Source organism: Arvicanthis niloticus, chromosome X (assembly GCF_011762505.2).
Source record: "Arvicanthis niloticus isolate mArvNil1 chromosome X, mArvNil1.pat.X, whole genome shotgun sequence".
NCBI classification, from domain to species: Eukaryota; Metazoa; Chordata; class Mammalia; order Rodentia; family Muridae; genus Arvicanthis; species Arvicanthis niloticus.
This window is the reverse complement of record NC_047679.1, coordinates 53,486,313-53,558,401: the sequence shown is the minus strand read 5'-3', so window position 1 is coordinate 53,558,401 and position 72,089 is coordinate 53,486,313. Positions and strand designations below refer to the sequence as shown.

Genomic DNA, 72,089 nt, shown 5'->3' with positions numbered 1-72,089 from the left:
CACTGATGTGCTCTGCTGTGTAGTCTCTTCTGCCTTTCATACGCATTTCATCCGAGGCTATCGTCCTTCCTACTGCTCCATCTGCCCACATTCTCTTTTATATTTTCTCCATTGTCAGAAAAAAATTTAAATCATATGCTTATTAATTTTTAAGAATTTCATAGCTTTTGCTCATATTCACCTCCTACTACTCCCTTAACTCCTTCCATATCCAGCTCCCCCCTCCTACCCCTTTCCAACTTCATGTCCTCCTTTTAAAATTGTTATAATTTACCAAGTTCAATTTCTTATGCCCATATATTCATGGGTGTGAGGCCACCCACTGTAGCATGGTAGACCTACCAGGGACCATATCCTTAGAGAAAACTGACTTTCCCTCTCCCAACAGCCATAGAGTGTCAAAAACTCCTTAGCAGCGTGTAGGGGTTCCTGAGCCCCTTCCTATTCTATGTTGACTGGATTGAAATCAGGTCCTGTGCAGACAACCACTGCTGCTATGAACTCATGAGCAGCAGTCCTATAATATCCTGGGGAAAAAAAAGGTTTTGTTCTAATCCTCCCAGACCCATAGCCCTTAAAATCTTCCAGGTCCCTCCTCTGAGATGAAGCCTGAGTTTTGTGTGGAGACAGTGTGGTATAGATATCCTATTTATGGCCAAGCACTCAAAATACACTCTCTGTGCTTTCATAGATGTGAGTTTCTGCATTAACCCGGGGGGGGGGTTAGTAGAATATAGACCATATGAAAGGGCAATAATGGGGTTTCAATGGAGAGGGGGATGGGGATGCGGAGTAGAGGAGGTGAAAGGCGGCAAAACTAACATATATATTTGAGTCTATAAAGTAACTTAATTAGAAGTATCCTACATAGGGGATGTCTCTCTCAGAAACCACAGGTTGGTAAAGACAAAGCCCTCTGCCAGGTGTGGGCCATCTCCTCTCTCATTGTAGGTGAAAGGTATACTGAAAACCCTCAAAACAATGTAGGATTTTGCCATTGCTCTTGATTGCCCACCAGAATCTGTGGGAGACGCCGCTGTTGTGATAATCTACACCCCCCCACACACACACATACACACTGTGTATCAAATGGCTATGTAGGTGTGCACCTGCATTTTCAATTGTTAATTGCTGTGCTTGGCAGAGCCAAGTACTGGCAGGATATTTAGTATTGTCATTTCTACTGCCGGCCCATTACCTGCTTTCTTTATGTGAATGCTTGTCCTTCTTTACTTGCCCAAAAGATGATTCTCTGAGACTATCATGTAATAAAGCAAGGTGCCCTGATGAAGGACACACAGCTCTCAATGCCAAAAGGTAACAAAGATGGCATGGGCCTTGTCCAGCTGCTGTTTGGTTCAGACTGGATGAATAAGGAAAATGGCTTTTTGTAAAAGCCTGGTGGCTGAGGCAGAGGCAGAACAACTGAGCTAGCAGACAGATGTGTGGAAGAGAAAAAGCAGACAGGACAGGTCAGGACAGGACAGAGCAGAGAGGTAAGACAGTGAGAACCACACGGAGAGACTGAATAACAGAGAAGTCAGGTTAAGTTAGATGGGCTGGCCGAGAGACTGCCCCAGAAAACAGCTTTAAACTATATAGATGTTTCTTTGTCTTTATTATTATCAACCCACAATTGAGACCTCAAAAGCCCGGCAATATACTATATACCTTAGTCCCAGGACATGGTGAAGTCAAGCTGGTACTGACGGGGAAGCTTCCTTCTTTTCAGCTAATTTCATAGTACTAGGAGGTGCTGTGTAGGTTGCTGGGGGTGGCGGCGGTGATACATAGTCTTCAGCTGTCTTACTCAGAGCTGTGAACCCTATGAAATGCAATAATGACCAGCATGGCATAGCTCCATGGGTACAATAAATGTGATGGTGGGAACCAACCACTTTCTGATTGGATTTAAGTCCCACTCCACAGGAAGAAACACATGCTGTAAATCATTCTGTAAATCTAACCAGCAACCTGTACTTGGGGAGCTCAAGGGCCTCAGAGAGTGAAAACTACTGCCATTAGTTTGATACATTCATATAATATCAAATTATCCTCTAAATTCTTATCTCTCAACTCAAAGATCAGTGCAGTTTATGAACAAAGTGTCAGGGCAGGGTTATACCCCTCTCCATTCCAATTCTTGTTGAAGCATTGACTGATTTCTCTTGCTGTAGATGGTTCATTCTTCTCCTATTTCTAGCTCACTCATTTCTAACTTGAAATTACTTGAAAAACTTTTAGAAAGTATGACTTCTTAGAGCTAGCTCAAGCCAGTTGAATCTCCTTCTTTGGGGCTACAATTTGTCCATGACTTTCTAAGCTCTAAAAGGATTCTAGTGTGCTAGGATTACAAGGACGTTTTTTAAGCTGTCCGTTGCCACTTCCAACTTGGTCTATAGTGGTTCCAGTTTGGTGACATAGTGCTTAAAATCTAAAGATTCTCATCTCTTCTACACTTTAGGAAGACAACCGACTGCCTGCTATCATACATCAGACTGACCTAGGATTTTACTGCCTCAAAGTTTTGATATCCCAAGAATAATAAGTCCATCTTCTGAATTTGTTACTTTCCTCATCCATCTCAGGAACATTTCAGAGCTTTGACAGAGCCCCGCTCCCCCATCCTTGCTCTCTATCCCCAACCTATCCTGACTCCCAGGGTTGATTATTCTCATCACTAACAATATCACCAAAGCCTTTGTGCCTATCGGTTTGTTGCTTTAACCTTAACATTTCCAAACCTTGAATCAAGACGGCAGTCAACCTTCCTGTGCTTAGGCCAGAATGCCTGTAGAAATCTGGGTACCATTTATGAGTGTGACTACAAATATGTGGTTTTAAATTTTAGTTTATAAACAGAGTTTACCCTGTGAGTTTTATTCTCCCGCTGTCTCTGTCTCTCTGTCTGTCTCTTTCTCCCCTCCTCGTATTTCTTGGCCACTATTTTAAACCTTTGCACTTTTGTAAGTAGCAGCCATGGTATAAGCACTGCCTTTCCAGAACTACAAGCTTGTTTCCTTCTCCCACTGTCCTTTGCTTTTTTTCTTTTACTCTTTTCCTGTACAAGGCTAATTATTCTTCCCATTTTCTGGAATAAATCATCATGTATTTGCCTTTGTTGAATCTTCAACCTCTATCAGCTTCATCTTCTGATAAATGAGAATGAGTTCTCTCTCTCTCTCTCTCTCTCTCTCTCTCTCTCTCTCTCTCTCTCTCTCACACACACACACACACACACACACACACACACTTCTCCCATCTCCTAAAAAGTCTCTCTTGAGCTTATATTTCCCTTCAGCTACCATCTTCATTCATTGGAGCCTAATTAGTCTAACTCATTATCTCCATTTCTTCACTTTTCAGTTGTATTTCACCTGCTGCTATGGGGTTCTCGATAGTCCATGAGAACCCATTCAGACATCCAGACCTTTTTTGTTTCATGTACACCATCTATGCTAACCACTTCACCCTTTTAAAATTATCCACTAGCACCTGTGATTCTCTTGCACCATGGCTCATTCCCAGCTCCCTATCTCTTTTTTCTAAGTCTTCATTGCCATACCATGTACAGTCCTTTATGCATTTTAAAGGTTGGGAAATTTGAGAGTTCTCTCCTTAGTTGTCATGTGGTTGTTTTTTCTGCATATATTTTCTCCAAAGGCAACCACATAGTGAGGATTACCAACATCTTTCTCTTAGGTCAAGCCTCTGTCTGGGCTGAACTCTAGGCTTGGGCATCTTCTATGTGTTCCAAACCAAGGTTTGTTATTTTCCAGAATCTTCTACCATAAAACCACAGAACCAGAGTCCTATGATCCTTATCTACGCTGATGGCACCATCATTAACAGCAGAAATTGAGCTTTAGCTATCTCAGAATGATCTCTCTTGTCCTTAATCTCTACTTGCAATTAGTCAAGGTTTTTTGTTTTCATTTTTCATTTCCTTTATTTCCTAAGTCATCTCTAATATATCTACTTCTCTCCATTGCCTTCACTGAATATGATGATAGTGACACCACCACCTACACACTTGTCTCTATATCTGCCATTTGGTTCCACCATGATATTTCTACCAAGCAGCCAGAGCGATGAAGGCTTCTAGAATGGCACTTGAAATATAGTAGGTATTTAGTGAAGTCCTAATGGATGAATGAATGTCCAAATTCTCTCAGGAATGCATTTCAATCCTGCTCTTCTTCTGGTGCCTACCCCTGACATTTGGATCTTAGATAAGAAAAAAATCGCAGGCTGGGTCTTTGGTTCAAGAGGGCATACTCTTTCAGCCTCGTTGTATGGAAATCTTAGAAACCTTCTCATTGAGTTCATTTGTAAACAGACCAACTGGGGGTGAGAGATAGACAACAGGACCTCCAATCTTTATTCCTCGTGAGATAATCTCACAGTCTTAGACACATAATGGAAGGAAAGAGATAAATTCTCTGTCACGTGAGAATGTGGGAGAATTCAGACATAAGTGCATTTACTAATTCATTCAATAACTTTGCTCCAGAATCTGCTCTGCGCCTTGAGGTATGATAGCGGGCAGTGTGAGGAAATGTGTGACACAGTGGAAAGTATAAGGGTATAAGGATGTATATAAGCCTGTATCAGCATAACCTGGATGGAGGTGGGTGAAATGCCTCCCATATGGTAGGAGAATGGCTAAATGTTGCTCTAGGGTATGCTCTGACCATGAGACTACCAAAGTAGTGGGAAATCATGTTGTGGTGGGCAGATGGGGTGTCCTGAGTCTGCAGAGTTACTGTTTCAGCCCCTTACTCTTTGTTTTAACCACATCTTGGTGCAACAACCATTTACATCTCCTTGGATGCCTAGAATGTAGTCAGGCCAACCTTCCTGGCTGTGCCCAAGATAGAAAGTGCCATTTTTTGTTGTTTTGTTTTTGTTTTGAGAAAAGGATAATACGTGGAAATTTCTCAGGAGTCTTTGTATTCTGAATTCTCTCCCATAAACCCCTGGCTATTTGCTAGTGATTCATTCTGATGTCCCCAAAGGAGGTTCTTTCATCCAAACCTTTTGACAGTGTTTGAAAAACCACTTTATGTTGTAGCCTATTGCTGCCAACACGGTCAGTGGTGAAGGGCTGGCCCTTCACACAGCTCTTGTCCCAATAAGGATAAGGCAAGCAGCAGGGATCCAAGCTGCAAAGGTTGGTGCTGAGAAATCAGGTCTTGTGACCCCCGCCTTTTTCTCGGGGGGTGGGGGTGGGGGTCTTCTGGGATGGCCTTCTCCTGAGTCCCTCCTTTGCCTCCTCCCTTTGTGGGCAGGGCTGTACCAGACCAAGAAGACACTGCCCCAGGGGCTCGTAATCTGAGTGAGACAGTCCAATTATGTACAATTTATGGAGCTCAATTGGAGTGAGTTCAGAAAAGAGCAACCTGAACAATTAAGGGACCGGAGGGCTCGGCTTCTGGGGCAAGATAAAAGGCAGGAGGTCTCAGGCAGCCCCAGTGGTTTCAGGAGAGCGGGTGAAGGGGGAGGGCCTGAAAGGATGTCTGCCAGCAAGGGAGTGTTAACGGGGCCAACACCTGGGAGAGAGGGGGTGGACGAGCAGGAACAAGGCAAGGGATGTGAGCCCCCAGGAAGTGTGGCCAAGAGGCTTGGAGCACAGACCCAGGTGCTAGGAGCCAAGGCATGTTGAGCAAGTAGTAAATTTTGGCTTTCCTGGCCCACGTTCTGGCTTGAGGGAATCCCAGGAAGCCCTGGAGAGTGGAGCTGGCAGCAGGATGGTGCCTTGACAGAAAGAAACCTAGATTGGGGCCTAGTAAATGCTCAGGCTCCAAAAGAAGGCTGCATGGTGTAGAAAAATAATGGTTAAGGAGTTCTGTAATATTGGGGGGGGAGAGGAGGAGGAGGAGGAGGAGGAGGAGGAGGAGGAGGAGGAGGAGGAGGAGGCCGCCTGTTTCAGTCTTGACTATACCTGTGCCAGGCTGTGTGATTTTGGGAAAGTCCTTTCCTTTCCTGTGAGTTGGATTCCTCCTCTGTCAAAAAGGGAGACCTTTTGAAGAACTGAACTCTCTTTTAATGAAATCTTACATAGAATCCTACTCTGTAAAAGGGAGAAAACAATAGTTGATTAATAGAAGGGTGCCCATTGAGTTCAGATTTATGTCAACAGAATTATGGGGGCATTTATATCAACTCAGTAGCTTGAAATCAAGTGTTCCTTCTGTCATTTGCTACTTAAAATCTACCCCTAAAATCCAAGGGCACCTCAGAACTCTGGGGGGAAACCATGTACAAGGTTATTTCATTAGGATACTTCCAACTCTGATTTCTGCTTTCAGAATGAATACTGTGGGTCCTGAAAGGGTGGGTCCTGTCTTCTTTCCCTGTGTTCACAGTGCCTTGGGATCTTTTATGCTTGCCTTGGGGCATGGCTCAACTGCATCCAGTTGAACTGTGGGTCTCTGATCTGGTAAAAGACAATGGCCAGAGGCATGCCATTTGGCTGTTTCAGTGTTCCCACCCAGATGGCTCTAGATGTTTTTTTGTAGGGGAGGACTCACAACAACCTGGTCTCTCTGTACACAGCGTGCATCCCCTTTCTCTTTGGCTACAATTTCCAGAAGTTTCACAATTGGGTGCCAAGGGGGTGGCCCACACCACAAAATTTTAGATGTTGAATAAAATCATCCTAACCAAAAAGAAGTTACCTGGACAAGAAGTATTCAAGAGTGGGCCTGGTTTAAACACCACACTTAGCCATAGGTTACTGACTGTGTAAATGGCATTGCCAAGCAAAGCTCTGGATAGTACAGGTTCTTGGTTGTTTCTTGCAGGACCTTCCTTGAATGGAAGGCAATTCTATGTCTTCTTGGGAGAATATTAAAAAGGTCTTAATAGAATTAGAAAAATGAGGAACATTTTTGTTAGGTTAATGGTACAAAATTCATCAGGAATATAAAGGAATATAGTTTTAAAAGAACACATGGTGTATGCTTACAATTTTTATTCCTTTCCTTTATAAATGCAAAAGTGCCTTGACATATTGTAATTTATATTCTTTAAAGTGGCTGTATAATAAGCCATTGTACATATACATCAAAATTTATTGAACATATCTTCTTTTGATGACATGTAAGTTCCAGTAATATATATGATTCATGATCTTACAACAGCTATTATTATGTACACAACATCCAACAGAGGTGTAAGCATGCAAGCACATCTTATTACAGAGTACTTGTGCTCTTTAAAAGTTAACTGTGAGGTGGCAGGGCCGAGTGCTCTGGAATCCTGTGGCCTCATTTTGCTACCCTTTAACAGTTTGGGTGCTTTTCCAGATTTTGGTCTGCTGAAGCTAAATGCCTTCCTGGGACATGATGGAAAATGTAGCCAGAAATTCAGGTGGCCTGGTAGGAAGTCTCTTGAGATATACCCACCAACTAACAAGTCCCGATTTGTGACACTCTTCTTTTTTTCGGCTATTGTTGTTCCTTGAACCACTTGAAGCAGTGGCCAGAGATGGCAGACTACTTTTAGAAGCCAGGCAGATAATGAAAATCCAGGAAGCCAGCTTCATGTGGGATGACAGATGGCAATTGACACCTAGTTTCAGCGAGGGACCAAAGGGGAAGGTGTGACAGTGGGGCTGACTTCTGGAGCTGACTCAATTCTAGCTGCCAGCACTGCCACCTATTAATGGATAAGCCAGGAATTTGACTTTAAATGAACTCTCCCCAGCATGTACAGAAATATAATAGAAAGTGCATAAGCTCTGAGTACTTACTATGTCTTAAGCAGTGTTCTAAGAGCTTGGACAAAGGCTTTACCACTAACCAAGAAGCTATATGGAATTGATACCTGCTGGGAAAGGGAAATCAGTTTTCACTGGGTATTTCAACCACACTCCAGGGCAGGCCCCATGCCCAGGAATAATTGGTCACTACAAAATAGACTCCATGTTGTTGTTGATGTTTTTCTTTGTGAGCATTTTGTTTCCTTTTGGCTTTTTTTGTCTTTCTGGTTTTTTTTATTCGATTTTTATTTTTAATATTGTGGAGAAAGAGAGAGAGAGAGGAAAAAAACATAAAGTTGGATGGTAGAGAAGATCTGGAGAAATGAGCAAAAAAACATGATCAAAATATATAATAATATTGACTGTAACCCAGGGAGCTAGAGTACTATTATTTATCTACATATTACAGATGAGCTAGGGAAGGCTCAGATAATTTAAATAAAACCTCCACAGAGTCGTCTAGATTAAGTGGCAGACTCAGAATACAACCCTAGGTTATGTTCTTAACAATAATAATATACAACTACTTATGGTGCTCCCCTAACTGAAATGTGAATACTGAGGAAATCAACACTACCACCCAGATTAAATGTTGCTGGAATCGTCCTGGAGAGATCCTTGCTTTACTCTGGAATGACACTGTTGTCATAGATGGTCCTAAAAATCTCAACCCTAGCCGACTTCACTCTCTAGCATTCCTGCCTAGAAAAGGTCTGACTCAGGGGCAAGCCTTTTTCACCTGCCTTTTAGCCATACTGCCTTCTGTTTCAATTGCTTTTGAGAACAAGGTGAAGGCATAGAGCTGGGTCAGTTGGCCCAGCTTTTGGGATCTCAAGAGGCCTCAATATTAGAGGAAGAAAGATGCCGACACTTGGATTACTTTCTAATTCTTGGCCTCCTCCTCCTCTTCTTCTTCGTCCTTCTCTTCCTCTTCTTTGGTTGTGCTGAAGATGGAACCCAGGACTTGGAAAATGTACTTCCATTACATCTTTAGCCCTTGGGCTTTGTGGAGAGAGTTTTGTCAGGTAGTCCAGTCTGGCATGAGCCTCACTAGGTAACCCAGGCTGACCTCAAATTTGCAGTGATCTTTTTGCCTCCCAAGTGCTGGGATTACAGGCATGTACCACCACGCCTGGCTGGTTCTGACTCTGGTTTGTTGGCTTGTTTGTTTGGAGTGGGTGGATCTTTTGGTGTCTGTCAGTCTTAGTTTTCTCACCTGTAAACCCCAACTAGTAATCTTTCCTGCATAGGGTTATTGTGAGGATCAGCAGGACACTGTGCACACAGGAACAGTACAAATAGGATATTCTTAGCAGTGGGGCTTGTTTATAGACAAGATGTCATTTCCCAGGGAAAGCTACCCAGCTTGGAACCAGGGATGATGAGTTCTCTTCTGCCATTATTATCTTTCTCGGAGCTCTAGCTTTGATGCTAAGCGTCTGCATCCACCAGGCCACATCTATGGCTCTATCTGACCATGGGCACTGATCTCTGGAGTTCAAGGGCCTGGGCATGTTGAAATTTACCAGAAGTGCTTCTTTGCCAATGATCTCCCTTTGCCATTTTTTGTTTACTTTCAGTTTTAAATTTTTTTATTACGTTTACTTACTTGTGTGTGTGCTTGTACGAACATAAACATTCCACAATGAGTGTGTGGACGGTTTTACTTCCTACTATGTGGGTCCTTTTTAAACTCAGGTCTCCAGGATTAGTAGCCTTTACCCTCTGAACTATCTCAAGGACTCTACTTTCATAGGGTTTTTTTTCAAATTAATTTACAGGTTTGTGTGGTGAGTTCAACAAGGGTAAACACACACACACACATACACACACACACAGAGAGAGAGAGAGAGAGAGAGAGAGACAGAGACAGAGACAGAAAGAGAGAGATAAAGGATATCTTTTCCTCATGAAGAACTGTTGTTTTAGAATTTATAAATATTAGGCTTCACAAAAATAACAAAAACAGAAAAGGTATTTGGTGAAAGTAAGGCTCAGCATCATGGAGAAAACTTGATCATTCTTGTCATCAGCCACTTTGCGATAAGATCAATGTATGCTTGCTGAGAATCAACCTCCAGTAAGCAGTGGGAAGGTCAGGAGGGGAAGATATTGGAGGGTAACAGTAACAGAGTGAAGCACTTAAGAAGCTGGTGACTAGGAGAGGACAGCACAGAGGATGCAGATGGGCTCTGGTACTCTGGAAAGGCAGGCACATGTTCTTTGCATCCAGTCTCTAGTCTTGTTACAATATACTCCTGAGTGACAACTGCTCAAACAGATGCCTCTGAAACCCTTCACAGAGTTCCACTGAGTCTCCCACTGTTCTAGATCTAGTCATAGCAGACCACCAAAGTAAGCTTTTTAGTATTAAGAGTTGAAGCCAACTGGCCAAAATGGTGTGGTCAGAGTGTGGAGGGCTTTGAAATCGGCTTTTGCTTTCTCCAACCAGTGGGAACCATTACAAGAGCAGGAAGTTAGATCAAAGCTCGAGAAGGCACCTGGCCCCATGCCAGGGTGTCTCTTCTTCGAGGGCAGGAGGCTGGAGGCAGGTGTGGACAAAAATGAAGATCTGGGGACAAAATAGCAGACATGATGATGGATCAGTAGGAGAGAGGAGAGTGGGAGAGGGGATGAGAAGAAGGGGGCAGGATAAATGGAGAGAAGGAGGGAAGAGAAGGAAGGGGCAGGGTGGAACAGAGAGGGAGAAAAGAAGGAAAGACAGAGAGAAACTGAGACAGAGGCAGACACCCAGACACCATCTGAGTCTTTGGGGTGGGGGAGTGGAAGGGCCAAAGGAGTCCCAGATGATAACCGGCTGGCTTCTTGCTCTAATCGCCAGGGCCATTAGCACAAACAGTGAATTGGCCCCTTAGTGGCTTTCTTTCACTAGAAGCACCAAGGCTGCCCATTCAACCCTGTACATCTTTTCAGCCTGGCTAGACGGGGCGGCCGACTCCTAAGCTGTGGCTGAGGCTCTGGAGCGCTGAGCTGCATTTCATGGCATGGTTCCGGGAGGCCCGGCCTTCAGGGGCCTCAAGGCCGGCTCTCCCGCCCAGCCTCCTGCGCTCCGCCCATGCCCCAGCCTCAGCCTGCCTTTGGCTTGACAGGGTAGTGGGAAAGCCAAGGCCGCCAGAGGCGGAGGGGAGCAGGCAACTGAGGGCCTGGGTGCGGATGAAGGCGGGAAACGGCCCAGACGCGAGGAAAGCACGAAGAAGGAGAAAGTGGCCAAGGAGGGAAGGCCGGCAGGGCGGACTGCAGCGGACCCCGCGCCTGGGCCTTGTTCAGTGGCTGCGCCTCCGCCTCCCTGGCGCCTCCCGCCCGGGTAGGAGGAGCCACAGCGCCACCCAGCGTCCGGTGTTGGGGAAAGGCAGTTAGGGCTTTTCCGTGGCCCCAGAAGAGCTGGAAGCTGGGTGGTGCAGAGCCTAAGGGAAGCACCTGGAAGGTAGCCTGTGCAAAGGTAGGGCAATTTGTGGTTGATTAGCTTTCAAAACAAGACCCTCCGTTCACTTCATCTACCACTCCATCCAGAACGTGGTTTTACTTGAACCTTACCTCAGGTCAGCTGATAATAGTCTTCCGAAGTTCAACAGTCTTCATGGCTCCCAAAGGACCACGATGTGAAGCCAACCTAGATTTCCTGTTCTGACTGACCTTCAAGGCCTTTCATGTTTTTACCTTAGGCAATCTTTCAAGCTTATCCCTTGCCACCCACTCTGTACATCCTAAACCACTCTTTCTTACCTAAATAAACTACTTACCACCTCCAAATTCATTCACTCAGTGGATGTTGACTAAGGCACTAGAGAAGGGACAAAAGGAAAAAAACATGATAAAAAAAGGTCCTTGTCTGCCTTAGAGCTTCCATTCAAATGCAGAGACAAACAAGAAAGCAGATGTGAAAACCATTGTCCTGTGCCCACTTATCATTTAAAACAGTTCCATGCTGTCTGGATGGTATAAAAAGCAGGGTGACAATGTTAAAATACTGGGGCAAGAGGGGCACGACTATACAATGAGTAGTCAAGAGAAGGCCTCTGAGAAATTGACTTGTTAGCTGGAACCTGATAATGAAGAGTCAGCCCTGCAAAAATCTGAGGAAGAACATTTGCGGCTGAGGACGTGCAAACATAAGCTCAGCATAGGTGGGGTGGCGGGAAGGGAGGGAGGTGATGGAGGGGAAGGCAAGACGCTTCTGGTTGTGGAGAGCTCGGTTTGCCATAGAGAGTTCAGATTGTATTCTATGTATGACATGAAACTATGGGAAGCTGTTAGCAGAATATAGAATGGTTTTCATCTTTAGAGGAGTTCCACAGGAAGGGTACAATCTCAGAGACCAAAAGACTGTGTCTCCACACCTCTTCCAGCATTTGTTGTTAGTTATGTTGTTGGGCTTTGTCGTTCTGACTGGAGGGGGGGCGGGGTAAGATGAAATCTCAAAGGTGTTTTTATTTGCATTTTCCTATTTGCTAGGGATGGTGAACATTTTTGAGATATTTCTTTGTGTGTGTGTGTGTGTGTGTGTGTGTGGACTTCTCTGTTCAGATACCAGGTCCATTTTTTGAATGAGTCATCTGTGTGACATCTTTGCCTCTGGTATAAGTCACTAGTGGCCTGAGCTTGGTGACACCAATGGACATAGAAGACATTCTCAGAATCTACATGCATTTAGAGAGATCTCTATTTAGGGTTTTCTCCCTAGCCAAGGCAGGAGCTCTTGGGAGCAGATGCCATGTTGAGAGCAGTAACCTGTTGACACTCATCCTACACTCCAAGGCACTTACCCTCATGAACACTCAGTACTAAGTGAATAGATTTGTGTGTGGACACCACAGAGCATGTGACAGGACATAATGGCAGTAGGGCAGAACTCTGAACCTGTTGCTGTAATGGACTTCTGCCATTTTAGCATAAAATGCTCACTAGTTTGAATCCCAATTTCTTCTTCCCACTCACCCCACCCAGTTGTTTATCCCACATCCATTATGCTACGATCCCTTTTAGCCTCTCACTAATTGTTATAGTTGCAACACAATGCAAGTGAATCTCGGGGTGAAATTGCAAGTCTTAAGAAAGATTCAAGATTTCATGAAGTCAATGGAAGTGATATTGGAGACCATCTCTAATGTCACACAGAACCCTTGCTAAATGGGGATTTGGCAGAGATAGGCCAGTTACAACTGGCAAATTGACCTGGGTAATAACAGGATCAAGGTTTCAAAGAGAACAACTCAACTCTCAGAGGATTAGAAGAAGTCCTTGGGATAATTGAGGAAGCTCTTAAATTTTATCCAAACAGAACCTTGCCTATGACTGTGCTGTAAAAGCCAACATTGTGTTCTCATGCACTTTGGTCTGGAAAATTACATTATCCTGCAATGTTTGAGTCATTTTTTGTTGTTGTTCATTCTAAGAGTTAGTGCATATTTGCAATTATTTACACATTTTAAATAGAAATGAAGATATTTCCAACATATTCAACTTCATTTCCCAGGTTAAAGTCCCAAATCAAGACTTCTCTTTTCTCTAATTCTATTATACAATGTCAGGTCCCACTTACAATGAAGCCTTTTTCTAGCACCACTTATCCTGGAATAAGAAGGACTTCATGTAGCTGCAGTCTTCTCTTCACTGGTGATTGCCAGGCCTGGCTGCACATTAGAACCACTTGTGGAGTTTTGTTAAGCAAAGCCGAAACTGGGACCCTCCTCACCCCACACTAATTAGGTTAGACTTTTTGCTGGCAGGGCCCTGTTCTAATACTCTCTAGGTTATTGTGATGCAAGACCAGGGTTTCAAGCCACTAAAGTCATGCTGTGCTAAGAGATGAAGGCTGGCTGTAGTTACACTGACCAGAGGGGGAGTGTTAGAGTCTGGGTCTAGATAGACAGCTACACTCAGAGAGATAGTTTCAGGGTGATGCTAGCCTACCTCAAGAGTCAAAGGGTGCGTAAAGCTTGTAGAGTTACTTGCTTGGCAATATTATTATGCCCTGTACTCCCTAGATACACATTCCCAACCCCTGCACTTTTCCTATGTAGTAGCATACAGAGAATCCATCTCTCTGCCCTGTACCCAAGGCCAAGAGAGCCTGCCTTGCGCTGTATGGACATGTGGGAGGCTAAAATGCTAATTGTAAATGTTATAGTGAGAATGTTATGGTAAAGTTTAAAAAGTCATGTTGTATGTCTAGAACACATCCATTCTGCTGTACTGCCAGCATCCGACACAGTGCTTGACATGTTGTAATTGCTCCATAGGTATATTTTGAATGAATAAGTAAATTGAACACAGACATGTGTTATGTACTATGATTGAAGTACAAAGCATTACCAAAGTACAGGGAAAGATTATTTCCTGCTGGGGAAAGGCGAGGATGTGAAAGCCTTCATAGCAGAGAGGATATTTAAGCTGGATTTTGAAATCTAGGGAAGGTAGTGATGGGCAGAGATGGGGAGAAGACATTCCAGGAAAAGGAAACTAATGAGAGCAAAGAGCAGAAGAAGAGAGGGGGCAGGGTTTATTTATGGATCAGCTTGTAAGATGGTTGCTCACATGTATGTATATGCACCGCATGCATGTGCCTGTTGCCAACAGAGGCTAGAAAAGGATGCCAGATATCCTGGAACTAGAGCCATAGATGATTGTAAATCACCATGTGAATGTTGGGAACTGAACCAGGGTCCTCTCCTGGCCAATGCTCTTAACCACTGAGGCATCTTTCCAACCACAACCATGGCCATTGTATTGGGTTTCTCCATCGTACCTGGGACTGTGCTGGGTGGAAGTTTGACTGGGGCCACAACAATTGGACAAGAGATTAGCTGGACAATAGTTGGGCTATTATCATAGTCCAAGCAGAGGTCCTGAGGTCCTGAAGTCCTGGAATGGCTTAGTGGGATGCAGGGAAGAAGGGTTTGGTACATAATACAGAGAATGACAAAATTTAAGATGAGAGTAAAAGAAAATGAAATGATCAATGACTGTCAGCTATTGTGTCAAGTGATTATGTGCATACCTTATTCTCACAATAAGGTGGTGGCTTGACTTTTTAGATCCAGACTGTTCTCAAAGGCCATGTGCTAAGTGCCATGTTCCATTGCTTTGGAGGAAATTGGGAGTGGAGCTTGTTTCCTCGAAAAGCAATCTGGAAGCTCAGCCTAATCATGCTCTCCTCTCCTCCATTCTTAGGAAAGAGGCTGGCACAGGCTCTTCTGCTGCTCCTTCAGCAGCAACGACTGACTGTGTATTCTTTGCTCCTGCAGTGGGAAGATGAGTCTGGTACAGTGGCCCATATGGAATGAGTTAGGATGGTTGATTAGCTTTTAGTAATTATGAGGCATCATGTCAAAATCTTGAGTCTTGGCTTCTCTTGCATTCAAAATAAGGACTGGCCACATGCCTCACATTCCCACAGTAAAACCTTGGACTTGAGCTTTGGCCTTTCCATCTGTCCTAGAGTTCTCACCACTCCAGGTTGAGTTTGCACTTTCCCTCGGCTTTGCTCTTCATGATAATTACCATCTTGACCACTGCCAGTGGATGGCTTTGTGATTTCCTTGTCTAGAATGGTGTACTACAAAGTTTATGTTTTCCCCCTGATATTTAAACTGAGTTAGTTGGCATCCCCTGACCCATTGTCCTCCCCAAACCTTAGAGTTTTTCCTAGGGCAGCAAGCTGGATTCTACAGAGTAAATCCACGAAGAGAGGGTTATCAAGTCTTATCATTTATTTCTTTAAGGGGTTAAACAAGAGCAGAGAGGTTTCTGCCCCACAGTGCAACAAAACAGAAAGCAGTACACATACAGACACTCTCACTGAAACACGGAGGCAGGTAAAGAGGAAGGCAGAGACAACTGAACCATAGCCGGGGAAAGGAGGAAGGGATGGGAGACTACTAGGGGACCAGCTTGGAGACTCAGTCATAGGAACTAGTGCAAGAAAGTCCTACTCATGAAGCACAGTGTAGAAAATGGCATAAGAAAGCTGCCCAGCTCTGCTGCCTGTGACGGAGGGCAGGGGCAGCTGGGGGGGGGGGGGGTGGAGGAAGATTAGGGGGTTGGGTCAATGGGGACAGTCAAATGACTGTGAGGTGGAGTGTGGTGCCCCTTTCCCCTGCCGCTGGGCAAGGCCTTGGGCTGGTCTGAGCCAGGGGTCTCCTGGGCACTTGGTGAGGGGGAAGAGAGGATGGGAGTCTCCAAGGGTCCATTCCCTGGGACCATATTGTCCCCCTTTGCTTCCCAGTCCTTTATCCCCTCCTGAGGATGCAGGAGTCAGAAGGCAGTACTGGGGTCTCTCTGGAGCCCAAGCCCCTGCCTTTTACTTATACATAAGCACATCTGGGAAGGATCCAGCACCTCTTACCCTCCCCAGCTGAAAAGAGCACTCTAGGGATGGGGTATGTGGCCAGGCCCGAAGTGCTGAGGGCCAAAAGATGGAGGACACAGGGTCCAGGCAGAGGACAGGCTGTGAGATATGAGTAAACTGGCAGAGAAAAGGGCTCCATAGGCTCAAGAAGCTGATTTGGGATCCAACAGTGGCCCTTGAATGAAGGAACCCTTGTCTGCTAGGGAGGGCTTTTATCCATCACAAAGCTGGCGAGGTGCAGCTTCTCCTTCCCCTCCCCTCCTGTTTCTCTGTAATGCTGCTCCAGGACTATCCTCCCATATGCATCCTTTTGGTCTCTGAAAGCCCTTGGCTCACAAAGGATCTGGCTCCTGTTCTTGTCAGCTTTCATTGGCTTTTAGATGCCCAGGCAATGTGGTCTTCCTTTTCTTCCAGGAGGTCAGTGCAAGCAAGGCCAAAGGCTCCCAAGCCTCATCTCTCACTCATCCCTCTAGCCTGACTAAAGAGTTCCTCAGGCAAGGGTTAGCAGCAGCACGTTATCTCCAGTCAGAGTCCTCTTGCCAGTCTCTGAACTTTGTCCAGCAAGGGCAAGGGGTGGCTAGAGAAAGGGACCTGCTAAAGGGTGAGGAGTCTAGCTGTCCCTCAGTGGGACAATAGGCCACAAGGTCAGGAATGGGAAGGGATGAATACTCTTTGGTAGGCTGGGGGTGGACACAGGATGGGGTAGGGGAGGCTCATCTCTGGAGAGCTCTGAGGCAACACCACCAGCTCTCCTTCATGGAGGCCTGGGCTAGGACAAGATGGGGGAGTATAGGGACCCAGGCCAGGCCTGACGCACTTGGGCTCAAGTCCCTCCTCCCTGTGGAGATTGGAAATGAAAGGTCTGTGGCCACAAGGCCAAGATTTCCAGGGCAAGAGCAGCCCTAGGGAGTGTGTGCACCTTCTGTAAGATATGGCCCTCCAGACAGCGGCAGTCCAACCATGTGCCCTCAACCTTCTGGGTTTTGGCTCCTGGGCTCTTTCCCCAGGGACCTCTTAATGCAACTCCTTCTGATTTTGGGGGGCCACTCTTGAGCCTGCCTCAACACTAATCACCCACCTCCCAAAAGCCAGCTATCATTAGTGTAGCCATCTCTTTAGGCTTTCTGTCTACCTCTCCCCTTTCTTCTTCCCTTCCTTATCTCTCTTCACTCTTACCACTCATTCCATATCCAGTTCCAATCCCTCATTGCCTAGGGTGGTGGGGGCAGCCTAACTGGGGCACTTTCCTAGCTGTCACACTGTGTGCCTCATCCTGTGCCGGGCCCCACACTCAGGGTGTTGAAGCAGCAGGAGGGCAACCACACTGTCTGCCGTCACCCGTAGGGATATGGGCAGGAGGGAATTAAGGATCTTGGCAACAGAAGGAATGTGGAGGGGGGAGAACTACTCCCCTCTGTGACCCCCAACATTCCCTGCAGGGTTGAGGCTGGGTAAGCAGCCTCCTTCCCTGGGGTCAGGGCTCTTGGCAGGATTGGGCAACTCCAGCCCCTCCCCCCTTTTTATAACTAAGCCCCACAGGTGAGGCTTGGGAGGGGACACCTGCTGCTCCTACCTTTTTCTCCTGGGTGAGTTTTACAGCTCCTTGGGGGCCTTCTGGCCATTTTGTTGGAGCTGCTTTTAGGGCAGGGTAGATTGGGGACAATATCTGGTCCCCTATTTCTCCCCCACCCCCACCTGATCCTACACCTCCTGTGGGAGGTGCTTCCTTCCCCCAGCCTGGAGCCAGGCTGGAGCTGATGTCAGTATGTGGTGGAGGTTTGTCCTCCCTCCCTGTTGTCACTCTTCCTGTGTCAGCCCCTCCTCTAGGGCAGGCAGTGCCTCCAGCCCCAGTACCCCACCACCCTGGCTGCTGGAGAAGGACACTACGGTATGGAGGAGTATAAGAACAAGGACACAGAGCCGGATCCTGCTGGGACTGAGGCGGGAGCCCCCAGAGACTGGCAGCAGGGAGGGCTTGTTGCTGACTCGGCTTGGAGGTTCATGGCGGGGATGGTAGTGGTGGTACTGTTGGTGGTAGTGGTGAAAATAAGAGTGGTGGAATTGCTGGTGGTGGGTTTTAGGGGGCTCAGAGTCCTTGAACTTCTTCTTCTCCGACTCACAGGAGACCCACTGCACGTCACAGCACTTGGTTTCCGGCCGCTTTGGTGAAGTATCCATCAACCCTGCCAATGGATAAGGAAGGTGTGTGTGTGGGAGGGTGCTTTAGGGGGCTAATCGCTCTACCTTACCTGGAAAAGGGATGCGCAAAGCTGAGACTCAGGTAGCCCTACTCAAGAAACTCTCCCTACCAGCCCTCACATCTTCTACTCTAGTTCCTTTCTTCCAGGGATAACACCAGTTTCTCCAGAGTAACTCGTGGCTCAGCATATTCTGAGTAGATACTGCCACTCTGGTCTTTTTGTTCTGTTCCCTTTGGCCCTATCCCACCCAAGCTGGGCACCTGATTGCCAGCTCCTTTGCCACTGACCTCCTGATCTAGCCTGTCTTTCCTTGGTTTCCACCCTGTCCCCATGCCCCTAACCTCTTCCATCTTCCCACTCTTCCCCAGTGCTCCGACTTTACCTGTACAGATAAAACCAGGGAGGCCTCCATACACCATTTCTTCATTGTCAGGGAGGATAAAGGGGCACCGGGTCTGCACCTCCAGGCAGTATTGCTTGCAGGGCACCCAGTGCTTGCATTCCTGCTGGGTTACACTGAAGTATTCTGAGCACAGCCAGGCCTTGTAGACAGCCTGTGGAGGCAAGGAAACAGTGTCAGCCAGTATGCCATGTGTGACAGGAGTTCCTGAGTCTCTCTATGGAGCCAAGCCAACTTGACCCTAGCGTTTGGAGGAGGCCTTGCTGGAGGTGTCTACATATTACCCTAAGATCTCCCATCTCGAATCCAGGGCTCCTGAGTTCTCTAATCTACCATCATCCAAGATTTAGAAGTGTTGATTGAAATTACAAAATTAATCCTGTGTCAGAATGGAAGGAACTTTACCAATCATTTCATCCAACTCTATTATCACCTTACACATGGCTCAAAGAGGTGTTTCACTCCTCAGAGGTTACCCATATGTAATGAGGCAAATCTCAGTTCCATTCAACTTGATAAACATTGCCTTTGTTGATGGTGCTGCTGAGCTTCTAAGTTCAAGACGATGAGAATAATTCATGTGCTACCTCAAGAAGGAGATGAGAATAATTCATGCTCTAACTCATTGGGCTACTGTGGATTAAATAGCATGGCACATATGAAAATGTTTTGTGAACTCTAAAAGGCAATACAAACATGACGGCTTATCTTTAATAAAAACTGGAATCTGCCTTACCAGGCACCACATGTGTCTTTGGGTTCTTCTTAATCCAGGCTCTGTCTTGTTGGCTTCAGCCCTGGTATGGAACAGACATCTCGGACACTGCTGCTGCACTGCTTTTTGGAATCTTTCTTTGTGGCTTCACTTCACTGGGATCTTTTCTTTCCTTCATCTAGCCCAATCCCACCCCAGCACCGGCTCTGGTGAAGAAAGCTCCCTTGCTCCATACCTTGTCTCTCCTTGAGTCTACAATATCTCAGAAAAACTTAAGTCACTTAGGGACAGATAATTCTTTGTCATAGGGGTTGTACTATGCATTATAGGATACTGAGTAGCATCTCTGGCCTTCATACATTAGATACCAATAGCAATGTCTCCTCTCCCACATTATGACACGAAAAGAATGTCCCCAGCATTAGTCAAATACCCGCCCCCCCCAGAAGCCAAACTAACACCTTTGTGAAGGCCACCATAATCCCTCACCTGGATGACAGATGCATCCCACCTCTACTTTTGCTCTTTCTAATCTATTGCATGAGAATAAGCGTGGACTCAAGCTGTTATCAAATTATATTATTCCCTTGCTTCAAGCTCTTAGATGCATTTTGACTAAAAGCCTAATGTTTAAGCACAGACTTCAAAGCACTCCACAACTCTGCCCATCTTTCTCCAACCTCATTTTCTGTCTCTCTTCAAGCTCATCATGCTGCATGAAACAGAGGTTTTCTTTCTTTTTCTTGAATGTGCCCTACTTCTTTCTACCTCCGGGCCTTGGCACATGTGACCACATGGCCTGGAATGTTCTTCACCCCACCTTTGTTATAAATGGGTCCTTTATACCTTTCAGGGCTGAGATTAAATATCACTTCTGCTGTCAGAGTCTCTCTTTCACGATTCTCATCAGAGGACACAGCCCCCAATTATCCTTAACTGTTTCTTCACCACAGATGCTACTTTGTTTGCATCCTTGTTTTAGTTTCTTCCAGCTCCACTAAGCTGTGAACTGCATATAACCTCATGGGCTTCTCTATTAACCACTGTACATTCCGGACAATATACATCTTAAAAATCGTATGACTGAATGTATATGAATACAGGTCTCTTCTGTCATGAAAATTCTAGTTTCATGAGTAGACATACTTAACTTGAACCTATGATATTTATTCCATAGGAAGGGCTGAATTGTGGTTCATTAGGGTTAATAGTAAACTGAGAAAATTTTAAATGATGAGATAGCAGTTGAGTTTGGGTGCTATGAATGTGATTCAGTTAGTAGAGTCCTTGCATAGCATTCAGGAAGCTATGGGTTCAATACCTAGCATGTCATGAGCTAGGTGTGGGGTGCACACTTATAATTCTATCCTGTATTCAATACCTAGCATTGTAAAGCTGGGTATAATGGTATGCTTATAATCCCCACATTTGGGAGGTAGAGGTAGAAGGATCAAGAGTTCAAAGTCATCTTTGTCTACATAGTGAGTTTAAGGCCAGCCAATGATACACGAGCTCCTGTCTCAAACAAACAAACAAACAGCCCCAGCAACACTGGGCATAAGGAAGGATTTTTATAGCTAGGATGCACCAATGAGGCAACTGTTTAAGCAAAACTGTAGAGATGAGCAAGCACACACAGACTAATAGAAAAGAATGGCTCCATGTGGATGGCATGAAAAGGAGACTAAACTCTTGTTCATGACATTTGAGTGCCTTCTACATTGTGCCCATGATAACAGTGCTCTGCTGAATATCTTTGCACACATGGGTAATGCACACATCTTCAGTTTTATTTATACAAATTTCCAAAGGTGAAACACCTAAGATGAAATGTATCTACAAAGGAAGGATAATGGAGTCAAAGAGGAGTGGAAAAGAACAGGCTAAGGAAAGAGGCAGGAAAAGCAAGCTGGGGTGGGGGTAAAAGAGGGTGGTAAAAGAGGTGCATAGGGCATCAGAGAAAGCTGCAGTGGTATAGGTAGTAAAGGAGAAGCTGTGTAAGGAAGGAGGTAATACAACATAGGGATATATAGGATGATTAAGAAAGGGAGTAAGAAAAGATGGGAACAAAAGAACATGAGGTTGGATAAACAGGGACAAGAATAAATGAGAAAGATGCACATTGAAAAAAGGATCAAAGATTAGACAGAGGGGAGGAGAAGCAGGAGTGAGGCAGACAAGAAAGTAAAAATCTCAAGAGCCAAGGACCCTAGCACCTAAGAGCCCCCTCCATAATCTGGGCCCTTAAGTGCCAAGATGTGTCTCTGTCCATAGCCACAAATCCCATTTTTGCAGCATGGAGCAAGAACTCATGTCACTCTCTCCCCAAACTGTGTAATCAGCCCCCTACTCTGTGGTCATCAGTGGAGCTGGGGCTCATAGGGCCCTGAGAGTCTCCTTAGCTCTTACAGTCCCGTGTTCCTGCTTCTAGATGAGTCCCCAGTGACATTCCTGCTCTCCTCACAGGCATTTGCAATTAGCCCAGTAACAAAGTATAGAATCTGGGCACTCCCTTCATCTGAGAGATGGGGGAGGGAGAAGGGGTGGCCTGACAGTAGGAGTATGGCCTTTCTCCTTAATTAGCCGACCCCCCTTCAGTCCCCACACCCCCAGTTGGAGTCACCATGGCAACAAGTGGGTGAGCAGATTGCCTGGGGAGGACACCAGGCCTGTGGGTGGTGAGGCAGGAACAGGCAAGAAGCTAATGAGGGGAATAGAAGCAGAAGAGCCACAGTGAGCTCAGAGGTAATCTAATTCCTAAGCCCCACAGCTGGCCAGCTGAGCCACTGCTGGCCCATATGCTTTAAGGTAGCCTAGGGCCTGTTCCAAGTGATAGTATGGATCACAGTGCTACCACTTGGCAATAAGCCCACCTTAGACCCTGAAACCCTGTTTACCTTGTCCTCTCTCATCAGTGTGATAACTGTGGCAGGAGGCCTGGGTACTCTTCTGAAGAAAGAGAAGGAGCTAGGAGGGCTTGCTGGAAGTGAACATTGGAGGAAGGGGAAGAAGTGTCTTAGAACCAGGAAAGCATGGTTTGAAGACCTATGGAGATCTTTTGCTCTCAGATTTTTAACTCTGGCTGTATAACAGAACCACTAGGGAGGTGGGTTTTTTTTTTTTTTTTTTTTTTTTTTTTTTTTTTTTTTTTTTTTTTTTTTTAAAGAATAAACCTGTCTAGTTCACATGGCACTCTGACCAGAATGTCAGAATCTCTGCAGGCAGAATCCCACACATCTGCAATTGGAAAATGTCCTCAGGCAATTTTCAGCATGCAGCCAGGGAATGTCAATTTTTTACCATTGTATAGATGGAGAAACTGAGGCCTAAAAGGGGGAGAAGAATTCGAGTATAACCTCATAAAATATTGGCAAAGAAAGGAACTGGAAGCCTGGTTTCATAATTCCAGCTCCAAGTGTCTTCCTATTGAAAAATCCTGTCAGAAAACACATCCTAAAACTAGGGGCCAGACACCAGGGGCCTGGATAAGAGAAGAGCACTGAGAAGAACACAGCCTATTAGGCAGCTTCAGAATCTGAACTGAAGGCCCATCAGAAAAGCCCTTTCCATTATTTTCTGGTCACTGAGTGGAACCATCCTAGATCCCTGAGGGAGCAGGAATGGCGACTAGGAGGTGGCAGGGAAACCTTGAACTACTAGTGCCCTCCTTCCCCCACCTCAGTAGGGCCACCACAGGTCCCAATCAAGTTCTGGCTGCTACAGCCCAGTTGCTATGGGAACTAGGAGGGGAAGGAAACAGGGAATAACTAGAGGGAACACCAATTAACCCAAAAAGGAAGCTAGGAAGACTGTCTCACCCCTCCTCCCAGCTGAGCAACAGAAACACCCCTCAAACAGGAGGGGTGAGACAAAGGGGATCCCCTCCCTTCGTGGGCTCTGAAATCGTCAGTTTAGAGGGAACTGGAATGACCCAGCCAGCGTCATACTTAGCGTATTGGCTTGTAGTCCTGGCCAGGGCATTTTAGTCCTACATTCCTCTAGAAAGAAATGTGTGATTTCATAGAGGGCTGTGTAAATGCACAGTCACACCCCAAAGGCAGGACTTGGGGCCATTGGCAGCTCCTAGGTTTGGGGCTGGAAAGCCCTCCAAGGGGAAAGCTTTAGTTATTTTTCAACCAGGAAGCAAGCAGTTTCCTTCCTAATTTCTAACTCACTTCTCTCCCTAGGGTCTGTTTCCCCATCCAAACCTTCCCTATAGACCCTTTCTTCATGGCTGCTTATCTTCTTAAAGTGCCCATGGGACTTGTGGCCAGGAGCCGCAGCTGCAGTGCTTGTGGAAGCAAAAGGGTGGTGGTGAGCTTCGGACAAAATCTACTGTCTGCAAAAGCCACAGTATACACGTTACCAACCTAAGCCCAGTTTTTACTCATAGGGAAACTGAGGTCCATAGAAAGGGAATACATTAACTGGATTGGAGATATGAGAGGCACCTTGGCAACTAATTTGATGCCTTCTTGCCCAGCATCTATTGGCAATCTTCAAATTATGTGAGGTTCTCTGCTGGGCAGGAGAAAGTGCTCTTTTTCTACCCTGGGCTCCAACAGTTGGATCAGAACAGAGTAAGGTCAGCATCAGAACATGAATGCAATCCTGTAGATAACAATAGTCTGCTGGCATTGGTAAAGTCAGAATCAGTTTAGAGGCATTACAAGGCGAATGACAGGGCTCTACTTAAGGGTCTATAAGCAACAGCTATCTTACTTCTTAGTATGAGCAGTATGAGTCAAAGTGGCCTGGTCTGGTCTAATGGAAAGGTGAAGGAGATGGCTGGAGATGTGGGTGCAAACCTAAAGCTAGTCCAGTCCAGAGGGTCCTCATATGTCCAAAGCTCCTAGACCATCTGTTCAAAGGCTAGCTGTGCTCAATCTGGCCAAGGGTAGACTAATGGAGAAGTAGTATCCATAATCCAGGGACAGTTCTGAAGGAGCCTAGATGATAGATGAAAATTAGATGAGCAGAGGAGGTAAATGCCTAACTATTCCAGAATGGAAAGGACTGTGAGAGCCATCACTCCACCACATTATCCGCCCCAGCATCCCAGGAAAATGCCATCCAGCTTCTAATTGTAAACACTGTTCTAGAAAGTTCATTGTCTCATAGGGTAGCCCATAACTTGAGACAACTCTAGTGATTAATGAAGTTCCTTCCTCTTTAGAGCTGAAATAAATGCCATTCTGTGGCTTTACTCATGTATCTTACTAGCTCTTCTGGGGCCAAATATAACATTCACAATCCTGTTCCTCAGACCAACTGTTACTAATTTGTAGACCTCTCTAAATCTAGTCTCCTCAATTCATAGTTTTAATACAAAGAACACACTCTAAATACCTGAGTGCCTGGCTCTATATTAGGAGCTACAGATAAGACAAGACTCATGTCTTCAGCAAGGGAAACAACCATGTGAATCAATTAGTATGAACTTCACTGTGAAGTCACATGTACTTGGCACCATAGTAGGATAAAAGGAAGAAAGATTGGCTGTTTTCAAGGCTGAAGGAGAGAAAACATTTCCATGTGGGGAAATTTTAAGTTAGGTCTTGGAAAAAAGGGGGGTGGGTAGAAGCTCAGTGGGTAAAATAGAGAGGGAATAAAGTACTCTTCAGGCAAGGAATCAGCAGGCATAATAACCTGGAAGTAGGAAATAATGATGGACTCAGACAATGTAGGTAGTTCAGTATAATTAGAGGGTGTGAAGAGGAGGTTATGAAGAAACATGTGCTATGCAGGAAGTACATGAGCGTATCATCATACTTTAGATATGGGGAGGAACTAGCATTCTTATAGGCAGTGGAGAGCTGTTCTTATTATTATTTTTATTTATTCACTTTACATCCCACTCCTGGTCACTCCTCCCACAATCCTTCCTCTATTCTCCCTCCCCTTCTCCACTGAAAGAGTGGAGGCCCCCCTGGGTATCCCTCCCACCCTGGCACTTCAAGTCTCAGCGGGGCTAGGAGTATCATCTCCAGTGCAAAAGAGAGTTTTTAATGAGCTCGACAAAATTGCTTATTTAGAGATGCTTATAGCTGGCCTGCTGGTGCTGGTCTGTAATACCTGCTGCTTGGTAGGTTGAGGCAAGAGTATTACAAATTTGAGCCAGTCTGGGCAATTTATTGTGACTCTGTCTTAGAGGTTTGGGGGAGAGATTGCTTATCTCTTTTGTGACTAATTTTTCCAGGCTTTTGTCTGCAAGTGTGGAGGATAGAGTATTAATACTAAGACTGGAGGCAGGGAGATGGGCTAGATTATTGCAACAGTCTGAATAAGATAGTATAAGGGCCTCAACTAAGGCTGTAATGGCAGACTTGAGAATTTGAGAGTAGAAAAAGAATATGAGTATTGAAATACACTCATGGTAATAATGGATAAATATATTTTATGAGAGTAGGAACCTCTCTTAACACTAAGGTTAGCAATAGTACCCACTTGACTAATATACACTAAATGAATGAATGTTAAGAAGCAATAGCAAGTTGTGTGTGTGTGTGTGTGTGTGTGTGTGTGTGTGTGTGTGTGTGTGAGAGAGAGAGAGAGAGAGAGAGAGAGAGAGAGAGAGAGAGAGACTTTTGGTTTGCAATGATTATGCAAAAAAATTAAAATTTTCTTGCCTGAGTGGGGCAAAATGAGAGAAAGTAGAGGTGAGAAAAGATGTTAATGAGGTGAAGACAACAGGATTATGTAGTGAGGTGGAAAAGAGTCAGAACACAGGGGTCTAGGATAGCTACTAGACTTCTAACTTGGGTAGGAAGATGAATATCAATTTCATATTATTATTTTTAATGTGCTGTTGTTGTTTTGAGATAGAGTCTCATGTAGACCATGCCGCCCTCATGTAAACCAGGCCCTCAAACTCACTATGTAGCCAAGGTTGGCCTTGAAGTCTTCTGATCCTCTTCCCTCTACTTCCTAACTTCTAGGATCCACGGCATATGCCACCACCCCTAGCTAGTGTCATTTATTAAGGAAGGAAATACGGGGAAGGGTATGTCTGAGGATGAAGACAAATTCAACTGGGGTCATGTTGACTTTGAGGTATATGTGGATCTGATAGATGGAAGTGTCAAGGATGCAGATAGACTAATGGCCTCAGCTCTAAAGATATGGTAGCACATGCCAATGATCCTAGCACGGAGTTAGGAGGCAGAACAAGGGGGAAATGCTGCAAGTTCAAGCTAGCCTTGTCTACATGACCAATTTAAGGAAAATCTGGGCTATGTGAGACTCTGTCTCAAAAAAAAATCAACTAAAAACATAAAAATATAAAGGTCTCCAAGTCATGGGGAGTTAAGGGGCTGGTCATTGGGAACAGAGTAGGACTATCTTTTCCTCTCTGAAGTTAGGCATGGTCATTGACATGACTTGAAGTGATACAGTTTACTTCTGAGGAGAAACTTTAAGGGCTGACAGATGTTTTTTGCCATATTCTTTCTTCTGCTTCTAACTGTGGAAACAAAGTTGAGATAGATGATCCCTCTTCCCTATATAGTGATCATTCTGAAGAGATGCCTTATCCCTGTGGACCTGTCTTAGATATGAATCATGACAAGAAATAATCATCTGTTGTGTTAAGCCTCTGATATTTTGTGGTTACTTGTTATGACAGTGTAACCTAGATCACTCTAGGCAACAAGGCAATATTAGAAGCCAGGGGAGACAACAAAGGGCTCAACAATAGATTCCCGAAAAAACACTAACTGAACTGAAGTGCAGGTGAAGGAAAGAAATGAGATGAAGATGGATGGACGAGTGGTTTAAGAAATGGGAAAAGAGCTAGGAGTGTAGTTCAGGGGTAGAACATTTGCCTAGCATGCACCAGGCCCTGTGATGAACCTCTAGAGCAATTAGAGGAGAAAAAGGAAGAGAATAGCAGTCTGTAAATTAAGAGAGGAGAGAATGTCAAAGATTGGGGGATGCGGTCAGCAGACAAGGATTTATATAGTTGAGAACACATTGGTTTGGGTAATTAAGACACAGTCTCCTCACAGTGAGAACAGTTTCAGTAGAGCAGCAGGGAAAGACACAAGACTAGTAATTTGAAAAAGGAATGCAAGCCAAGAAGAGTAGAGGTAAGTGTGTGTACACAGAGCTTCCAAGAAGTCAAACATGCCTAGGTTATCCACCTATTTCAATGGATGTAGTTTTTAGTTCCCTGTTGTTCACAGTCATAACAGCCTCTGGTTTTTTGTTTTGTTTTCTTTTACACAACTGAACATAGTCCCCAAATACGAGTTTATTGACACAAAGTGAAGTATAACCTTTATCCCTCCTGTCATAGAAACTGTTTCTGTTAATGTAGCCTGAGATACCATTTGCTCTCTAAGGACTATATCTTATTCTTCTGATAACCCATTGCAGATGGAAGCTTGTCTCAAGTGTAGGGCCAAAAAGATGACCTGATACAAAGTCCCAGGATGGAATTCAAGCTTTCCAAACACCTCTGCACAAACTGAATATCCCTATGACTTTAGGCTCTTTCAGGACAGAGATCATCATCATATCTTACTTAGATGTGCATTCTTTTCAAGGCTCACAGAGTCTCTTGATACAGACTGGAAGAGGTATGCACAAGGTGTCTGCCAAGGACTTGAAAACCAGGTTTTCAGCAGCTAGCCCAGATTGAACAATGTGAAGCACTTTCCCAAGAAAAGAAAAAATGAAAATAATGGGTTATATATCTTCATGGAATTCTACAGTGACTGAAGAAATTGGTGAGATGTTAGCAAAATTTCAAAGAAAAACAAGCAAAGGGGAAATGAGAAGCCATTACTAACTCCCAGAAAGCAAGTTGACCAAGGAATAAAATGTCAATCATACAGTCTTTCATTGCTAGATGTAAACAATAATCATAAAATTAACAATGTAAATAAGTTAAACGGTTAGACTCAGAAATTTGGATATGCCACTATTGGATGATATATGAAGGGAGAGGACATGTGTGTGCACTTATGGTGCTACTGATACTAAGAAAGCTAAATCTTCCTCTAACTAGATTTTTTTTAAAAAGTCAATAAATATTTAAAACAGAAAAAAACAAGCAATAGCATATTGATGTGCCATTTAGAAAAGTGAAAGTAAACATTAGAAAAAACAGAAACAAAGAAACAAAAAAACCAAAAACAGTCAGAAGAATCAGATGTATTTAACACTCAACATTGAGCTCAAGGGTGAGACATAGAGCTACTGTTTCAATGACAAGCATATATATATATATATATATATATATATATATATATATATGCATGGTGGCCTTTTGTTCTTTTACATGTGTATGTGCACCTAGAAAAATCAAGTATTTGTAATATTGGCATAACATTTAATAATGTGGTGGCAAAATCAGAAGCAAGCAAGAAAGTTTCAAGTGTTTGACTCTGAAGAGCAAAATTGGGGGCAACTGGAGACATATATGCATGTGCATATGTGTAATGAAAATTATGAATATGCATTTCTTTGATAAAATGAAAAATAAATAAAAAGAAACTCGATTGTCGTCAGGAACCTAATAAACATAACAAAAAATAATCTAAGACTTGATATGACCAACATTGCCAGATTCAGTCCATATGGCCTTGCCCCAAAGGCCCTGGTTCAGCTAATCCATCACCAGTGTCTGGACTCTAAGCACCCTCCAGGTGCACTTAATAAACCAAAAGAACAAACAAGGAGTCAGCCTTGTAGATAAAGAGAGAAGCTAAGATGGGAAGACGGAAGCTTCTAGGTCTTTTCTGCCCAGTGGTTGTGCTGGTCACCACGGGAAAGACATTAGTGTGACACAGGCAACTATGGCTTCTTTGGAGTTGCACACACTCCTCTCTCCGTGGCACACTTGTTTTTTACAGAAAGCAATTGTCAGTTATCACTTAGATCACTGAAAAACAAAACCAGCTCCCTTCTGCTGCCTTACCTTCTTCTAGGCAGATGACAGGCTGGGATGAACAGAGACCTAGTCAAAGGTGACTACAGCTATTCTTTGGTTATAATGTAAATCAAGGACTTTAGGAGTCCTTCTCTCATTCACTACCTCCTACCTCACCCACCTAAACAGGTCTTTATGCACTTACTAAAATATCTCCAGTTGCCTTCTAGCTTCTAATTCCCACCCCCACTTTACCCCCTCTTCAAAACACTACTTTTTTCTTCTCCTCAGCAACCCACCTCGGTGTTGAGAATTTCAATTGGGTATTAAGCAATCATTTGGACTAAACACATCTAATTAAGATGAGAAAATAGCTACCATTTATTAAGTGCTTACTATATGCCAGGCGCTATTCTAAGCATTTAATCCTGACATTTATTAACTCATTGATTCCCCATAATCACCCCCTGAGGGAGATACAAATCTTTACAGATAAGGACAGAGAGGACCAAAGAGTTTAAATAACTTATCCAAGGCTTATAGCCAATGATAATCATAATGGTAGTTAGCATTTCTTGAGCACCTTCTACCACAAAGACATTATAAGAAATCAGGATGATTTATGCCCTTCAAGCTTCATAATGACCCCAATTCTTAGTTTTGAAGGTGAAAAAGTGGGGTTCCAAGTGAGATTAAAGAATATATTGAAGGCTACAAGATGGCTCAGCAGTAAGGATGCTTGCCTCCAAGCCTCATGAGATGAGTTCAATCTCCACAATCCAATTTGTGGAAGAAGAGAAATGATTCCAGTTGTTGTCCCTGTGTACTGTTGGATGTGCAACCCCCATAGACACAACAACTACATATCATTTTAAAATGTAAAAAATGTAATGCAATGAATGTCACAACAATTATTTTACAGAGCAGTCAGTATCTGAATCTGAAGTCAGTATTACCTGTATGATATATATATATATATATATATATATATATATATATATATATATATATTAGAGCTTGAGCTTTAGTGCCCAAGTTCTTATATACCAACCATACTGCCCTGGGGTTAGTCCCTTCAGTTTACCACCGCTATCAAACCACGTTACTCAAACAAAATTTTTGGGTGTAATTTCAGGCCACATTGAGGAGAGATTTCTAGGCTTGAATAGAGAAGAATGATTTTTCCAAAATCAATATATTCATCTCACTTCACACGGAAGTAGAGTTTGCCTTGTAAGAGGGTGCAAGGGAAAGAACATTTGGTTACCAGACACTACAAATGATCATTTCCATTCCCTTATCAAAGCTCGATGTTCAGACTGGAGATGTAGTTCAATGGTATAGCACTTGCCTGGCCAATGCAAGACCCAGAGTTCATGCCCCAGCACTGCAGACCAAGAAACAAATGAACAAGAAGCAAAACAAATGCCCAAATATCCCCTTTCTCTCTTTATTCCCCCCCCCCACATGCACAATTAGAGCAGGGCTGGAAGCTATTTCTAGTAGAAATGTTTTAATGCCTCTAGGGCATAACTTCTCCTGTCCCAAGTCCCATCTTTTGGGGGCTTCTGGGATTCCAGAGTAGCCTGGTACTGGAAGATCCCAATGCCAGAGACCAGAGAAAAAAGTGGCATGTTATATACCCCACATAATTGCCCCTTCCACACAGCATTTCCCACAAACATTCTTTATCAAGTAGCCTTTGCTCTAACAGATGGATAGGTACTCAAAGCTGCCTCTGCCAATAAGTAGCTGTGTAAACTTGGACATATCACTAGAAAGGAGTTGTGGCCACAATTTTGCTTCATGACTGTGAACCACGTACTTTTTTCCCTGAGCCAAGAAGCTGGATGTTTAAGTAAGTACCACGGATGGTAGGAAGATGGAGTCAAACATCTTAAACTCAAACAGACCGGCAGTCAAAATCCAAGGCATGCCTGTGCTAGTAATAAAAGCACAGGCAAGATTGTTGACCTCCCTGGCAGCCCTTTTCTGATAGACATGCTATGTCCCTTTAAAAAAGAAACTACCCTCACCTCTCTGTAAGTGACGCCTCTAACACAAAAGGAGAAAGCTTTATCCATGTGCACACTATCACGGATTGAGTAGTAGTCAACATATAATTTCCAGCTTCAACTCTATGGGCTGATGACTCCATTTGACTCCTCTGAGACTATTTTATCCACTGGAAAATGGGGACAATTATGTATACACGTCACAAGGCAGGTATAGGAATTAAGTAAGGTAAAGGATACGACACAACCAGGATGCACCCTTCCTTCTCATTCTCTCCTTTCAGCTCTAAGATCCAAACAGCAAGCTTTGCAAGTCTGCCACAAATATGATCAGAAAAGGTTAACATCATTAATCCATATAAAGGGGAGCAAACAAGGCATTAATAAAAACAGAAAACATGAACTAACAATTCGCAAACAAGTCCTGCGAATGGCTTATAAACAATAAAAACAAATGTCTGACCAAAGGAATGCCAATGAGAAGCTAAGGCCAGATCATTTTTCAAGTAAATTAGCCTCACATTTTTGTAGTGGGTATAAACTAGAATAATCTAGTAATTCGAAAGAGACTTAGTAATGTATGCCAGTAGCATTAAAAAGGTTAATACTGTGATTTTGTAAGTCTAGTTCCAAACTTCATTCTACAAAATGGATGTTTATGCTTCCATTCAGTTATGGATGTTTGTTTGTATGCAAAACAAAGAAAGAGTCATTTTGTATAGATGTTTATATAAGCTTACAGAGAAGAGAATACACAAAATTGCTAACATCCAGGACCTTAGGGCAGTGGAACTAGGGAAGACTAACAGGATTATTAACATTCTCCTTATAAATCTTCATATTGTTAGATTTGATAAAATAAGCATGTATCATTTGTGATTCAAAAAACTCAGCAAAGTACAGGGATAAGGAAGAATGACTGAGATAGCCTTTATGAGTAAAAATCATAGATCTGATATAAATTGATGAACAAAGATAGTCACCATGGGATTATTTATAATAGTAAAATGTTAGCAGTCACCTAAATATCTAACAGTACATGGCCTGTTAATTATGTAACTTGTGACAGAATATCATACACTCATCAAGGATGGAGCTTATGAATTTTTAAGCACATGGAAAGGTTCTCAGTACAAGCAAGTTAAAAAGTAAAATTAAATTAAAATGAAAGGAAAAATAAAATTAAAACTAAATAAAAGTAAATCATTAGGGAACTATGTGGTTGCATCAACACGGGTATTATCATCAAAAGAACCCAGTAAATAACAAGTGTTAACAAAGCTGTGGAGATTTGGACCCTTTCTCAGTTCACTGCTGATATGTATGTAAAATGGTTCAGAATGCAAAATTTAAGAATGGGATGAAAAATGGTGCAGCTGCTATAGATAATTGAGAGGCAATTACTCAAAAAGTTAAACATAAGCTGGACACGCCGGGCGGTGGTGGCGCATGCCTTTAATTCCAGCACTTGGGAGGCAGAGGCAGGCGGATTTCTGAGTTCGAGGCCAGCCTGGTCTACAAAGTGAGTTCCAGGACAGCCAGGACTACACAGAGAAACCCTGTCTCGAAAAACCAAAAAAAAAAAAAAAAAAAAAAAAAAAAAAAAAAAAAAAAAACATAAGCTGGACACAATGGTGCACGCCTGTAATATTAGCACTTGAGGATGAGGTAGGTGGAGCTTGAGTTCAATGATAGTCTAGGCTACATAGCAAGACCCCATCTAAAACAACAAGCTAATAACATTTCAGCATGAAATTATCATATAACCAAGTTATTCCTTTCCTAAATATACTCAAAAGAATTGAATCAAGTACTCAAAAAAATATTGGTAGAACAAGGTTCATAGCAACATTGTTCCCAATAGCCAAAAGGTAGAATAGTTCAAATATCTACTAAGAAATGAATGGATAAACAAAATGTGGCATATGCACACAATGGAATGTTATTCAGCCATAAGAAGAAATGAAATACTGAAAAATGTTAAAACTTGGATGAACCTTAAAAGCATAAATTATATGTAATATATAAACATATACATAGTATATAAAATATAATAAGCCACACAAAATGACAAATAATGCCTGACTCCACTTCCTTGTATTATCCGGAACAATCAAGTTAAAAGAGATAGAAAGTAGATTGCTGGTTGCTAGGGGAAGGAGTGAAGGCGAAATGGAGAATTATTGTTTAATAATTAGAAAATTTCTGTTTTAGAAATAGTAATGAAATGGAAATGTACCCAATGCCTCTGAATTATACACTTAAAATGTAAGATCTGCATACTTCATGACAATGAAAAATCCCCAAATGCCCCTAGTCCCCTTTTCTCTATTATATTGCTAGTTTCCAAAAGTTCTCAAAGGCCACATTTTTTAATAATCAAGGAAAGTATTTTTAAAAAGATTTTGAGCCTATAGCAATTTTGAAGAATTAACTTGAGCACTGATTGAACAGACATACTTCATCATTCACAAATAAGCTGGGTAGATGTGCTATCTACTTCAAACCAAGTAAGATAGAGAAACACAGGTAAACATTCATACCTCCAACATGCCCTCTCTCACACAGAACGTTATGGGCTGCCTCTTCCTTTCTGTTTCTAAGGAGAAGACCAGGCATCTAAGACTAGGGACTCAACAAAATCCTAGTATGAGAACTGGACATCCAAAATCCAGGACAGGCCTTATCCGACTTTTACACAAGACCTCACTGCATTTGGTTTTCATTTTGGTTCTACCAGCTACCAGTGTGTGCTGCGGGTGGGTTGGGGCTCAGGCAGCCATTAGGCCTGTATATGGCACCTTCTCCTTTTCTTCCCTGGCCAACACCTTCAGTATATTGGAGTTGAGAAGATAACAGAAATACCCTTTCTCAAGAGAACTGGAACTCAACTCTTCTTTTCTTTTCTAAGCCTGTAGAAAAGGAAGGAGCAAACTTCTTGCTTCCATCTTCCTGTCTCTGTTCCAAGAGGCTACCTTAGTGATTGTCACTGCATCTTTTTTTAAATCAAATTTTAATTTAATATTTTGATAATATTCTACATTCTATATTTATATCACTTCTACTCCTCCCTTTCCCCCTATAATTCTTCCCATGTTACCCCCTACTCCTGCTCAAATTTATGACTTCTTCTTTAATTACCATTGTCACACACATACATGCATACATACATATGCACAAATAAATCTGCCAAATTTATTTAATGTTGTTGATATGTTTATGTATTTAAGGCTGAGCACTTGGGATTGGATAACCTAACATGAAGAACTATAAACAGTTAATGGCTGCCAAGGGAGGGAGAATCTATCACTGGACCTCAAGGACAAGAAACATGTATCTTTTTAAAAATATATATTATTTACTTAATATATATGAGTACACTGTAGCTGTCTTCAGACACACCAGAAGAGGACATGAGATCCCATTACAGATGGTTGTGAGCCACCATGTGGTTGCTGGGAATTGAACTCTTAACCACTGAGCCATCTCTCCAGCTCCAAGAAACATGTACCTTGAACAAAGAGGATGCTAGTGAGTCCTCCTTCTGAATCTGAGCTACTCCAGAGGTTTCCCTAAGTTTCTAATAGGCTCTACTGAGCCTCCCCTCTAGCCAGCCTAACTTCTCACCAGTCTATTCTTCACCACCAGGGCATTGCCTCCAACATCTGGCAGAGAATATTAACATCCTCTATATATCTATGCACTGAGGAAAGAACAAAGGCAAGTTTGCATCCCAGCTCCCTGCCCTATGTAACTTAGAAAAGTCATTTTCTCCTCTTGCCGAACCTCAACTGTTACATTTGTATAATGGGGATAATGGTACTTTCCTACTAGGATCATTGACAAGATTGAGTTCATGGGTGTGTGTATATACCCCCCCCAACACACACACACACACACACACACACACACACACACACATACACACACACACACACACACACACCTCCTAGATACTCAAAAGCTTGTATTTATTTTAATTTTTTGACTTCCTTTTCTTATCCCTTTCTTCTTTGGAGCCAGCTGGACTCATCTTTTGGCCCAGAAACTTGTGGCTCAGATTCCAGATCCCATTTCCAGAATCCATTTGAGCAAGAGCTCTGACTGTGTCAACCCTTCTTCTTCTGTAGTAACTCATTGTCACCCTCCCCTAAGCCCAGCCCACTTGGTGCCCTTGCTCTTCTCTCTAAAATCCTACCTGATTCAGGGTCTTATAAATTCAGGTTTCTCTGAGCTCTGTCTCTTATGCCCATGGACAAAAGACTATTCCTCATATAGACTCTGACCTGTACACCTGTAACCACAGGAATTAAGACATAGCTATTTTCTAGAACCTTACCTGACCATTGTTGGAGAACTGTGTTTACGGGCCCCTCAGTTATACACAGTCTGCAGGAGAGGTGGTTCCTAGCACTCAACACATACCTACAGCTGGAATGTCACATGACTGAGGGGAGTAGAGGGTCAGGTTAGTTCCAACCACAGGTAAATAGTCTTGGAGCATAGGGATCACAAAAGAACTGCCCTGAGAGAAGTTTTTCAAACACAACCCCTGACCACTGAGTCTTGGGTGTTGGCCTATATCTCCAACCACACAAAGAAGAGTGGGTGTGTGTACTCTTTCCCCGAGGTACTAATGTCTTCAGAAGGCACCAGCATACAATCACATAGCTTGGGAGTACCCTCCCAGCCTTTTGATGTACCTAGAGATCCTGGCTCTCTTTTAATGTTGACTTCACCCACTTTGCATCTTTCCTCACCACCACCTCTACCATGTTCAGCAGATACCTCCAGCTAGAACAATATTGGGTGGGAGATTGCTGGGTTCCTCTCCTCCCTCTTCACTCCCTCAACCCCATCTTCAGGAGATACCAATACATACTTCCTGGAGGTTCCCGTTGCTATGGTGACTATAGTAGTCAGGCCACCGGCTTGTGGGAAGGATGGGAAGTAGCCCTGAAGACCGGGGGATGTGTGTGCCTGTGTGTCTATGTATATGAGTGTGTGCATGCACTCATGTATATATCTGCCCTGAGTGGACTGGAGACAAGGTAGAAAAGGGGGAAGAAAGAACATAGAAGGAGAGGAGGGGAGAGGGAGAAAGAGGCAAAAGAAGAGAACATCAAAAAAAGAAAGAAAATCAAGGCATGAAGAGAGATAGGGATGAGGGAGGTGAAGTGTGAATATCCTGTGAAGGGGCATGGAGGTGTCAAGGGCAAGGAGTATGGTACCAAGGAGTTGAGGCGAGGCAGACAAGGGGTGAGACCTGCAGTAAAGGTCAGGAGGGTTGGGGAGTTGGAGGCAGATGGGAGAGTGGCATGGGAACATTCAACTGGTGGAGAGGAACAAAGTAGGACAGGAAGTAATCAGGCCAGGAAGATTAGAAGTAAGTTTTGAGAGGAACAGAGGTGTGTAAATACATAAATGAGGGTTAGAGACTGAGGTGTGGGATGTGCTTTGGGAAGGGTCTAGGGTTATAAAACACTGTCTAGTTTGTGCTCATGGAAATATGGATGGGGATGTTGGGCATGGGCTACAATGCAGAAAGAACATGGGAGTTTGGAGGAGCGAGCGGGAGTGGGTAAGGATAGAGGTCAAGGATCTGGAGAGGTGTATTTCAGCAAATGACTGCTTTGTCACTCCCAGCTTTAATTCATATATCCTTGTCCTAGCTGTAAGCATTGCCTCTTCTCTGTGCCTACTCTTGGATTCTGGGGGGCCGACCTTTCCTAGAACAACATGCATACAGTCCTTAGTGATGAGGAGGTGAACTGCTTTGGAGGTGGAGGCCCCGCCCCCAGAGCCAGCTTTGCTATGATTCCCAAGAGGCTGCTTATTGCTGGTTTTCCTCTTCCTCTGCCTCCAAACCAGAACCAGGGCACCCTTTCTAGCTTTTAAGAGTTCTGGGCCAAGAGAACATCTGAGTGACAACAAGAACTACTATTCAACTTGGGACTCTTGAAGCTCCTGGCTCTGAGTACCCATCATCTCCAGGGTCAGCCTGAGAGTCCTGTTTGGCAGGAAAGCTATGGCAGGTGGGAGGAGAGAAGGCAGTGAGGCAGAAACAGCTGCCAGCCACCAGAGTGGAGAAAGAGCAAGGCCACAGTAGGTATGGGCAGAAAGTGAGGTACTGTCTCTGGCAGCCCCCACCCTCTCCCTGTGTGAGGGTATTGAGGCCAAACCTCCTTCCCTAGCCTTTCCCATCCAATGCTGCTGCTGAAGAACTGAAGCAGACCCCTGAGGTTGCCTGTTCCAGTTCCTTCCTCCACGCAAATACAGTCTTCGAGTCATCTCCCTGGCATTTTCACCCAGCAGTCCACTTGTGTTAGGCCAGAGACTTCCTGGAGCACTGAGGCAGTCTGTTCCTTCTTTGCAAAGAAAGGCTGGAGGGAGAACCTCTGATGTGCTAATAAGCCTTGATGCTGTAAAGACTTCTCATTAATACTGAATTCATAGGGCCTTTCCTGATGAACGAGCCCCATTTGGCAGACTAAAAAATCGAGGCTCAGAGGCTTGGAGTTCATAGGTTCAAGGTCACACTGGTATGAAGTGAAAAATTTAGAATGCAGGACTTTCCATAAAGTCCCTTGGAGCCAATCAAGACATGCATGTTTTATACAAGGACAATCCTTTTGAGGTGTGAAATCTGAGACCATATTTTCCTGAGTCTCTTCTCCAAGTCAAACTCCTTTAACTCTCTCCAGGGAATTTAGGTTCATCATCATCAGTTGATTCGTCCCAGCATCAAACCTGCAGGCTGCCAGGTGGGTGCCAGACAGCCTGGAGTGGATCAGCACTGGCTCATCCTTCTTTGAACTAGCTGATTAGTGCAGCTAATGGCTACTGCAAGAGCTGACAACGTCCCTCCTCATGGGCCTCTTGGCCTTACAGGAATAGCAGTGAGAAAAGAAGCCAGAGTTTGCTCCTGTGCCCTCATTCTCCTTACCCTGAGTGTTCTGAATTGAGAGGAAGAAAGAGGCAGAGGTGGGAGAGGCAGCCAGCAGCAGGCAGGGGCATGGTAAGATTAGGAGGATGAAATCTGGGAGTGGATTTATTTGTCTGGTAACTCTGGGCACGACTGAGGGAAAGACTGTGTGTGTGTGTGTGTGTGTGTGTGTGTGTGTGTGTGTGTGTGTGTGTGTTGGGGGCTTGGTCACAGGGAATTAAGGGAAGGATGAGGTGTGGCCCTTGGACCTAGGAGAGGCCAGTATGGGGATGGGCATTGGCCCGAGTTCGCTACATTTCTCTGCTATGTGAGAGGAAGTCAGTCGCACATTAAGAAAATGTTGCAGCTGGTACTAAATTGGGAGGTGTCACAGGCAGCAGTGAGGACAGGTATGATTCCTGGGGCCCTGTGTGGCCCAAAACAGGGGCAGACATCTCAGAGGCAGAGAACAGGGTTTCTAGGGCCACACCAGGAGGATCTGATTGAGACATTCAGAACAAGGACCCTGGAGATAGGGGGTCACCTGGCTCTAGAAGCCGGCTCCAGTGTTGGTTTACAGACAGAGAAAACCTCCTCATCTTACATAGGACTTCAGGGTCTCGGAGATTTAAGAGGATTCTGGGTGGGATATTATCTCCACAGGATCCTATTTGGGGTAGGGGCTAGACAGGGGAGCTCTGAGCTCGGGGGAGAGAGGCTTAGTATGGGTAAAGAAAGCCTGTGACCAGGTGGGGTGAGTGATTGAGGCGACAGGGTGTCAGGGAGAGGGGGCTCAGGACTGCCTGTCTCTTTCATGCCTTCAGAAAACTGGATTAAAGACTCAGGGCAAACTGAGCTTTGGGCCTCAGTTGAAGAACGCTTTGGAAGAGGTAAAAAACACAGGAGGAGAATTGAGCTGGTACAGCCTTTCTGCAGGCATTAGACAGTAAGCTCAGGAGAGCTTACTTGCTGCTGGAGAGAGACAAGGAGACAGGAGAAAGGGCCTGGGGAACTTGATAGGAGGCTACTGCAAAAGCAAGGATTTAGCATGAGGAGACTGAGTTGGGAGTACCGGAATTCCTGCTCATTGCTGAGGGCAAATTGTATTACCCGTCTGTACCTCAGTTCCCTTATCTGCAAAATGGAGGTAATTTAGACAGTTGTACTCTCATAATATACACGAACAACAGAAAGCCCTAAATATTAATTTATGCCAGGTGTTAAATTCTTACCCCAAAATGCTACTAGTCACGCATTCCCACTTACATCTCACAAAACACTCAGGACTTGGACAGGGAAAGGATCTTTTTCCTGTTTTATAAATGAGGAAATGAAAGCTTAGAATGGGCAAAGAAACATGCCTGAGAGCAAACTGCTAACAAGCCCTCAACAGATGAGATAAGACCTCCAGAATCAGACAAAACCTCTGCCTTCCCAGACATCAAACTGCTTTGTATCAGCAATCACTGTGAAGGATTTAGTGTGGACTCAGAAGGAGCTTGAATCCAACTGTAACATGAAGAAAACCCCCATAGAAAAGTTGGACCGTGGTTTTCATTCATTTTGGAGACTGACAAAAGAACAGTTGTAGCCATGGGATTGGAGAGGGGACCACGAAATATAGATCTCCTTTATTCTGTTTGCTAGGGGACCTCTGCTCTCACTGAGGACATGCATCCGTGGCAGGCAATTAGAGTATGCATCTCTCCCTCTGTACGACAAAATGTGTCTTTCTTCATGTGATTGCATGTCTCTGACACCACAGGGAGATGCATGTGACATGGCGCCTGCTTCCACAGCACTGTTTATGAAAGTGACAACCTCTCAGTTCCTCTGTATGACTTTGTCCAGAGTCTCGCTAGTGGTGCATGGCTGAATATGTTTGTCTCTCTGTCTGTACACCTTTAAGAAGTGGAATATCTCATTTGGTAGTGTGAGTGAGGCAGTGAGTCAGCTGAGGCTGAGTGAGGCGGGAGGAGACTGCTAGGTTACGAGAATAGGAAAAGGGAGAAGGAGAAAGTGAAGTCAGGATGGACAAGCTACTCCTTTCCTCCCCAGTCCTCCACCTCAAATCCCCAAGAGGCCAATAGAGACCAGCAGAACCTTGCACACGTCCACAGGAGCGATGCTGCACTTGCTGCCCTTTCTCAAAGCCTTGAGAGGAGATGTTCTACACTAGGAGGCAACTGCCTCACTCTCCAGCTGATGGCACCCAGCTCTAGAATGTGTGAGACCTACCTGGTCTCACGGTCACTTGACCTTTTGACCTTGCTGTTCTTTCTTTCTCCCCAAAGCAGGCCACCTGGCCAGGCAGGAAAAACAGGAAAGTAGATTCAGGCCCCAAATGTGTATAGCCCCAGCTACCTATTATACACAGCAACCCTACTGAGGGTCAAGAAATTTCTCAACACTCAATTCTTTCTTAGGAAGGTCCCCTTTACAGTTGCCTACTCTCTGATTTCTTCTAGATGCCCATCCCTAGCAGCCAGAAAGCCAGGTTTTCCTGTCACCACCCTGGAGCACCCTGGAGTTTTGTAATGCACCAACCTTCCATGGCCCTTTCAAGAGCTGGTGAGCCCTGTTTCCCCAGCCTTCTTTCCTCAGAAGACAGAAGCCTACAGGTTCCCTCCTTAAGAGAAGGAAGGCATCCCTGGGCTCCCGTGCCTAGGATCTGGCCAGCTATCTCAGGTCATATAAGGTCAACAGTGTGGTTGGTGTACCCTGTCACCAGGCGTGGCCTGGCCTTTCATCAATTGGCAGGAACCAAAGGATGAGGATTAGGTAGTCAAATATTCTTCCTCCTGCCTTTTGAACACCCCCCTCCCCAATCCTTCCACAGGATTAGTCCCAGGACTAATTCTAGTCCAGGAGTGGGTTCAGAGCCAACCAGGAGACTGGGGAACACAGACTCTCCTGCTGCCACTTTGCCAGCCCAGGGCCCCATTTCTCCCTCATGCAGGAAGCAGTGCACCAGGAGGCTCCAGCCTTAAAATGTTCGAACCTTAAACTCATAGAAGTTGACCTGAATCTCTGTAGCTCCCTCTCTAGGGAGGGGTTCAGGGTGACACAGTACTACACTGGGAATGGTGGGAGCCGTACTCGAGAGATGGAGAGGGAGACCTTTATTTTTTTCCTGGTCCCACTGACACAGAAACTACCTCTGGCCAGGCAGCTATTGTGGCGTGGGTCATCAATCCCTACCTTGCAGCCTTTCGTGCAGGACCGGATAGAGTACTCTTCTGCCTGTAAGTATTTATGCAGCACGAGGTCGAACTCGTCATATTTTTCCTGAGCATGTCGGTCCAGTCGCTGGTATGCCTCTATGCAGCTGCTACATACCTCCCAGGTCCCAGAGCCCGGGCTGGCCACTACGGCCAGTAGATCCCCCAGCAGGGTGTCCAGACTGCAGTCCAGGCTGTCGGGGCGGTCCATGCCAAGCAGCAAGTCCCAGACTGTGTAGGTGTCGCAAAAGGAGAGAGTGAAGTTCCGAAAGTGGCCTTTGAGCAAGTTTTTTTTGGCGGAGGGGAACTCCGGGGCACGGGAAGGGAAGTCGGGGGGGCCGCAGAGGGGGAGCCGGGGTGGTCGGTTCGAAAAGTCTCTGCAAAGATTCCAATTTGGTGCAAGCTGCGTCCAGCCCGGTGGGCTCTGGGACGCTGTTACAGACCGGCCCGGAGCCGGCTGCAGGGGCGGCTTTGGTCAGGTTGCTGTATCGCGGGCTGCAGGTGCCCGAGGACGCTCTGGGCTCGCCCGGCGACGGCGGCGGCAGCGGCAGCACCGGGCGAGGAGGCACCCGCTGCCGCTCGCGGCCGGCCCCCCAGGGCGGCCGCATGGCGCTGCTCAGCTCCCTGGCCCGGGGCCGGGCCCCCGCGCACAGCCACAGATGGTCAGCGAGCAGTACGGTGAAGAAGAGCAGGGACGCCAGGGACAGTCGCCATCGCTGCGCCCGCTCCGAATCGGCGCAAGGTTTGTCGCTCTGCTTGGGAGCCCAGCAGCAGCAGCAGCAGCAGATAGTCAGCGCGGCGGTGTCTTTCCCGGGCCACATCCAAGCGCCCCTGAACATATTTCAGGGGGGTCCGGGCTGGAGGGAGTAGACAGGCGCGAGGCCGGACGGCCGTCTCGGGAGGGCGGGCTGCGCACCGCACCGCGCTCCTCAGCGCCGTCCAGGCTCTACCTCGGGGGCCGCATGGCTAGGCAGGCCGGCCGGCCCGGGGCCCCGCTCAGGCGGGAGTGGCGGGGCGCTCTCGGGCCGTCCCCGGGCCCCTCCCGCGCTCCCCTGCTGGCAGCCGGGGCGCCGCCGCCCGGCCCGCTAGGCGCAGCCCGGCGTCCCGGCGGGGGGCGGTGCGGGGCACTGGGGCGGTGGCGGCTGCGGCGGCGGCGCCGCACTCCTCATAGTGTCGGGCCCCTCAGCTGCCCTGGGCTCCGCGCCACTTCACTCCGCGCCCCCGGCCCCTCGGCTCGCACTCCGCTCCGGCCGTCCGTCTCGGCTCGGCGCGGCTCTGCGCCCCTCAGCGCCGCCGTGCGGGCCCCGCCGCGCTCCGCTCCGCTCCCCTCGCCCGCGCCGCTCCTCTCCCGCCCGTCTGCCCGCTGCCCGCTGCCCGCTCTGGGCAGCTCCCCGCCTCGCTCGTGCCCTCCTAGGCCGGCCGGCCGGTCCGCCGCCGGTCCTTTGGGCTTCCCTCGCGCTCTGGCAGTCCGCCGGGGCTGGTCCCGGGCCGGCTCCGCTCTGGCTCCGCACCCGCGGCTCCCGGAGTTCCGGCTCGGGCGGGCCACCTGGCTCCCCGCAGCGCCACAGACGCCGGACGCGGACGCCCGGCTTTACTTAGTGCGCCTCTCGCTTCCGCCTCTGCTTCGCACCGCTGTGGCGGCCGCCCAAAGGCATGGCCCCGTGGCTCCCGCTGGCCATGCCCCCTCAGTCTGTCGCCATCTTCCGCTGTGCGGAGAACACCTTGAGAGCCCGTGTGCGAGTGTGTTTGGGGGGGAGCAGGGCGGAGAAAGAGGCACCGGGAGGAGGAGGGAGCGGGACTGGGGCCCCGACTGCGCCTGCGCCTCAGGACTCCCCCCTCCCCAACCCCAGCCCCCGCCGGCCGCAGCCTGTGCTGTTTGGGGATGTTTCCAGTCCACCCCCAACTCCATTCACTTCAGCACCTCCGTTCATCCGACCGCTCCCCGTGTGCACACGCCACACGCAGAGTCCCAGGCCTGGCGCTCCCCCTCCCCCACCAAGCGGCCGCCCGCCTCCCTCCCCAGGACCGCCCCTCGCTCCCCCGGAGGGCTAAGGGACTTCTGAGGGTGATTCTAAGAACCAGGGGGGCGTCTCCTTAGGTTCTTGGTACCTTTCTGGGTAGCCTTGCCCTCGTCCTCAGGACTAGGGGACACTAAAGCCGGTTGTGGATAGGACCGGTCAGGAGTCCCTAACTCTGCTAATGCTCTCACTGTCCTGCCTGAGGCCAAGGCTGCCCCTGGTGCTGAAGGACAGCTCCCAGTTTAGCTGCAGAAGAGGACCGAGCTAGGAGTGCGTCCTGAAGGAGGCAAGGCAGTGCACTAAGACTGATAGTAGTGGTGGGGTGTCGGTTTTGCCCTTAAGAAGATTTCCAGCAGCCTCCCCCCAAAACCCGTCCTAGCTTCCTGGCTCCCCCTACAGGCTGCTGAGAATAGCTGAGCGCCAGAGTTAGGGAAGCTGTGCCGGGTGGAACCATGCGCTCGGGGATCTTAGAGTCACATGGCTCTAAGAACTCGGACATACAAATGTCCTGCCGAGCTACTAACCTTGTTTGGACTCCACAAACATCTCAGATTGTTCCTGTGGTATACTTCTTTTCTGCTTTCCCTCTTTCCTCTGCAACTCTTTCATAGTTTTGAGCAGACTACTGCCCCAGGGATTTGTTACTAATCATAACAATGAAAAGAGAACCTTTATTGAGCACACATAGAACTTGCTAGATACTGCACTTGGCACTTTAATTTGCTTTAGGCTTCTGATCTCAACAGCCTTATGAGATAGATGTTAGCGTTGTCTTCATTTGCACGTGAGGAAACTGAAATTTAGTGTCCTTAAACCGCCTCAGATAACCAGTGCATCTTGACAGAAACCCAGGGAGTCTGACCCTAGACCTCTCTACAGCTCCAGGAAGGCCTTAGAAAGATGAAAGAGTAGGAGACACAGACCTATCTTAAAGGAAACAACAGTTCTCCGAATAATAAAATGAGAATTATATACTAGGTAGTAGAATTCATGGATTGAGGTGGGTTCAAGTAACACTTGTAAAACTGACCATGCTTTGTGTCATGAAAAAATTGTTCTATTTTTTCGTCTTGACAACATGAGGGAATACCAAGGGATAAATGAGATGGGTGGGAACTGTTAGCACTACTCAGAGCTAAATTGTAAAGGATGCTGGGAAATCTGAGTGGGGTTGGGAGGTTGTAGCTGGTTACTAAAGAAGTAGCAGAATTGGATGGGTGAGTGAGGACATTCCAGATTTAAAAAAAAAAAAAAAACAGGAGAGAAAATTTTCAGGGGTAGAAAGCAGACATACATGATTTTTAGTGTAATAGTTTAGACTTTAGAGGCAAAGTGAAGCAAGCTATGGCAAAAGGAAAAAACTGTCAGACATTTAGGAAGCCTAGTCATTCATTATAGTTAAGCATTCCTGGACCTGTGTAGGGTGCTGCAATTGTCCAGACATAGCCTTGCTGTGGAAGTGCTTACAGTTGAACTGCGGAAGCAGACAAGTCAAAGGAAGGGATTGTAGCCCAATACAAAATAATGGTATCGATGAGAGGTCTCCCTTCCATAGAGAGATGGACTGCTTGACTCTGAAACTTTCCTCAGAGACAGTTTTGCCCATAGCCAGGTCAGTTGGCAAATATCTGCTTGAAAATGCATCAAATTCCATGTGCTATACTGGGTACCAGTGATAGAGGCACAAGTACAATGTGTGTCTTGAGATGGAAAGAGGTTAGTTGAAGTGGTATGGGATAAGTGGGTCTTCGCTAAGTAGAAAGGAGAGGAAGTGATGTATGAAGGGTGCATCAGGAGAAGGGAAGTCATGTGTAAGGGTGTAGAAGCAAAGACAGGAAAAGCATGTTTAGAAATCTATAAAGTAGTTTCCTGTGGCTACGTTTAAAGTGGAAACAATGCCAAAATGGAAGCTGAGCACTTGGCAGGAACCTAGTCATGAGAGCCCTGGACTTTTTATCCCAACCATGGGTCCCTGAATCCATAGAAGAAATTGGAAGATTCTTGAGAAGAGAAACCATGACCAGGTTTGTATTTTCAAAGGATTGATTTGGCTTAGGCATGAAGACTGCATTAGAGAGGGCAAGACTGGAGGCAGGGAAATGGGTTGGGAGACTGCTTAGGAGTCTAAGTGAGAAACACTGAGGACTGGACAAAGGTAGCATCAGCTGAGGTGTGGGAAGAAATGTATATGGGAAGAAACTAAAAGAGGTATAATTGAAAGGATCTAGGGCTGACATAGGTGTGAGGAATGGAAACAATTCAGTGAGGAAGGAAGGTGAAGCTAGAGAGCTCCATTAGTGATACTAGCAGGCCTCCTCCTGGCCACCTAGGGAGTCTTTGGAGAGCTATTCTTTGTTTAGTCTTTGGAAGATTTCAGTGTTGTGTTTAACAAAGAAGACTAGTATGCCTAGTTTAAAGCTTATTGGCTAGCCCACAATGATCGATACCCTTTCTCACCATTGGAAAGAGCAGCCTGCCTGGCCTAGGCTATCATCTCCAAGTACCTTTGGAGCATTCTGTGAAAAGTCATTCAGGCAAGACTTCCTCTCTAAGGTGAAATGTGTCTCACAGAGGTCCATTTATCACAGGAGTACAATATCACAATGACTTGCCCACACAGCACCTGGAGCCCACAAAGGGGAAGTGGTAGCATACTAACAGCCAGAGGGGGATCTTATTCTCACTCTAGATGACACTGGAAAGTGAAATGAGGGCGGGGAAAGCATTGGCCTCTGTTAGAACAAAGAAGCCAAGGTGCAAAGGAGGACTGGAATGACACACTGCTCCCTGCCACTGGTAGGCTCCTGTCAGGCTTCATCCCAGCTCTTCCTTTCCATCTGCACCCCAAGCAGAGACCAGAGGCTAAAGGCTAGTCTTGTCTGAGGGGGACACACATTACCCAGGAAGCACACCCTCAAACTGGACCAGGGAGAAGACAACTTGAGAGTAGAGAGAGGAGGAAAAGAAAGGTTTCCATGGTAAAATACTGACAATAGGAAGAAGGCAAAGTGGGAAGTGTTTAAAGAAAGCAGTGTGGATACATAGGAGGCCTTCTGTTAAAGCCAGGTTTTTAAAAAGTCACCGGCAAAAAGACGGAAGGAAGAGCATGCAAGGAAGGGTGAATCTAGGAAGAGTGTCAGGATGGATTAAACACAACTTGAGTTAAAGGTTGTCAGGCTCTGCCTGTATCCCATTGGGGCCACCGTCTATTCCATGATTGAGGAATTTTTCTTCTGTCTATAGTCCACACCTACACTAAAATGAGAAGGCTTAAAGTAAACCCAGCTTGCTCCAACTCCCTACTTGAAACACAGCATCAGTCTTTGCTACTGGTCTAAGGTTGTTCTCAAGTTTCCTGACCCTCTGCCTCATTCTCCATTTATTCTGACACACATCCAACACCCAAGTCCCAGCTTCATACCTATAACCTAGCAAGACCCAAGCCTGCCATCCACAGAAAGTACTGACCTTGAACCTTAGCCCCATTGCTGAAGGCTCCTGGCAGGCCCAATTGCATATGTGTATTTCTAAGTAGTTGCTTCTTTTGATTCCCAGAGTCATGTTTGTCCTTCATTTCAGTCTTTAGCTTTTCTGTTGTTACTTTGTTCCAGTTATAGATTTTTTTTTGGCCACAAATAATAAACAAATGTACAGTTTGAGCTTAAACAGATAAAGATTTGTTTGCTTCATTTAACAAAATTTTCTTGATCTAGGGCCACTATGGCAGTTCTTTAATACCCTAGCTTTTGCCAGGTGTGATGGTGCATTCTTAAAGTTCCAGTAAGTTGAGTGGATAAGCCTAGAGAATGATGCAGTTGAAGCTAGCCGGAACAATGTAATGTGGTTATAAACATCCACCCCAATAGAAAGATCCTGGCTGTTCATCTTTACTATTCTTATTGTGGGCTTTCATTCATTTACATTGTGCTTTAGGATGATGAGATAGCTACTTCAGCTCCGGGCTTTTTTGTCTGTATTCTAGACAGGAGGAAAGGAGCACACTGAATGGGAAAAAGACTAAAGGCAAAGGTCAGTTTACAGAGCATTTGCTTTTTATTCACAATGATATTCTGTATCCAGTAATATCCACCTACTCCTCTCAGAGTATGTTACATGGACATTCTGAGCTGCAAAAGAAGCTGAGAAATCCAGTATTCTTTTGCTTAGCACATCGCTGCACTGAACAATGGTGGGATTCTGTAAGGAAGAAGAGGAAAATCATTATTGGACTGAAAACCGGTGTTCATCTTCCATGACCCCAACTATCCACAGCTTGCCTAGACTGTTTTTTTTTTTTATAACTAAATTCTTCCATTCCTTGGCTTTGATTGCTGCATGGGACTTTCTTCTAGTGATTATAGCTCGTTTGTTCCTCTAGCACAGGCTAGAAGACACCTGCCTGGTTTAACAATAGCATATGTGAAAAAGACCTTGATTTGATTGTAAAGTCAATGTGAGCCAACAGACTGATGATGCTGCCAAAAAGCTAATTAGATTTTTAGGCTGCATTAATAGAAGTATAGAACCAGAACAAGAGAGACTATGGTTCTGCCCTTTCCTACACTTGTCACATCCTACCTGGAGCACTGGGATCCATTCTAGACAGCCCATTTAAACTGTGATACAATGATAAAGTGTGGGATGTCTAAAAGTGAGTTACCAGGCTGGAGTAACAGCAGCAACACCATATGGAAAACAGTTGAAAGCTCTGGGCTTCTTCAGTCTAGAGGTAAATAGACTCAGAGAAGAACACAGAGAACAGAAGGCTGAGAAGGGCTCATTTAGGTTAGGGTGCAAAGCCATGGAGATGATAGCAAGTAGAATAGTATCAAGTGATTAAATCAGAAGGCAGGAGAGAGAATAAACAACAATCAAAATAAACACTTACATAGCACATAACATGCACCTGATACTGGTTTATGTACTTGTATATATTGTCACTTAGCTTTCCTTTCCAAATAGAAACACTTTATTAGTGTATAACAATTATATAAAATAATAGATTTCATTATGATATTTTCATAAAATAAACATACTCTGATTATTTTCACCCTTTAGTATGCACTCCTACTCTCCCTCTGGTCCCCTTCCTTTCCCACAAATAATTTAACTTCTTTCATATCTTCCTAAAATGTAGATTTTTGTATATAATGTAGTGGGTTTTTTAATATAAATCTGGCTTATTTTGCTTAACATGATTATCTTCATCTCCATCCACTTTCCTGAAAATTTCATTCTTTCTGACCAACTGAAAGTCCAGTGCTGTGTGTGTGTGTGTGTGTGTGTGTGTGTGTTTTATTTTCTTTATTGATAGTCATTCATCAATGGGTACCTAAGCACATTCTATAACTTAGCTGTTGTGAATAGTGTCAAATATGGATGACACTGCTTATTTTTCTATGGCAATAATTCTTTGAAGTAGGAATTATTATTCTCTCCATTTTTTTGAGGAAGAAAATGGAGCACAGATAGGTTATTTCTCAAAGGTCATACAACGAACAGTTGCCTGAAGTAGAATTTGAACACATGTAGTTCCACTCCAAAGTTCATGCCTACCTTACCCCATTTTAGAAGTGGATAATGACAAAGTAATTTTCTAGACTGACATGTGAACCAACATTTTCCATTTCTGGATTATTTGGTAATTATAGGCACTCTGATGCATGGAGGATTTAGGAGTGTAGGGTGCCATTTTAAATTCTACAGCTTAGATTCCATATAAATATTTTGATATTACATCATAGTCAAAAGTCAGAGCAGTAAACCTCTACACTTTAGTTCTCAGTGTGCTCTCCCTCTCACCCCCTCTGTTTTTGCTCTTTCAAGACAGGGTTTCTCTGTGTAGTCCTGGCTGTTCTGGAACTTGCTCTTAGACTAAGCTGTCCTTGAACTCACATATATCTGTCTGGGTCTGCATCCCAAGTGCTGTGCCACCACCACCTGGCCTCACTTCTCATTTTTAATATAAGGAAGGTAGCAGCATCCCTAGGTAACTAACTGATGGAATGGCCTCATCCTCATATCTACTTTAGGAATAAAGGAGCAGAGATGGCTGGCTGTCCCTGGATCACTAATACTCTGGAGCCTAAAGTGTATAGTCTGAAGGTTCTACAGCTCTTATCAGCTCTGGCAGAGGGCAATACATTTCTAGCCACAAGGCTCAGGTCCAGAGCCCATCTCCTCAACACTCCTGTGAATAATTTTATTCTGCTCTACATGTCCTAAAAGCTTCAGTCAACTCCCAACATGTAAGCCCTATGTCCATTGGAGTGATGTAGCTATACAAAAAGGATTATCAGTGGCCACCAGAAGCTAGAAGAAAATCATGGAAAGTTTTTTCTTTGGAATTCTCTAGAACCAATGAAGCATTTGCTGCTCAGACTGAATTTCTGGCCTCTCTAATGATGAAGGAATAAACTTTTGTTCCAAGGCACCCAGTTTGTAGCAATCTGTTTTAGGTTAGCCCTAGAAAAACAGTACACATACTTTCTCAGTGAAGACTCTGGTTTTGATCTCCCTGGCTTCCTCACTTACCATCACAAGGATTGTCAGCATTTGAGGTGATATGGTCTGGTTTGGCCTGATGTTGCTTGTATTCTAAGGCTAATATTGAGCCCCCAAGAGCTGGTTGTCCCAGAGGTGAGAGAATCTACATGTAGACACAAATGACACTGTGACCTTGCTCCCAAGTTATTTCTGATTGGTAAATAAAGATGCTGACAGCCAATAGCTGGGCAGAAGATACATAGGTGGATTTAGGATTCCTTGGCTTGGTGGTTAGAGGAGAACCATGAGGGGGAGAAGAAGGTGAAAGAGGAAGGAGAAGCTGTCATGGGTTAGAAGAGTCAAGAAAATGTGGCCCTGAGGGCTGGCCAATTGGAGTTAAGAGCAGCCCAAATGAAACATAGCGAGTAATAACTCGGGGTTATCAATAGGAAAGTAGATTCTAATAGCATAGAAGGTAGATATCTGCCCAGCTCTTGTGCTGTTTGAAGCTTACTGTAAATATAAAGGTTGTGTGTGTCTTTTATCTGGGAACTGAATGATCAAGGTGGGGTAGAAACCATGAGTTGGGACTAAATAATTTCTACAACAGATATCAATGCAGAAGCCGATTATCCAACCTTCACCTGAGTCTCTGGTTTCTTAAATTTCATCATCTATTCCTCTATAGCTCAGTTACCCCTGCTCACTGTCACCAACTGTACCTTAATAAAGCCCTCATCACTGCTTTGCAGTTCTTCTCTGTACTAAATGTCTTAACTACCCCTCAGTCTCCAGGATGATGATTTAAAACCATCTTCAGTCTTTTCCCCAACCTTCAGCCCCCCATGTTTTCCCTCTTACTCATAGCAGATAACAATAGTTGTCATCTATTTCACTGAGAAAATTCAAGTATCATTCCGGGCCTCCTTTTCCTGCCATCATATCTACACATGGGCTTATCTATCTCATCTGTAGGTCATCTTGTGTGAAATGGTGGAGGAGGCATCCTTTCTTTTGGGGGACTATGCTTTCTATGACTGCTTCATAGTATATCCATTTCTACCTTTTCCTATAGTCAACTACCCCCTTTCTCTCCAATATGGTAAGGCTCTTTTCTTTAAATGCACACTTCTCAATAGCAGGTGAAATAGTCCCTCCTACCTTAAAGTAACACCCCCTGCCCTAGTCTGCCCTCCTCTAGTTATCACTCTTTGCTTCTAAAGACATTTCCCAGAAAATTTGTCTCAGCCCAGTCCAACCTCCTGTAAACAGTCTAAATCTTCTTTCTCCAAAGTCACCAGGGATCTGTATGTTAGTAAGCCCAAAGGATGTTTCCAATTCTTATTTTACCTGAATCTTTAGTGGTCTTTGACTGATTGGTCAATTCTTTGTTCAGATTTTCTGCTATTAACTTCCTTTTTCTGTTTTTCCCCTACCTCTTTGATAGGGTATTAAGGTGTCCTTTGGGGCTCATTTCTCTCTCTACAAGTGATTTATATCCCCAGCCTCTTTTCCACCTTTATTGTGAAACAGAGGTCTCATTAAATTGCAAAAGTTGACCTTGAACTTAGTCTGCAGCCCAGGCTGATCTTGAATTTCATTTTTTTCTGCCTACTGAGTCACTGGGACCAAATGTTAGAGTGTCTAGAGTCTTTCTTTCTTACTCTCTACTATTTCCTTGAGAACTGCCATGCATCTATGCTGTGGTGGCTTGAATTATGTTTGGCCAAGGGAGTGGCACTATTAGGAGGTATGGCCTTGTTGAAGTAAATGTGTCATTGTGGACATGGGCTTTAAGACCCTCATCCTAGCTGCCTGGAAGCTAGTCTTCTCCTGTCTGCCTTTGGATGAAGATGTAGAACTCTCAGCTCCTCCAGCCCCAAGTATGCCTGGATACTGCCATGCTCCTGCCTTGACGATACTGGACTGAATCTTTGAACATGTAAGCCAGCCCCAATTAAATGTTGTCCTTATAAGAGTTGCCTTGGTCATGGTGTCTATTCAAAACTGTAAAACCCTAACTCAAGACATATGCTCATGCTTTGCATCCCACATCTTTACTGCGATGTTTGAAGTACGGCTAAAATAACAATTCATGGCCAGGGCCATCATCTTCTCCTGTAGAGCTGGCTTCTCTATCGTTTACCTCTTTTAGTTAATGGCACTCTTAAATATCCAGTTAGCCATTCAGAAGACGAAGGATTGTCTCAGTTCCCTCTTCTTCATATCCAGTCTGTCAGTAAGCCTTCTGTATTTGGAAATCTTTTAGTCCAGCCATCCATATGCAGTTGCACTGCCCAGCACTATGTTTGTCATATTGCCTTTTATTTTTTGCAATAGACAACTATCTACACATCCACACTGTGCCCCTGAACCACTTAAAATTTATTAAAAGTTTTCAAATACAATATATATTTTGAATATATTCTTCCTTTCCCCAACTCCTCTTAGATCCTTATCACCTCTCTACCCACCCAACTTCATGTTCTCTCTCCCCCTCATGTTTTTCTCTGCTCTCTCTCTTACGTTTCCCAAAAAACAAAAACAAAAAACCCAAAATGATAAAAAACAACAAACAAAAATTGAGGAGGAGAAAAATCAATAAGATAAAATATACTCAAACAAAAAAAATGGGCACAAAACCTACAAATTTTGTTTTGCATTGGCCAACTACTCCTAGGCATGGGGCCTGCCTTGCAGTGTGGTTGATATATTCAATGATACTTATTGGAGAAAACTAATTTTCCCTTTCCCAGTAGCTATCGATTGCAGCTAGCTTCTTGATTAGGGTGGGGCCTTGTGTCCATGTTCTCCTCTCAGTGCTGGGATCCAGTCTGCCTTAACACCTGTACAGATACTGTGTGGGTTATCACAGTTTCCATGAGTTCATACGAATATTGGTCCTGTTGTATCTGGAAGATGTTGTTTCCACCTCTGCCTCTTATAATCTTTAGCCACCTCTTCCACATAAATCTCTTACCTTTGAGGAGAGGAATTTGATGAAGAAATCTCATTAGGATGCCTTTCACTCTCTGCAATTGCCTCCAACACCTTAAAAAATTATAACTATCAGAGTAATGTTTTTTAAAAGTTAAATCTGATAATATTATTATATTGGACCAAGAACTCCAATAATGCCTAATTACTCTAAAAAAGTGGATTATTAATGTGTCCTACAGGGCCATGTAAGGTCTTGACCAAACACTTCTCCACATACTACACTTTCCCTCATGATAAATGATTCTTTATAGCATTGATTCATATTTTTATCCTTATTTGTATACTTCCTTGGATAAGTACTATCTCTCCCACTATATTCCAAACTCTGTAAGACTAGGAATCATGTCTCATTTTGCTCTTAATTGTTTTTCTATTGCAAAGAACACTGTCTAGCATATGTTGCTCCAATTTATTGAAAGAATAAATGAGTTAGTGAATAGATGCATGAAGTTAAACTATCCACACTCCATCATGTGGTAGGGCTTTACTCTACTGCACCTGCTAACATGCCTGCTTTAATAGTAAACATGAGCCACAACTTGTAGAAATATAATCATAGCCTTTGGCTGCCTCCAGAGTTACTGAATGCATGGAGACAGCAACTTGTGCAAAGAGGATTCAGATACCCTTGCACATAACTAGATAGAGGCTTACCGCTAAACTAACCCACAGTTACGGCTGAGTGTTCCCACATTTCACGCAGAAATAAATGAGGTGCTTTCTATGGCAGAATAAGTTCTTTACTGTACCTTTGTTGTGGTTTGAATAAGAATAGTTCCCATAGACTCATAGATATGAATATTTGGCTACCAGCGAGTGGCACTATTAGAAGGTGTGGCCTTGTTTGAGGGGGTGTGTTTTTGTTGGGGGAAGTATGTCATTGGAGGTGGGCTTTGAGGTTTCAAGAGCCTAAGCCAGGTCTACTCTCTCACTTTTTCTTCCTGATACCTGAAGATACAGATGTAAATCTCTCAGCTGCCTCTCTAGCACCATGTCTGCCTGTATGCTGCCATGCTTCCTGCCATGATAATAATGGACTAAACCTTTGAAACAGTAAGCCAGCCCCAATTAAATGTTTTCCTTTATGAGAGTTGTGGTGGTCAGGTGTCTCTTCACAGCAATAGAACACTGACAAAAACAACTATGTATGGGTAATTTTCAGTGTTTGGATGTTAAGGGTAAGTACAATGTGGGGGATGGTTCTCACCTGAATGTGGGCAAATAAATTTTATCAGTTGTACCGAAGTTCCAAGGATGATTTTTCAGAAGAGATGTATTCCTTACTGAAGGAATCCAGGCTTGGATGGGGCCAGGGGGAGACTATGAGTCTAGAATTCTGGTTTTATAATAGTGGCTATGGAGGAATTTCCACAGTTAAACATGCTCTCTGGGGTTTGAGGTAAGAGTTACAAACACCAAGAATTACCTATACATAGTTGTTTTAGTCAGGGTTTCTTTGTCTTGAGCTTGCCTTTTTTCATCTAGTTTTGCGGGCCTTAGTTTATGGTTCTTGGAGTTTCAGACCTCCCACCATCTTCAGAAAGCCACCCATTCTGGGTAGTGGATACAGTATTCATTTTGAAGTCAGGCATACCTGATTTAACACTCTGGCCCAGTATTTTCATGTGTCAATGATCACAACTTGGTTCCTCTTCAGTAAAATGAGGAAATATCTGCTTTATAATGTTGGTGTGCATCTTAAACATCATGATAGCACTATAGTGTATTATACCATAGCCCTTGGTGCACATTAGTCCACCTTAAACTAGTCTTTGTAGAACAGGATAAACACTCCATTTTCCTTCTCTCCTGGTGTCTTTCTGCGCTGTTCTGTTGCTTGAGACACATTCGCCGGCAGGTTATTAAGTCTGATTCTCTGCTGGGAGGAAACTCCCTAGAGGGGACAATTTCTATGTATAGCTGGAGCTTGTGGGTTGAGTGCTTCTTTTCCGCACCCAGTGCAAATATCCTCAGAGATCTAGATTTTCTATGAAAAGAATGGAGGCCAGCACACCTTTGTTTTAGGTCTTGTTTGGGAGAATTATACATGTATGTTGTTGGGGTGAGGGGAGTGCATTGTATATTGTATGTTAGGGAAAATAACCTCCATCTTTAAGATAAGAATAGTGGAGAAAAAGAAGTTTAAATGAGCTTTCAGTGTCCATCTAGGAGACCAGTTCCAAATGCCAGCTCTCTGAAGACTTTGGAAGATGGGCCTTTATATTCATTCCAGTATAACAATCTACAAAACCTAGTAAATGCAATATTTTTATTTTGTGACTTCTGTTCTTCTTTGCTTTCCTGGTGGTCAGTAGATTCTTTTACCTGAAGACTGTTTTTACATTTATCAGTGGGGAGTATGTTAGGCTGACTTTATATCTCACTCTAAATCAAAGTAGGGTTGTATTTCACCCAAAGAGATGGGTTGTTACCAGCAGCTTTAAGGAGAAAAGACTGAAATACCTGGGCCCACTGTATGGAAGCCATCTTTTGTAATTGATCTGAACATGGCACATGGTAAGGAAACTTAAGGAGAAAACACATGTGAGGCTCCCTCAGGCCATGTCTCTGAGACTTAAAACCCTCCTTTGTTGATCTAAACTCCTATGTGGACAAGTTTATTGCCTTGGTTATATGGCCTCTGGAGATGATTTTGGGGCTCGGGTATCTCAGTTAGCAGCCTTTTTCTTCCTGTTCTGAAGTCTTAGCTCTCCTTTGAACTTTCCCAGTTCAAAAGTGCTTTTGGATGTTAGCTCATTTGTAGAGTTTAAACAGCCAAGCCTTTTGATTTAATAGCTAAACAAGCTAGCACAGGTAACTGCCCTCATCTTCTTCCCCAAGAAATTACTCATCCTTCAGGTGTATCAGAGGAGGATGGAATTCTTCCCAATAGTAGCAAATTGCAGCCTTATAATACATGAATACCTTAAATTCATGGGCCATAAAATTAAGAAGGTAGCGCTTCCATGGCAGAGGAGTTCAGAATGGTAGACATGAAAAAATGTTGCTGATGTGGTCTGGGGCAGAAGGTCAAGCAGCTCTTCTGAGCAGTTTTAGGCTAGTAGAGTTTAGCTTAGATTATCAAAAGGAGGGAAATGACATGTACGAATGAGTCAATTGGGAAGGAGGAATTCCTGTGTGCAGATACATTGAGGGTGGAACTGAATTGTATGCAAATAATGGTTTCCTTTCTTACCAGGCATTTTTCTATTGTAACATATTTGTTTCCCAAGAGTGTACTACTGTCCTGGAATCTTCCTTTTCTTGGACTTCTCTGACTAATCTTTGAATCTGTCCCCTGTCCTCTGAGCCAGGTCTGTGCTAGCCTGCAGGAAGGTGATGCAGTGTGAGATGAGACCAATTCCAGACATGAATTGGAGCACCCAAACAGCACCAGCCAGGAGTTCTTAGTCTGGGTTTAAGGTTCTGTAAATTGGCCTCTGCTGCCCCCCCATGGTAACTGAGATTACGTTTCCTCACCTGGGGTGACTTTTGAAGACTCCCACATTTTTAGTCACTTTTCCCAGGCCTTTACGCCTCACTCCATAGAATACCTTTAGGAACATGACACTTTCCTGGGACAAGGGCAAGACAAACTAGTAAGTACTGAGACTGGTGAGATTTTGATTGTCGTAGAGGTGCTGCTGTCCCCATTGGCTTGCAAGTAGACTTCTATCTCTGCATTATTCTGGGAATATGGGAAATGGACAGAGAAAGGAGGAAACTTTGAAACAATACAAACAGAGCCATTGTGAGCCTGTGTCTTTTTATTGGGGAATTGTGTCCATTGATGTTGAGGGATATTAATGACAAGTAATTGTTAATTCCTGTTATTTTGATGTTAGTCATAATAGTGTGTGTGTGTGTGTGTGTGTGTGTGTGTGTGTGTGTGTGTGTTGTGTGTGTGTGTGTTTCCTCTGTTTTTGGTGATATAGGGGTTACTTATTACTTGTACTTTCTTGGATGTAGTTTTCTACCTTGGGTTGAAGTTTTCCTTCTAGTATTTTCTGTAGGGCTAGATTTGTGGATAGATATTGCTTAAATTTGGAATAGTTCTACCTCAAGACCCAGCTATATCACTACTGGCCATATACCCAAAAGATGCTCAACCATCCCATGAGGACACTTGCTCAACTAAGTTCGTAGCAACTTTATTCCTAATAGTCAAGAATTGGAAACAACCTAGATGTCCCTCAACTGAGAGATGGATAAAGAAAATGTGGTACATCTACACAGTGGAATACTATTCAGCTATTAAAAACAAAGACATCATAAATTTTGCAGGCAAATGGACGGAACTTGAGAATATCATCCTGAGTAAGGTGACCAAGTCCCAAAAGGGCATGCATGGTGTGTACTCACTTATAAGTGGACATTAGCCATAAAATACAGCATACCCATGCTACACCCAACAGATCCAAAGATGTCTGCCCTTAGTGGGAGAGGATGCTCGGAACCCTACAGAAACTTGATGTGCTGGGGTGGAGGGATGTCCAGAGGGGGGTCTCCACCCTCTCAGAGGAGAATTGGAGGGGAGGGGGTTGGTGGGAAAGATTGTGGGAGGGGGTAACCGGGAGGAGGGGCAGTAAGCGGGATGTAAAATGAATAAAATTTTTAAAAGAGAAAAACAGAAAAGAAATGGAACCACTTGTCTAGATTGTTCTATGCTCCAAAATTTCAGCATGAAGCTCTCAAGGACCCCAAGCTCCCAGCATAAAGGGAGCACAACTGTCCACAATTTAACTTAGGAGCCAGTATTTTGGAATCTACTTTTTGCCTGGTAACTCCAACAAGGTCAGAGGTATCCCAGAGCTCAAGTTGGCCCACATTCCACTCTCTGGTTCTAGTATACCTTTGTGCACTATGATGTCTTGCATGAGAATTGCCCCTGTATGTTTATATATTTGAACATTTGGTCCTCAGTTGGTGAAATGTTTGGTAAAAATTAGAAGGTGTGGCCTTGTTAGAGGAGGTGTGCCACTGGAGGTAGACTGAGGTTTCAAAAGCCCATATCATTTCCAGTTAGCTTGTTTTGCTTCCATTTTGTGGGTAAGATGTAAGTTCTCAGCTACTGTTGTAGTAGCTCTCAGCTACGACAACACCATGTCTGTTAACCGTGCTCCCCTCCATGATGGTCATGGAGTTACTTTGTGAAACTGTAAGCCCTCAACAGTCTCTTTCTTCTATATGTTCCCTTGGTCATGGCATATAACACTAAATCATGGCTTCAAAGGATTTTCTGTCCATCATGGAGATGATGTTTCATAGAACAGTTCACTTCACAGTGACAGGAGTGGATGGTAGAAGCTGTTCATATTATGGCAGGCCAAGAAGCAAAGAGCAAGGCTGGAACCAGAGTTGTATAAATTAACTGTGGCTATGTCTGTAGGTGATTATCTTGATTGTTAATTGATATAGGAGGACCCAGTCTAATGTGGACAATATAATTCCTGGACACATGATCTTGGAGAGTGTAAGGAAGATATCTGAATGTGGACCTGAGCAACCAGCAGGCAGTCTTCTTCTATGGTTTCTGCCTTCAGGTTCTGGCCTTGATTTTCTGCCCTGACTTCCTCCATTGATAGACTGTGACCTAGAAGTATAAGAGAAAATAAACACCTTCCTCTTGTATGTTGCTTTGGTCAGAATGTTTTCTTACAGCCACAGAAAGGAGATCAGAGAAAAATATTCTACATATTTGTGTATCATATACTTCATTCTCTTTTTTGTAGCAGCTGCATTGATATATAATTCATATACTGTATGTTTTAGCCACATAAGTGTACAATTGAATGGTTTTAAGGTTTTTTTTTTTTTTTTTTTGGTTTTAGTATGTTTAAAGGGCGAATCATCAAGTGAGTGCTGGAAACCAAACCCAAGTCTTCTGTAAGAGCAACAAGTACTCTAAACAGCTAAGCCAACTCTCCAGCCCATGGAGGATATTTTCTTGATAAAGGAGGGTCAGCCCAGACCAATAAAAGTGGTACCACCCAGTGGCATATTGCTAGGTGATATAGAAAGTAGGGTGGGCAATGATGAGGAGCAAGTCAATAAGCAGCACTTTTCCATGGTCTCTGCTTCACTTCCTGCCTCAAGTTCCTGCCTTGAGTTCCTGCCTGGCTCAAGTTCACATCCTGGCTTTCCTTCATAATGATCTGTAAGCTGGAAGAGGAAATTAACTCTTTTCTCTCCAAATTGATTTTAGTCGTGGTGTTTATCACAGGATTAGAAAACAAACTAACATAGAAATTAGTACCAGGATTTGAGGTATTTCTGTAACTGACCTGACCATCTTATTTTGGGAAGGATTATGGACAAAGACTGGAACTTTTGGCTGGAAAAAAATCATTAGGTGTATAGAATTTAATAGGCTATCGTGGGAGCTTGAATTCTGAGATATAGAAGATGCTAGAGACCTGGCTTTTGAAGTTTCAGAGAGGTGAAGCCATTTATGTGGTATCGTGAAGATGAATGTATAATTTTTGGTCAGCTGCAGATAAAGAATCCCCTGTGACTAACAAGAGACCAGAATCACTAAAGTGAAACGTTTGCATTACTGGAACACTGGCTAGCTGAGGCTGAGAAATCAGCAGTGATTAAGAGACCAAAATCCTTAAGTTAACACCTATTGGGGATATCTTTTCTGGGCCAGCATACAGAAGCTGTGGTTCAGGGGTGGAGGTGGGGTAGCACAAAAGCTGCATTGTATTCCGGAAGCTGAAATTGACAATGTTTAAGAATCTCCTAGGTGGTACTGGTTTTGAAGGCAGGAAAGGGTAATAAGCAGCAGTTAAGGCTTGAATTCATAGGAGGCTAAGAGAGGCCAATGGTGAAGGTGCAGCCCCAGTTGCAGTGAAAATCCCAGGATTGAAGCAGTCATGGAGAGAAGCTGAGGCTTTGCACCATGAGGCAGGGCACAATCTCCAAAGAGAACCAAGGAGGAGCTACTGGTGAAGGTTCAGTCTCAGTTGCAGTGGAGACCCCAGCATGTTGGAGATGCCAGGACTATGGGATGATTGCCAAGGACAGCAGCAACTATAGAGTGGAGTTAGCCTGTGCCTGGGAGACAAGATGTATGTGCTATGAATGGCAAAGTATGAGAGGTGGAGCTTCTCAAACATTAGGCACCCAGAAGACAATGACTGAATCCCAGATGCTGAATATATTGAACTACACGATTCAATCTACACTATTGAATTTTGTTTTCTGCTTTGATTATAACTATTCCTTGGTTCTTTACTTTTGAAGTAAGGAAGCATATAATTTATTTTTTATTTTATTTTATAAGAGTCCACAGTTGAAGGACTTTGGACATTTAGAGAGTTACTGTGTTATGAAAGATAACTTGCCATTTTATCTTTGAAATTCAGTTAACTTTATCTAAATTGAAAAATACCAATTCTTAAAATTGCTTTTAACATCAAGATCCTTTTGTCATTAAAAACCACCAGTATTTCTAAGGCAGAAATATTTATGTTAACAAAACCAGTTTTTACTTTGGAGTTTATTCTTTAAAGAAATTGTGGAGAATAGAGAGAAAAATAGGCTATTTATAGAAGATGTCTGCGTGTGTACTTAGGTACAAACTTGGTGACAGAATGGCTTCAGAACATGCTGACATCTCAGAAACAGGTCTCAAAGGCTCAGTTTTCTCAGATTCTAGCAATGCCTAAGAGCCTTCATCTTCAATCTTGGGAGCCAAATAATACTCTGTGTCCCATGTCAGCAGTTTTATAATCTACAAAAGGGGTGCCTCTGCAGATATAGTACAGTTGAGTGGCTTTTGTGAAAAAGTTCAGATACCTCAGTGCAAAAGTTAGCTGAACTGGCCCATTCATGTCTGTGGTTACAGTTTCCTGTCTTTACTAACATTACTTGTAGGGGATGTGGAGCTAAACCTGCTGGAGGAAGAAGTGGGATGGAGAGTGTGGTACCATAAGCTCAGGGAGTCCTGATCTACCCTACAATCTGACATGGCTCCTCCGCCACCCCAGGTGCACCAATGAGACAAGGCAAAGAACTCAAGTCCAGAGTAGTGAATGCTTCCCCTGTGTTCCATGGAAGTCTCCCCATGGAACTGGCCCCTCCCCTACAGGCTCATGAACACATGCATCAGATTCAGCTAAACAATGCAGGTTGTGCACGATGTGCCCTTGAATACATAAACATACCCTAATTGGCTAATATACTATATATAAAGTTGTATAATAAACAATAAAGTTAGATCTGCACCTCAAGGCTGGTTTCCAGAGTCTGAATCCTGGGCATCTTCATGGGCTCTGCCTCCACTTTCCTCCCATTTCGTGGTCTCTTGTTCTCACAATTACATGTTTGTGACAACTTAATGTTTCCATTTCCAAGCTGTCCATTTGTGGAAAACTTTACCCAGTCCTTTCCACAGGATATTACAACAGTATCTCCAATATGGCTAAGGTCTCTGCACATAAGGCACAAATTCCCCAGAAGGCTTTACTGCACAGCTGTACTCCTGTTCTGGAATTTCAAGTTGCTCAATATCTAAATACACTAATTTCATTTTATAGTCTCAAATTGATCTGGCACTTCAATACTAGTGCTAACGTATCAGCTTTATTTTCAGCCCTTAAGGTAATGATGTCTTCATTACCAGCATATTTTAATATTTTGGACATACTGGTGATGTTCACACCCATAGCCTGGTTGTGGCTACAGTAGTATGTGTTGAAGACTTCAGAGCTCAGGGTGGGCTACACCAAGGGGACTTGCAGTGAATCTATTCTCAGGGGGTTCACACCACTTAAGCTGTTGATTCAGCAGGTCTTGTTAATGAAGTCTTTGCATACCTCCAGCACCTTCTTCAGGATGGAGCCCTAGACCAGGGCTCAACATGCCTCAAACATGGTGGTGCAGTTGAAACAACTAGAAGTTAAATACTGACAGGAACAAGGACTGGCTGCTATGGTCTCCTGGGTCATGATGCAAAAGTGACAGTGGAAACCCAGACTGAATGACCAACTTGTACTATTAAGATGTTGAAATTTTAAAAGACTTTGAGACTTTTAGGGGCCAGGAGATGGCTCAGTGGTTAAGAACATGTACTGCTCTTGCAGAAGACCTCAGTTTGATTCCAGTACCCATGTTTGATACCTTGAACACCTGAACACATGCACACACACCCTCACATAGACATACACATGATTAAAAGTAAAATAAATCTTAAAAGAGATTGTGAGAACACCTGGTGGGCTGCCTATGAACCTACTCCAGTACCTCTGTTCTCCCAGACTCGATTCTCAGAGTCATCCCTAGCACTGCAACAGAACACCAGTTGCCACCCCTCCTCCCCACTCCATGCATCCCGTGGATCCCACAGACCATCCTTTCTCAGCTTCCCCTTCCTGCCTCATTTTATCGTCCCAATCCCCAATCCAGGCAGGTATCCTTGAAGACCAGGTAGGCTGCCTGTAGACCTTTTCCACCTTTTCTGTTTCCCCAGACCTAATTCTCAGGATTACCCCTAGTGCTGCAACCGATCATCTCCCACTGGCCTCCCCTTCACTCAGCCTCTGATACCAGTAGGAACTCCTGTGAACACACTGGCACAGAAGGCCAGTAAAACAGACAAAACAAACCCAAAACAATCCCTGAAAATACGGATAGAAAAAAGAAACCAAGGAACAAAGCACACACCTAACAAGGACAAACCCAGAAACCAACAGCTGACCTATAATCAACTGAAAACCAGATACCTCAATGCCATATTAAGAACTTGATAAATAACAGTCAGGGTAATATGTCTCCACCAGAGCCCAGCTATCCCACCATAGGCCCTGCATGTTCCAACATAGATGAAGCACAAGAAAAAGACCTTAAAACCAAATATATAAAGATGCTTAAAGAGGAAATGAATAAATCAATCCCTTAAAGAAATCCAGGAAAACACAAACAACTGGAAGAAATGAATACATCCTTTAACAAAAGCCAAGAAAACAAACAGTTGGAGGAAGCAAATTAAAGTGTTCAAGATATAAAAATGGAAATAGAAGCAATAAAGAAATCACAAGTTGAAGGAATTCTGGAAATGAAAAATTTAGGATTTTCAACAGAAACTATAACAACAAACTTCACCAACAGAATACAAAAGATGGAAGGCATTGAAGATACAATAGAAAAAAGAGATACATCAGTAAAAGAAAATGTTAAATTTTTAAAAATCCTGACACAAAACATTCAGGAAATCTGGTACACAATGGAAAAAATAAACATAAGAATAATAGGAATAGAAGAAAGTGAAGAGTCCCAGCTCCAAGGACCAGAAAATATATATTCAAAAAGCCATAGAAGAAAAATTCCCTCATCTAAAGAAGGAGATATCTTTAAAGGCACAAGAAACCATACAGAACACCAAATAGATTGGACCAGAAAAAAAATTCTTCTCTCCACACAATAGTCAAAACACTAGACACAAAGAACAAAATGAATATTAAAAGATGCAAAAGAAAAATACCAGGTAACATATAAAGGCAAACCTATTAGAATTACATCTGACTTCTCAATGGAGACTTTAAAAGCCAGAAGGGTTTAGACAGATGTACTAAGACTCTGGAAGACAACAGTTGCTAGGCCCGGACAACTCTACAGAGAAAAACTTTCAATCACCACGGATGGAGAAAATAAGATATTCCATAATAAAGTAAAATTTAAACAATATCTATCTACAAATCTTGCCCTATATAAGGTACTAGAAGGAAAACTCCAAACCAAGGAGGTTAATTACACCACAGAAAACATAGGAAATGAATGAGTAATCGTACTTCAGCAAAACCAAAAAAAGGGACATACCAGCACCACCAGCAGCAGCACCACCACCACCACCATCACCACCGGAACAACAAAATAACAGGCATTAACAATTTTTGGTCACTGATATCTGAAGTGGAAACGTAAGGGTTCTTTGGGAAGTCAGTTGTGTTGGATGGTGTTTTGCTGGGGCAAACACCTGAAGGAGTGTTTTCCTGAAGTGGACACAGGTGAAAGGCTAAGGCAGACTAGTGAAGGAATGTTTCGCTAAAACAGACACAAGAGAAAAGATATTCTACTAAAGTAAGCATGTGAAAGGACACATGATAAAAGATTCTTCACTAACAACACACATATATTGGTCCACCTTACATTGAGTAGTTGAGCTCCGTTTGCTGGGGCTTCATAGAAAGAAAGTCACCAAAAACCTTCTGGTGATGTGCTACAGTTTCTTGCTGCTTCCAAGGACTCAGGCTGATTGGCAGAGTGATGTCAGCTGAGACAGATGCACATGCTGAGGCATGACAAATGCTCAGACAAGACACATACTGAAGCAAGACACATGCAGAGACAAAACTCATGGAGAGAGAGAGAGGTGACCTTGGCTCACTTATAGAGCTAGCTGTACAATGCTTTGTGGGTCTTTTATCTTTTCTGATCTTCACTTCCCTGAGAGAGACACAGTTGAAAACTTCTCCTGGCATTCCTCCCTGGTCTCTCCTGCTGACTTGTGCTGAGGCTGAGACCTGGCTGTCTCTGCTAGGTCATGACACCACTACTGATTCCTGTTTGCTATTGTGACTCTACTGAACTAGACTACTGGTATATCTATGAAGTGTTTGCAAGTGGAGCGAGATGCCACTGCTAACCTGTGAACTGAACTGCCAATCTCCAGACAACACAGATGAGAATTGCTCCAAAATCCTTTCTAAACAGGTCCACTTCCCCAGATCCTTTCTGGATGGTGTATTGAAAAGGAGGTTAAGCGTTTAAAAACTATTGTTAAAAATAAGATTTAAAAAAATTAAAGCTACAGATATCCCTTAATATCAGTGGTCTCAATTCCCTCAATAAAATACAGATTAACAGAATGGATATGAAAACCGGATCTATCCTCCTGCTACATACAAGAAGCATGCCTCAACATCAAGCATAGACACTACCTCAGGGTAAAGAGTTGGAAAAAGATATGCCAAGCAAATGCACCCCCAAAGCAAGCTGAACTAACAAAATAGTCTTCAAAATTAATCAAAAGAGACAGGGAAGGACACTCCATAGTCATCCAAGGAAAAACAATCCACCAAGAGAACATTCCAACCCTTCTTTTTGCTTAGAGCTCTTTTCCCATTTTTCTTTTTCTTTTTTCTTTATTTAACCATTTTATTTATTTACTTTTCAAATGTTGTCCCCTTTCCTAGTTTCCCCTCTTCAACCCCCTCTCCCCCTCTCCTGCTTCTATGAGGGTGCTCCCCCACCCACCCACCAATTCCCTCCTCCCTGCCCTAGCATTCCCCTACACTGGGGCATCAAGCCTTCACAGGACCAAGGGCCTCCCCTCCCACTGATGTGAGATATGGCAATCCTCCGCTACATATGCAGCTGGGGCCATGAGTCCCTCCATGTGTACTCTTTGGTTGGTGGTTTAGTCCCTGGGATCTCTGGGGCATCTGGTTGGTTGTTCTTTGTATGGGGTTGCAAACATTTCGATCCTTATAACATCTATTCCCCAAACACAAGAACACCTGTGTGTTTTATAAAAGAAACACTACTATAACTTAAATCATACATTGGCCATACAAACCAAACGAACCTAACAGATATTTACAGAACATTCCACCCAAACACAAAAAATATACCTTCTTCTCAGCACCCACAGACCATTCTCCAAAACTGACCACATATTCTGTCATAAAACAACTCTCAATAGATACAAGAAAATTGAACTCCCTGCGTCTTAGCAAGCCACAATGGATAAAAGTTGGATATCAACAATAGAAACAACAGAAAGCCTGCAAGTTCATGAAAACTGAGCAGCTCTCTACTGAATGAAAATTAATGGATCAAGACAGAAGGAAGAAAGAAATTAAAGTCTTACTAAAATTGAATGAAAATGAATATGCAACATACCCAAATTTATGGGAAACAATGAAAGCCATGCTAAGAGGAAAGTTCATCTTCAGACATGAAAATGACTTTGGGCTAGGACAGGAAAGTAGGCTCAAATATTTTTGTCATCCTGATAAGCCCTCAGAAACAGTGATCACGGGAGTGTTCATGTAACTGGGTTTAATGCCTTGCTTGTTCTTTGACTATTTGTGTTTATTGTATTGCTTGTCCCTTGACTATTTGCATCTATTGTAGTTCCTAGTTCCTCAACCTAGAACTGACCTTAATACTTGCAAGTAATTAAAATGGTATAAAAGCAAAAAGGAGGAGGGGGCTAGGATAGGGGGTTCATTGGGAGGGGGAATGGAGAAAGGGGATAATGTCTGAAATGTAAATAAATAAAATATCCAATAAAAAAGAAAGTTCATACTACTAAATACCAATTAGCAACATAATAGCACACCTGAAAGTTCTAGAACACACAGAAGTAAGCACACCAAAGAGGAGTGGATGGCAGGATATGATCAAACTCAGTACTGAAATCAACAAACAGAAACAAACAGAACAACACAGATAATGAAAAAGAGTGTATTCTTTGAGATAATTAACAAGATAAACAAATCCATATCAAAACTAACTAAAAGATGGAGAGAGAATATCCGAATTAAAATCAGACATGAAAAGGGAACATAATAATTGATACTGAGGAAATCCAGAGAATCATAAAGACATAATTTAAAAACCTATACTCTACCAAATTTGAAATGTAAAAGAAATGGATCATTTTTTCCAACAGGTACCACTTACCGAAGTTAGTTCAAGATCAGATGAACAATTTATTTTTTAAATTAATTTTTATTGGATACTTTATTTACATTTCAGATGTTATCCCCTTTACCCATTTTCCCTCAAACCAGAAACTCCCTATTCCATCCCCCCTTCTCCTACTTCTATGAGGGTGTGTCCCTACCCATCCACCTACTCCCACCTCCCTGCCCTCAAATTCCTCCACGCTGGGACATCCAGCCTTCACTAGACCAAGGCCCTCCTCTTCCACTGATACCCGACAAGTCCATCCTCCACTACATATACAGCTGGAGCCATGGGTCCCTCCTTATGTGCTCCCAGGCTGGTGTTGAACACCCTGGGAGGTCTGGTTAGTTGGTATTGTTGCTCTCCCCATGGGGCCACAAACACTTTCAGCTCTTGCAGTCTTCACTCTAACTCCTCCATAGGGAACACCAGGATCAGTTCAATGGTTAGCTGTGAGCATCTGCCTCTGTATATGTCAGGCTCTGGCAGACCTCTAAGGAGACAGCTATATCAGGCTCCTGTCAGCATGCACTTCCTGGCATACACATCAGTGTCTGCCTTTGGTGACTGCACATAGGATGAATACCCAGGTAGACCAGTCACGGACGGTCCCTCCTTCAGATTCTAACCCATGTTTTGTCTCCATATTTATTCACATAAGTATTTTGTTACTCCTAAGAAGGACCAAAGCATCCACACTTTGGTCTTCCTTCTTCATGAGCTTCATGTGGTCTGTGAGTTGTATCTTGGGTATTGCGAGCTTTGGGGCTAATATCTACTTATCAGTGAGTGCATACCATATGTGTTCTTTTGTGATTGGGTTACCTCACTCAGGACGTTACTTTCTAGTTCCTTCCACTTGCCTAAGAATTTCATGAAGTCATTGTTTTTAATAGCTGAGTAATACTCCATTGTGTAAATGTACCACACTTGCTGTATCCATTCCTCTGTTGAAGGAGATCTGGGTTCTTTCCAGCTTCTGGCTATTATAAATAAGGCTTCTATGAACATAGTGGAGCATATGTACTTGTTATATGTTGGAGCATCTTCTGGGTATATGCCCAGGAGTGGTATAGCTGGGTCCTCAGGTAATACTATGTCCAATTTTCTGAGGAACCATCAGACTTATTTCCAGAGTGGTTGTATCAGCTTGCAATCTCACTGACAATGGAGGAGTGTTTCTCTTTCTCCACATCCTCACCAGCATCTGCTATCACCTGAATTTTTAATCTTAGCCATTCTGACTGGTGTGAGGTAGAATCTCAGGGTTGTTTTGATTTGCATTTCCCTGATGACTAAGGATGTTGAACATTTCTTTAGGTGTTTCTCAGCCACTCCAGTTTCCTCAGTTGAGAATTCTTTCTTTAGCTCTGAACCCCATTTCCAAATAGGGTTATTTGGCTGTCTGGAGTCTAATTTCTTGAGTTCTTTGTATATATTGGATATTAGCCCTCTATCAGATGTAGGATTGGTAAAGATATTTTCCCAATCTGTTGGTTGCTGATTTGACCTATTGACAGTGTCCTTTGATTTTTATAGAATCTTTGCAATTTTATGAAGTCCCATTTTTCAATTCTTGATCTTAGAGCATAAGCCATTGATGTTCTATTCAGGAACTTTTCCCCTGTGCCTAGGTATTCGAGGGTCTTTCCCACCTTCTCTTCTATTAGTTTCCGTGTATCTGGTTTTATGTGAAGGTCCTTTATCCACTTGGACTTGAGCTTTGTACAAAGACATAAGAATGAATCAATTTGCATTCTTCAACATGCTGACCTCCAGTTGAACCAGTACCATTTGTTGAAAATGCTGTCCTTTTTCCACTGGATGGTTTTAGCTCCATTGTTGAAGATCAAGTGACCATAGGTATGGGGGTTCATTTCTGGGTCTTCTATTCTATTCCATTGATCTTCCTGCCTGTCTCTGTTCCAATACCATGCACTTTTTATCACTATTGCTCTGTAGTACAGCATTAGGTCAGGGATGGTGATTCCTGGAGAAGTTCTTTTATTGTTGAGAATAGTTTTTCTATCCTGGTTTATTTATTATTCCAAATGACTTTGCAAATTGCTCTTTCTATTTCTATGGAGAATTGAGTTAGAATTTTGATGGGGATTGCTTTGAATCTGTAGTTTGTTTTCGGCAAGATGACCAGTATTACTATATTAATCCTGCCAATCTGTGAGCATGGGAGATCTTTCCATCTTCTGAGATCTTCTTTAATTTCTTTCTTCAGAGACTTGAAGTTCTTGTCATACAGATATTTCACTGGCTTGGTTAGATTCATACCAAGGTATTTTATATTATTTGTGACTATTGTGAAGGGTGTCATTTCCCTAATTTCTTTCTCAGCCTGTTTATTCTTTGAGTAGAGGAAGGCTACTGATTTATTTGAGTTGATTTTTATATCTAGCCACTTTGCTGAAGTCGTTTATCAGGTTTAGGAGTTCTCTGGTGGAAGTTTTAGGATCACTTAAGTATACTATCATATCATTTGCAAATAGTGATATTTTGACTTCTTCCTTTCCTATTTGTATCCCTTTGACTTCTCTTTGTTGTCTAATTGCTCTGGCTAGGACTTCCAGTACTATATTGAATAGGTAGGGAGAGAGTGGGCAGCTTTGTCTAGTCCCTGATTTTATGGGGTTGCTTCAAGTTTCTCTCCATTTAGTTTGATGTTGGCTACTGGCTTGCTGTATATTGCTTTTACTATGTTTAGATATGGACCTTGAATTCCTGATCTTTCCAAGACTTTTTCCATGAAGGGGTGTTGAATTTTGTCAAATGCTTTCTCAGCATCTAGTGAGATGACCATGTATGTTTTTTACTTTGAGTTTGTTTATATAGTGGATTACATTGATGATTTCTCTATATTGAACCATCCCTGTATTCCTGGGATAAAGCCTACTAGATCAGAATGGATGATTGTTTTGATGTGTTCTTGGATTCAGTTTGCGAGAATTTTATTGAGAATTTTTGCATCGATATTCATAAGGGAGATTGGTCTGAAGTTCTCTTTCTTTGTTGGGTCTTTGTGAGGTTTAGGTATGAGCATAATTGTGGCTTCATAGAATGAACTGGGTAGTGTTCCTTCTGTTTCTATTTTGTGGAAGAGTTTGAAGAGAGTTGGTATTAGGTCTTCCTTGAAGGTCTGATAAAATTCTGCACAAAAACCATCTGGTCCTGGGATTTTTTTTGGAGGGGGGGGAGACTTTTAATGACTGCTGCTATTTCTTTAGAGGTTATGGGACTGTTTAGATGGTTTGATCTGCTCCTGATTTAACTTTGGTACCTGGTATCTGTCTAGAAAATTGTCCATTTCATCCAGATTTTCCAGTTTTGTTGAGTATAGGCTATTGTAGTAGGATCTGATGATTTTTTGGAATTTCCTGGGTTTCTGTTGTTTTGCCTCCCTTTTCAGTTCTGATTTTATTAATTTGGATACTGTCTCTGAACCCTCTGGTTAGTCTGGCTAAGGATTTATCTACCTTGTTGATTTTGTCAAAGAATCAGCTTCTGGTTTTGTTGATACTTTGTATAGTTCTTTTTGTTTCTACTTGGTTGATTTCAGCCCTGAGTTTGATTATTTCCTGCTGTCTACTTCTCTTGGGTGTATTTGCTTCTTTTTGTTCTAGAGCTTTCAGGGGGGCTGTCAAGTTGCTAGTGTATGCTCTCTCCAGTTTCTATAATTTTGTTGATGATATTTACTGGCCCTTTAAGTTGGTAATCTTCACTTTCATCTATACCTATTATCCTTAGGTTTGGTCTTCTCATTGTGTCCTGGATTTCCTGGATGTTTTGTGTTAGGAGCTTTTGGCAATTTTGCATTTTCTTTGACAGTTGTGTCAATATTTTCCATGGTATCTTTTGCACCTGAGATTCTCTCTTCTATCTCTTGTATTCTGTTGATGATGCTTGTGTCTATGACTCCTGATCTTTTTCCTAGGTTTTCTATCTCCAGGGTAGTCTCCCTTTGAGATTTCTTTACTGTTTCTTCTTCCATTTTTAGATCCTGGATGATTTTGTTTAATTCCTTCACCTGTTTGGTTGTGTTTTCTTGCAATTCTTTGAGAGATTTTTGTGTTTCCTCTTTAAGGGCTTCTAGCTGTTTACGTGTGTTCTCCTGTATTTCTTTAAGGGAGTTATTTATGTCCTTCTTAAAGTCCTTTATCATCATCATGAAAAGTGATTTTAAATCTGAATCCCGCTTTTCTGGTGTGATGGGGTGTCCAGGACTTGCTATGGTGGGAGAACTGGGTTCTGATGATGATGAACCAGGCAGCTTTGGTTTCTGTTTCTCTTCTATTTGGAGTTCTTTGGGCTTCGTCTATGTTCATGGGCATCTCTTTCTTTAGGTTATACAAGTTTTCTTCTATAATTTTCTGTTGCTTATATTCTTGTGCTTGCCTTTAGCCATCTGGCTAACTCTAGCGTTATCTGCACTCACTGTTTCTGACTGGAGCCTGTCTCTCCTGTTATCTTGCTTGTGTCAGAACTCCTCAGAGTTCAGCTGTTTCTTTGATACCGTGATCCTGAGCTCCTGGGTAGAGGAGCTCCTGGGACTTAGGCTGCCTCTGGGATCCTGAAATCCTATGATCCTGGGTGTGTTAGTGTTCCTGGGATCCCAGCTTCCTCTGGGTGTTGTGGGATCAGGTGCAGAGCTATGATCCTGGACATGTTTGAGCTCCCGAGCTGAGTTTACTTTGAGCTTTGTATTCCTCAAATTTACAATCTTCTTACGCAGGGTTGGAGTATCCAGAGAACTGTTGGAATTGTACTGAATGCCCTGCAAGTGTCTTTGATTTTCCATTTTTATCTGGCATAACACTCTAGATGTCTTCTTATCCTTGAGCTCTGAACCTCTTCTCCAATGGTTTGAATAGTATTATAAAGAGTGTCAATTGTTTTTTCTAGATGTCTATCTAAGTCTTGAATGCTCAGATCATTGGCGGCATTTTTTTTTTTTTTTTTTGGCGAGGTGATTGACAAAGGCGGCTGTTTGACTTTTTATTTTTCAGGGCAATTGCAGAGGCAGTGGTGCTAGCTATTAATGTGGTCAGGGCTGCTGTAACAGCAGTGGTCAGGCCCACTGCTCTCTTGCTTCTGCTTGAAGTGTGACTCACTTTTTCCAGTATTTGTAGGTCTTTTTGGAAGGACCAAGGTCCTGTAATACTCACAGGCATAATACAGTGGCTGGTTGTTAGACCACTGTGGCAGCCATGCCAGATTTCAATACATTGGCACGGTTGGAAAGTGTGCAATCAATGCAACTTGCATTGAGTGCCGTGGAAGAAACAAAAGTAGGGTCTGTTTGTTTGTTTGTTTGTTTGAGACAGGGTTTCTCTGTGTAGTTCTGGCTGTCCTGGAACTCACTCTGTAGACCAGGATGGCCTCAAACACAGAAAT

The 72,089-nt window shown here is 43.8% G+C and overlaps 1 protein-coding gene and 1 pseudogene across 1 annotated transcript; both read right to left on the bottom strand.

Moving 5' to 3' along the window:
* Positions 1–15,477: 15,477 nt before the first annotated feature.
* Nalf2 (NALCN channel auxiliary factor 2) lies at positions 15,478–42,520 on the bottom strand. The gene is given in 4 exon segments (XM_034484790.2): positions 15,478–18,316; positions 18,717–18,888; positions 41,465–41,821; positions 41,823–42,520. Coding segments are annotated over 4 exon segments (1,416 nt in total). The 5' UTR covers positions 42,324–42,520; the 3' UTR covers positions 15,478–17,930.
* An 18,137-nt stretch (positions 42,521–60,657) lies between these two features.
* On the bottom strand, positions 60,658–61,867 carry LOC117695390 (proliferating cell nuclear antigen-like; annotated as a pseudogene).
* Positions 61,868–72,089: the final 10,222 nt, after the last annotated feature.